The sequence below is a fragment of the Styela clava genome, chromosome 4 (assembly GCF_964204865.1).
Source record: "Styela clava chromosome 4, kaStyClav1.hap1.2, whole genome shotgun sequence".
In the NCBI taxonomy this organism is placed as follows: Eukaryota; Metazoa; Chordata; class Ascidiacea; order Stolidobranchia; family Styelidae; genus Styela; species Styela clava.
Genome location: NC_135253.1, coordinates 14,913,399 through 14,985,487, shown reverse-complemented (window position 1 = coordinate 14,985,487; position 72,089 = coordinate 14,913,399). Strand labels below are relative to the sequence as shown.

Here is a 72,089-nt window from a genome sequence, read left to right as displayed (position 1 = left end):
AATAAAGGGGATTTGAAAATATTCAAATTATACTGTCCCACTGCTTTGCCAGAACGTTTGTCATAACAGCCAACTTTTATCAAGGCTAAAGCTATTGAATGAAATTAGGTTACCAAACAAAATAATTTGTTTTTGGCCTGGAAGGTATACATGTTATGAAAAAAATATAATCATTCAACAATACAGCAATACAGACACAACACTTTGGTTTTGTGAAGTGAAGTATTATAATATTATATTGGTGCTCAATGCTTTCAGTTTGACATTACTAATTCAATGTTAATGCTGTCTTTTGACTAGCATCATTCATAGCAGAATATCATTCTGCACATTGCTGCTTCGAAGTTCATGAAGTTGCATCTTCCCACCTTTGGTGCGTCTTCCCGGTACATTTATCCATTGCAATAATGCGAACCTCCACAGCTTGAAACTTGTCAAATTTTGGAGGTGAAGGGGTCAACTTGTAAGACAACTGATCTCCTTGCAAAGGGCAATAGTCTCCTTCAATATCAGATATATGCATGAATAATGGATCACCTCCATCTGCTGGAGATATAAACCCATGACCTTTGGAACGAGAAAAATATTTGCATGTTCCTCTTTTTATTGGACCTTCTGTTGCACGTCGTGATGCTGAATATGTACGTTCCCTTCGTGTTACCAAGGGGCTTGGCACCACAAATAAATGCTGTTGAGTAGGCGATCCAACTGGAGTTTTATGCTCTGGAGAAGGTTCCTCAGATAGTCTTGGTCGATTTATTGTAATAGCTGCACTGTCTCCTGCTCCATGCAGAGCTTTATTCCCATGGTCTGACATTGTTTATAGTTTTTTCAGTGGTAATATATTTTAACATTAGTTTTACAATAACCTTTATATACAAGAGAACTCACACAAATATTTAAGTATTGAAAAAAGGTGACAATGATCACATGGTTCATTTGGAGCTACTAATGTAAAAATAAAGATTATTTATCCAACTACAGAACTAAGCCTGAAATTATTTCAGCACTCATTTGAAGTAATATTGCATCTCAACAACATTCATAAGTCTGCAAGTAGACCTATCTCAGTACCAATGTTATAGATAGATTCATAATGTTTCATAATTGAAATGATAAAATTTATGAAAACAGTTTTTAATCATCTTTGCAATATTCTGATATTCTCAAATAACTCCAGCTAATTTTCAGGTGGAATGCATAGTTAGCTTCCCAGTCTGGGTAGGTAAATTTTAAATAATGATAATATAAAACAGATCAATTTTTTTAAATATTTGCATAATTCAGCAGAATTACGCTGACCAGAATGAATGTAATAATACTATAGCCCAACCATCAATTATAGAATTATAATTTTTCATTTCTTTGCCTGTATGTACCGGTATCCAGGTATCATGTCTGCGTGTACCGTACCAGAAGAACTCATAGAATTCCTGAATTCACTTGTGTATTTGATAAATCACGAACAACTGAACAGGTACCGGTAAATGCAGAATGGTATATACCTGTACCGGTATCGTATTATACAGATATGTGATATTGCAGTAACTAGTCTACACATACCGTATACAGGTATATCTGTATAATTTAGTATTTCAACTTTGCAATTCTACCAACAGTCAATAGACAGAACTGTTTCATTTCCAGGTTTCTAATATAGGCTACCGGTACCGTAACTTAACCAAAAGCAGCTCGTTAATTCATTCACATGCTCGGCAATATTCAATTTTGAACTACTTATGCAATTATTTCAGTACGGTAATCTGTTTGTAAGTTGCTTGTTTGCAAATTGTTTAAATATCCCACTAGTCACGCTGATGTTATTAGCCACAGTGACAAGAATCGCACCTGTGTGCCATTCGAATTGTATGGTATGGTACTTCCTAATCTAACTCCCTAATCCTAAAGTCCTAACACGATTATTGCGACGCGTCGCGTAATACCGACAACCTCATTTTGTTTACTCGCCACTAGCACGCTCAACCTGCAGCCATGCTGGTGTCTGCCGTGGGTAGTTATAAAATGGCTATGTCCCATATGTCCGCTATGTCCCTACTAAAATGGCTATGTCCGCTATGTCCCTACTAAAATGGCTATGTCCCATCTAAAATTGCGTCTCCGATATTTTCCTACTAAAATGACTATGTCCGCTATGTCCCTACTAAAATGACTATGTCCGCTATGTCCCTACTGAAATGGCTATGTCCGCTATATCCCTACTAAAATGGCTATGTCCGCTATGTCCCTACTAAAATGACTATGTCCGCTATGTCCCTACTGAAATGGCTATGTCCACTATATCCCTACTAAAATGGCTATGTCCGCTATGTCCCTACTAAAATGGCTATGTCCCATCTAAAATTGCGACTCCGATATTTTCCTACTAAAATGACTATGTCCGCTATGTCCCTACTAAAATGGCTATGTCCCATCTAAAATTGCGACTCCGATATTTTCCTACTAAAATGACTATGTCCGCTATGTCCCTACTAAAATGGCTATGTCCCTACTAAAATGGCTATGTCCCATCTAAAATTGCGACTCCGATATTTTCCTACTAAAATGACTATGTCCGCTATGTCCCTACTAAAATGGCTATGTCCCTACTAAAATGGCTATGTCCCATCTAAAATTGCGACTCCGATATTTTCCTACTAAAATGACTATGTCCCTACTAAAATGGCTATGTCCCATCCAAAATTGCGTCTCCGATATTTTCCTACTAAAATGACTATGTCCGCTATGTCCCTACTAAAATGACTATGTCCGCTATGTCCCTACTGAAATGGCTATGTCCGCTATATCCCTACTAAAATGGCTATGTCCGCTATGTCCCTACTAAAATGACTATGTCCGCTATGTCCCTACTAAAATGGCTATGTCCCATCTAAAATTGCGACTCCGATATTTTCCTACTAAAATGACTATGTCCCTACTAAAATGGCTATGTCCCATCCAAAATTGCGTCTCCGATATTTTCCTACTAAAATGACTATGTCCGCTATGTCCCTACTAAAATGACTATGTCCGCTATGTCCCTACTGAAATGGCTATGTCCGCTATATCCCTACTAAAATGGCTATGTCCGCTATGTCCCTACTAAAATGACTATGTCCGCTATGTCCCTACTGAAATGGCTATGTCCGCTATATCCCTACTAAAATGGCTATGTCCGCTATGCCCCTACTAATATGGCTATGTCCCATCTAAAATTGCAACTCCGATATTTTCCTACTAAAATGACTATGTCCGCTATGTCCCTACTAAAATGGCTATGTCCCATCTAAAATTGCGACTCCGATATTTTCCTACTAAAATGACTATGTCCGCTATGTCCCTACTAAAATGGCTATGTCCCATCTAAAATTGCGACTCCGATATTTTCCTACTAAAATGACTATGTCCGCTATGTCCCTACTAAAATGGCTATGTCCGCTATATTCCTACTAAAATGTCTATATCTCTACTAAAATGGCTATGTCCCTACTTAAATGGCAAAGTCCTAAATGGCTATGTTCTAAAATTGCGATTCCGATTAGTTTCAACTAAAATAGCTATGTCTGGAATATCGGATCAAAATTGATAGATTTATATCGAACATGATCATCACCACAAAATCAATTGTGACGTAGGGTTAAGAAAAGAGACTTTGAAATTAACATCAAATCAACTGTTACTTTGTATCTAGATTCTAGACTATAGATGCAATTTTTCAAGTTCTAATTTTGATTTAAAATTTGCACATTTTTAAAATCAACTATTCTAGAATGTCAAAATAAATTGAATGGTAGTAGTTAATATTTTGTTCAAAACTTACCTATAAGGTAGATATCAAGGTGATCCAAACCCAGGCACGCAAGCCACATGTGGCCCGCCGCTTTATTATCTGTGGCCCGCGTCACATTCGGAGAGTAATCAAAAAATCGCATTTCGTGTTGTTTCGTAATAAAATTGAATAGAAAAAACTTTTGACATTTTGTTACATCAATAATGTCACTGAATTGACTAGTGTTATGGCTAGCTGAGGCAACTAGCGAAGTTGAATGATGTGCTTGGCAGTCTAAATCGTTATCTGGCTTTCTATCTTTTTGTTCGGGAATATATGCTAACAATATATATACCGTGTTTCGCCGAAAATAAGACCTACCCTAAAAATAAGACCTAGCCTAAATTTTAGGATTGATTTTAATATAAGTCCTCCCCAATAAGACCTAGTCAATAACGCGATTTTTTTTTTACCTGGTCGATAGCAAGAAATCTCTCCCATACGTTATAAATGATTACCTAATCTAAAACGTGTGGGAGAGGAAAACGTGTCATTTAAGTAAATGGATATCGGTTTCAATATTATTTTTTTATTTAAAAATCTCCTAATTCTGTACTTTCTAATTTTGTTTTTGATGAATAAAATTATAAGACATTCCCCGAAAATAAGCTCTAGTGATATTTTTCGAAAGAAAATTGAAATAAGACACTGTCTTATTTTCGCGGAAACACGGTAGGCATCATAGAAAACTAAAAATCGAATGCGGATTCTATTAGCCTGTGATGGCTATGTCTGAGTGATAACTATGTATTTGCACAATAAAAGTGTTTGTTTTGTATTGCACTGTTTACCTATTCTTGGCACTATTGTGGCCCGCGAACAATGCAAAAGTAATTTTGTGGCCCTCGAGGCGACAACCTTGGACCACCCTGTAAATATATATTCCGTATTAGTGACGTCACAAAGGACATTTCCAAGCTAGTTTTCCCAACGTTGCCACATAGTATGACTATACCGTAAAGAAGAAAGAGACAAGGAAATTATCAAAAATTAAGATAGCATTTTTAAAGTGCTTGTTGGACTGCGTATAATTTAGAATTTATTTAGCAAAACACATTTATTGTTTATGCTGGGAAAATTCATGAGTGTGGTATCTTTTTATTGCGAGTTGGCACCATGTTGTATTTGTCGACGCTGGCACAACGATTTTTTTCATTTCTGCCGGATCGAGGTATGTATCAGTCATCATACAAATGCTTGTTTTGCGGTTTGGATTGTTCAACTGGTTGCATTGAATGTTCTGGTTGTGAAAGCTGGTGTCATTTCGATTGTGCCCGGATAGAAACCGAATTACGGCAACAATGGGGAGAAAAACATCTATCTTACTATTGTAAATCTTGTGTTTTTCTTGACCATGGCTATGATTTCGAGGTGTCGATGAGAAGAGTTATGAACAAAATTGATCGTGTGAGTTTTGATACCAAAAATGTATATAAATTCCTGAAAGAAATAGCTGAGCAGGAGCAAATGCTGATGGACGCACATAAAGTAAAGCTTCCTGAGTTTCCAGAATCGAGGAATTTTCAGGGTGAATTAGATGAACCGTCCAATACTCTGTTACAACAATTGTCGCCATCGGTTTTAGATGAATATGAACCGATATATACGATAGGTGATGGAAATTGCCTGTATCGGGCAGTTTCTTTTGCTTTGTTTGGTACACAGGATCATTTCCTTCATCTTCGCTTCTTAACTATTATTGAAATTCTGTCTTATCCCCAGTGTTACGACATCGAGAGTACAAATTTACATCCAGTCCTTAAAGACTTTAGGATCGTTACTCTGGATCTGAAAAACGTACCACACTGTGCAGCGACAATTGGCAGCCATTGTGGGATGGATTGCTTATTGGCTCTTAGCGCCGCATTGAAAGTTTCATACAACTCCTTTCAGCCTTCTACCGGCCCAACAGACATGCGATCTCCCGTTTATTCAATAAGTATCCAGGGTAGGGAGGTTTCTTCGAGACGGGGTCCATATTTTCACATAATGTGGACTACAACAAATGTTCCTGCAAATTTTATTGATTTCGTACCCAATCACTTTGTTCCTTTATTAAAGAGACACCTTCGACAAAGTCAAAAATTGTCCTTGAATACTTGCATTGATCTGGAGGGACCAGGTCTGGAGATTTCAAATTGCCACACTGAAGAATCTGAAAATATGATATCCAGTATGATTTATGCGCAGACTGACCAAAACACTGTAGACGAGGGCTGGCATGAGCTTCCGTTTGGTATTTTCTTGGGTATTTCAGAATTGTTGAAAATATTCAAAAACAAAACCGTGAAAGTTAGTCCTAGAATACCAACGGGGGAGAAAAACAACTGTTATTTCATGGTTGATCACAACGAAAACATACGCAGAAAAGAGAAAAAAGTGAAGCAAATTTTCGAAGACGATTGCGGAAGCTGGAAACAAACCAATTATACCTCCGCTCTGTATTTACTTCAAAATGACGAGGTTAAATATATTTATGAGAAAGGGGGGAGATTTTGCATAAGATCGCGCCACGGAAAAAAACTGTCATATCCAGTTATTGAGCCACAACCCAAAACGAGTGAAATATGGAGAATTGGACGTTATTATGCTCGGCAACCGACTGGCTATGAACGACGAATCACTTGGATCGATGGCCACATTGGTATGAATGTGGCAGTAGTGGAATACAAGGGCATATTTCCTGGTCATACACCCCATGGAAATGCAAAGATAAACCAACAGGCGTACATAAGAACATCAGCAGACGTTATGGAAAATATTATATCTAAATGTGAAGGCGTTACTGCAAAAAAACTTTATGTTAATCTTCAACAACATGCGGAGGAAAACCCCAGAAATCTAAGACAATTCGAAAATGCGAGGTTCAATCAAAAAAAGAAAAAGCAGGGAGCAGGAATAAAAATATATCATAAAAATTACGCTGACGAGATATTAGAGGTCATTAACATGGCGCAAACAAACGAATTTGTACAAAAAGTAACCCACAGTAAAATGGAATCTGTTAATGTAACTTTATTCTTTGAAGAGCAATGCTTGGATCTGAAGCGGTTTTGTTGCTCAGGTAAAACTATTCTTGGGATTGATAAAACTTTCAATTTAGGACGAGTCTACGTCACAGTTACAGTTTTCAAAAATCTTTCCTTGCTGTCATGTAAATCCGGTGAACACCCATTGTTTTTCGGTCCTATATTTTTACACCACAAATCTGACAAATCCACATTTACAGAATTTTTTACCAACATAAAATCCAAACTTGGTAGAAAGTTGGATAACTTGACCGTTGGTACTGATGACGAATCGGCCCTACACGGTGCTTTCACATCTTCTTTCCCGGATTCAACTCATGTCCTTTGCAGCAGACACATGAGGGAAAATTTAATAAATTATCTTAAGGATAAGGTCGGTACCAGTGAAAACCTCCGGAGATCAATTGTTAGTGAAATTTTCGGTTTGTTTCATTGCCAAAATGAAAAAGAGTTTGATTCAAAGACTGAAGAAGTCGTATCGTACTGTAAAACCAGGTGCAAAGGTATTGTTGGATACCTCAAAACAAGATTTCTTCCGTTATTTAAAAATAATATTTGGCAAAAAAAGTCACATACAAATGGATACCTGTGGACAAATAACAACAACGAGTCCTTAAACCATGTATTGAAATGCGTTGCCAATTGGAGACAACATAAACTTCCTGATTTAATTCACATGCTTGGTGATATAATCAAGTCGTCGTATACCGATGTGAAAAAGGCACTGTTGAAGCAAGGGCCATACACGTTGTACGGACCATATGCCCAATTTTCGTTGTCCGTATACACTTGGATGCTGATGACGGAAGTCGAACGAAATAAATATTTTAAAGATTTTTCACAACGTGTTCAGTTGTCTTCCCCTGATAAATGTCCTCCTCGTCTTTGTTCATCAACTGATGGTAAATTGCAAACAATATCTCCATCACAAACAGCTGGATTGTAAAAGGAAGAGAAAGACTCGAAAAATATAATTTTTCATTAATGACTATTGACTATTAAATATGTAGACCTTGATAGATTCGGCCCTTGACACAATTCGTTAATATGCCTAAGCAATAAACTTATTTTAATTGCATCAAGACATATACTAGCTTTTTTTCTCAGATATGCATGGCTATATTAAAAATGTAGTAGATGACATAGCCATTTTAGTAGGGACATAGCGGAAATAGCCATTTTAGTAGGAAAATATCGGAGTCGCAATTTTAGATGGGACATAGCCATTTTAGTAGGGACATAGCCGTTTTAGTGGAAAAAAGCGGACATAGTCATTTTAGTAGGAAAATATCGGAGTCGCAATTTTAGATGGGACATAGCCATTTTAGTAGGGATATAGCGGACATAGCCATTTTAGTAGGGACATAGCGGACATAGTCATTTTAGTAGGGACATAGCGGACATAGCCATTTTAGTAGGGACATAGCGGACATAGTCATTTTAGTAGGAAAATATCGGAGTCGCAATTTTAGATGGGACATAGCCATTTTAGTAGGGACATAGCGGACATAGTCATTTTAGTAGGAAAATATCGGAGTCGCAATTTTAGATGGGACATAGCCATTTTAGTAGGGACATAGCGGACATAGTCATTTTAGTAGGAAAATATCGGAGTCGCAATTTTAGATGGGACTTAGCCATTTTAGTAGGGACATAGCGGACATAGTCATTTTAGTAGGAACATAGTCATTTTAGTAGGAAAATATCGGAGTCGCAATTTTAGATGGGACATAGCCATTTTAGTAGGGATATAGTGGACATAGCCATTTTAGTAAGGACATAGCGGACATAGTCATTTTAGTAGGAAAATATCGGAGTCGCAATTTTAGATGGGACATAGCCATTTTAGTAGGGACATAGCCGTTTTAGTAGGAAAATATCGGAGTCGCAATTTTAGATGGGACATAGCCATTTTAGTAGGGACATAGCCGTTTTAGTAGGAACATAGCGGACATAGTCATTTTAGTAGGAAAATATCGGAGTCGCAATTTTAGATGGGACATAGCCATTTTAGTAGGGATATAGTGGACATAGCCATTTTAGTAGGGACATAGCGGACATAGTCATTTTAGTAGGGACATAGCGGACATAGTCATTTTAGTAGGAAAATATCGGAGTCGCAATTTTAGATGGGACATAGCCATTTTAGTAGGGACATAGCCATTTTAGTAGGGACATAGCGGACATAGTCATTTTAGTAGGAAAATATCGGAGTTGCAATTTTAGATGGGACATAGCCATTTTAGTAGGGACATAGCCATTTTAGTAGGGACATAGCGGACATAGTCATTTTAGTCGGAAAATATCGGAGTCGCAATTTTAGATGGGACATAGCCATTTTAGTAGGGACATAGCGGACATAGTCATTTTAGTGGGAAAATATCGGAGTCGCAATTTTAGATGGGACATAGCCATTTTAGTAGGGACATAGCGGACATAGTCATTTTAGTAGGGACATAGTCATTTTAGTAGGAAAATATCGGAGTCGCAATTTTAGATGGGACATAGCCATTTTAGTAGGGATATAGCGGACATAGCCATTTTAGTAAGGACATAGCGGACATAGTCATTTTAGTAGGAAAATATCGGAGTCGCAATTTTAGATGGGACATAGCCATTTTAGTAGGGACATAGCCGTTTTAGTAGGAACATAGCGGACATAGTCATTTTAGTAGGAAAATATCGGAGTCGCAATTTTAGATGGGACATAGCCATTTTAGTAGGGATATAGCGGACATAGTCATTTTAGTAGGGACATAGCGGACATAGTCATTTTAGTAGGGACATAGCGGACATAGTCATTTTAGTAGGAAAATATCGGAGTCGCAATTTTAGATGGGACATAGCCATTTTAGTAGGGACATAGCCATTTTAGTAGGGACATAGCGGACATAGTCATTTTAGTAGGAAAATATCGGAGTCGCAATTTTAGATGGGACATAGCCATTTTAGTAGAGACATAGCGGACATAGCCATTTTAGTAGGGACATAGCGGACATATGGGACATAGCCATTTTATAACTACCCTCTGCCGTCGTTGGTTTGAACTAAAAAAAAATGGGGTCGCAGTTCTTACCACTTCATGGCAGCTTCTGCCACGAACGAACTGCGGCGTCTCTTGGCATGGTTTTATGGCGCTATCCAGTAACCAGTATTAACGGTATATTCACAAAGCCATGTACCACATTTTACTTTATCGTGCGGAATTATATCTATGTAAACCTGAAAACCTAACCTCAAATCCATCAAAACTGTATCCATAAGAAAAATGTTCCAACTGACCCAATTACAGCCGACATGAAGGGGGGAGTTGACTTTGATGACCGTCTGGTCGTATCACTCCCTCCTGTCTATACCAAACTAATTTATTTTTTATTGTTATTTTTATTACGATGACTGTTATTTTTGGTTGACGAAAAAACAAATCTCTCTTTCTCTCATCTCTCTCTCTCATGCCGTGGTTACGGCAGCAAAATTTTACCCACCTTTGGTTTTCAGTTTGTTGCCGCGTAACGGTAGCTCGCCATTGGTTTGTGGCAGCTTAAAAGTAAATCACTATAGATTTGGCTATAGCGGCCATGGTTTGGAAATCCCGCCATGATTTTGCAGGCGCAGTTCTTACCACTTCATGGCAGCTCCTGCCACGAACTAACCGCGGCAGCTCTTGTCATGGTTTTATGGCGCTTTTCAGTATTCAATAATCAGTATTAAGGGTATATTCACAAATTAATTTACCAGATTTTATTTGATCATGCGGAATTATATCTACTTAAACTTCAACTCTAACCCCAAATCCACCCAAACTGTATCCATAAGAAAAACGTGTCAACTTACCCGATATTTGTCACCATAAGGGACAGACCTGTCTTTACGGCCCACCTGCCGTGGTTACGACAGCAAAATTTTACCTGCCATTGGTTCACAATTTGCTGCCGCGGTAACGGCAGCTCGTCGTCATTGGTTTGTGGCAGCTAAAAAGTCAGTCGCCATAGGTTTGGCCGTAGCGACCATGGTATGGAAATACCGCGATGGTTTTACCATGGTTAACTGAATATAGTTCGCCCACGGCGCTTTCGCTACGCATGAGCGATGCGTTACTACGTCATCAGTTTGCTATATACTGAAGCTTATGGTAGAGGATTTACTTTTAAATTTATTTGCGTATTTGGAATGGTTTTATTGACGGAATTAACTGAAAATATATACTGAGGCATTAGGATAAGATAGGGGGTCGTGGCATCTGTCAGTCATCCTTGCGTCGGTACCATACCGTAAGTTGTGAAAGTGGGGTCAGGGAGTAGGGGCAGAGTAATTCTGCTGTTCTGCGATTTATTGGATAGTAATTGAAAATTTATACCAGGATTATAGCACAGTACTATGAATTTAGATATTCCCAGGGCCTACAGAAGTATGGTACTGATACTGTATTTTTTCAGATTATCTGGTATTGTATCCAGTCAGCCCCTCAGCCTAAGATAAGGTTCGAATGTGCAGCTCTAAGATTTTGGAGTATCTATATTAAAAGAATGGATGGAGTGCTTTAGTCGCAATAAAAATTACTAGCTAATTATTGATTAAATACTGAAGTGCTGCTGTGTAGCAAAATCTCTTTTCAAGTCCCATGTTTTGGCAAACTCAGATGCTGCAAATTTTTTTAAAAAAACAAGAAAATTGTTAGTGAAAAAGAAGATCTGAAAATGGTCTGTTGTAATCTGTATAAGTTTTTTCAAACCTCGATAATAAAAAAATAGTCCTAGTCAGAATGAGTTTCTATTTAGTATATTTATTATTGCGTAAATAAGTTTGTAATACTACTAAACTGCATTTGATCATTTGTCATGCTGGTGAAACACTTTCACCACATTCTAATCTTGTATCCACTGATATATAGTAGCATATATATATTTTTTCTCTCCATATATTATTATTCACCATTGCCTAATGCCGATATAAATTCATTTGTATTCATTACTTAGGTATTAATTGACTCCAAAATTGCTTAATTACTGAAATACCAGAATATGGAATTCTGAGTCTGCTGTTACGAATCTAAGTAAACTAGTAAGCTATACTCAGATGCTGGAGTTTTTATAGAATGAAAATCAACTTTACTTGACAGTTGACACACCTTTTGATAAGTCGTTTTGGTCACCAAACCTTTTAGTTTTAATAACCTGAAAGTCGAAGTGGTTCTTCAGTCATTTTTACTCGTATTTTACCTTCAATGCAGAATACTATTTAAATTCTTTATCGAAGCATATATTTATTTGCTGCATCAATTATTCAAAATGGCCACCAATACTGACACAGTGAATACTTGACACCAGACGTGATAGACGAGTTGATGCATACTAAAATGGATGGGGTATGTGCAATAAAGGTTGACTCCAATACGGAAGAACTATCTCTATATCAGTTAAATCTGTACATGGTTTGATGGAGAGTATACATTCGGATGTACAGCTTTTGGTGTGAATACGTTGAAAGGGTGGATGGAGTGCTTTGGTTGCAATAAAAATCAGGAGTTATTTGTTGGTCAGATACCAAAGTACTGTTGTAAAACGAAATATTTCTTCAACTTCCATGTTTTGACAGGCTCAGAAGCTGCAAATTTATCAAACGAAATTATAGAAAAAGTTGATAACAAAGAAAGAAGAAATGCCCGGAAAAATTGCGAGTGAAATAACTAGATCTGGAATTGATATCTTCCTTAGAGGTGCAATTTTGTAAAAAAAATGAATTCCGCGATCATCCAGAGAATGCCTGCCACACTTCTCAAGGCTCACTGATACCCCTCATGAACAAAGGATCAGATTCACTTCCACTCTTGTGCCCATCTCCAAAATACTTGTTATTCATTCAGCATATCTACATTAAATTTTTCAAAGAAGCTTGTGAAAATCCCAATAATTAGTTTAATACAGTTGCTGCAGATGTTTTTGCAGGACAATATTTCAGAAACTTTGTAATACACATTGAAAAGCAGTGTGATGGAGAATTGTCAGATGATATAGAACGAGTGATATTATATGAATATTGTCTTACACATTTACATATGCTGGGATATATTTTGCTTTCTTTTTAATTCGCTAATAAAACAATGCTTTGGCCGAAATAAACTGTACTTCAATTGAATCCACTGCGAACTGAAATAAGATGTTGGCCCTTCGAAAAGGGTTAGTTATTTTATTCCTAATATGAGGGTTGAATAGATGGTATTATGGAGGTAACATGTTTGTAACTGCCGGCCGATATTGGTAACAAGCCAACACACCACGACAAGGTTTCGACCACTGTGTTGGGATTTATCCTTGCATAGATAGGCAGAATTGCTATGCAAGGAAAACACATGAATGAACGACTCACTTGAATTTTTTTCGTGATTTTTTTAATCGGGAGAGGATCATTGCACACTGTTGTCCAACCATTCGCTTCCCCATACGTGGTGTTACCTCCCCCCTCTGCTGTACAAGCTTCAGAGCTCATTTGTGACCATGGGCAAAGCATTTTCAAGTTGCTTAACATAATTTTTTTTATTACGGTAGATTTTAGCGCCCAAATGAAATATTGTTCTTATATTAGTTTCTGAATTAGATCATGATTATTAATCATTTATTTAATTACCCCCAGTTGAAAAGTCATATTAAACAGAGAAGTTATAAAGTCATACAATACCAAATTATTAATCAAAAATATATACCGTACTTATTTCATCCATGCCATTTAAAGTCAAGTATAGTTGATACGGGTCATTATTTCAATATATAATTATATTACCATTATCAATAATTAATTTGCATGGAAAAAAGGAATGTGTTCAAAAAATTAGTTAGGAATAAGAAAAACTTCCATACCATGATTGTATGGTTTTTCTACTTACTATCCATGTCAATGATTCACAATAAATAGATACCTTTGAAAATTAAATGAAATAACACTTTACAAACTTAAAGCATAACAGCATCTACTATACACAGTATGACATCGAAAATTCTTCTCTCATAAACATTTTTACTATCAATAGACAATGAGTTCCACTCAGCATGATCAATAACATTTGGAGCAACATTAACACAATTTTTTTTGAAAAATGTCTCTAACATAAATGATATTTCCTTTTATCCAATATCTTGAAAAGTTCAAACTTTTAAATTGATAAACAATGGTTGTATAAAATTCAGGTATTTTACTATTTTTAAAATTAGGATTAGAAAGATGAAGCGTTTCTAAATTTGAGCCGTTTGCCATAATTATTTATAAATACTCTTGCTCTTGGGCCCCAATACATTTTAGTAACCAAAATATTCATTTAATTTGAATATTTTTAATTTGTGTTACCATATCCATACAACCTAGTCCACGATACGGTTTACTACAGCAATATATTTTTCTAGTCACTAACTTACGTTTTCCATCCCACTGTTCTATATAAAATTCCAAATTAGTTCGGTGACATTTTTTGAAATATTCATTGCTGCATTGGGACACAAATTCTAATGCAGATAGGTACCATACCTTTGATAACATAAAAGTCTTGGCCATAATAATTTTGCCAGTCATGATCATATTTCTGTTTTTCAAAATATTGAATGTCTGTGTGTTACAGATTTTTTCTTGCACTTAAACCCAACTTTCTTCTATGGCATTTTCAGTATTTCCCATTCCCGAACCAAGAATTTTTATTTTATCTTTAGATACTGTAATCCCACAAATTACAAATAGTTGGTTTTGCTTTAAAGGTCGCAAAATAAAATCTGTGATTTTCATTATTAATCCAGTAATCAGTGTTCCGATGCTCTTACACTTACAGTCTTCCAATCCCAAATTTATCTGCTAAGTCAGTAAGTATCCATTCGTGAGAATAGCAGCGTTAGTTTTGCTACACAGTGTTTTTATCATAGATATAAAGTTTTTTTTCCAAACTTGAATCGTTCCATAATTCTCCATAAAAATATCCTATCTATACTGTCATAAGCTCTTCACCGATAGCCGAGGACCGCACGCGCCAAGAATACCATAACGCATCGCTCAAGCGTAACGAGAGAACAGTGTAAAATAAATAAACAAAGACGAAAAAGCGTGGGCTAACTATATTCAGTTAACCATGGTTTTACGACAGCTGCAGACGCCACAAAATACTTAAAACTGCACTTGTGATTTTGCGGCAGCTTTAGACGCCACGAAATACTTGAAACTGCACTTGAAAAAATGAGCACAAGTAAATATATCGAAAGCGGAAAGAACATCGTCAGTTTTCTAATTCCAGATGGATTCATGATCGACACATGCAACAAATATGTGTTTTATATGTAGTCAAACTCTGGGGACTAAAGATGTGAAAAAAATAACGGTTCGTTAAAAAGTATCAGATAACTTCATTAATGAATCGTAACAGTTATGACATTCGCAAAGTAGCAGCTAAAAGGTAGGTAACTGATAAAATGCTGAGCTATTTTTTCAACGTGTTCTGTTGTTGTAGTGGCCTTTATAAGTTACGGCGTAAGTGCATGTGCACAAAAGCGAACACGCGCCTTCTAAATTATACAATGGGAAATACAAAAACAGTGTCACAATGTGGTTACTACAAAGGGGAGTTCTCCGGTCCAGCATTGAGAGAGAGAGAGAGAGATTTATTTCGTCAACCAGAAAAAAACAGTCATAATAATAAATAAATAGTGGCTATAAAAAAGTACGCTTTTTTCGGTGTAGACTGGAAGGAGCGATACGACCATGCGGTCATCGAAGTCAGCCCCCTCCAAGTTTACGCTGATAAATTCACAGTATAATAAGATTATTAGAAATGGTTGAAGTTCACGACACAAAATTTGAAAAAACAAACAAAAAAATGAAAGTAAATAAAAGTAATTAATTTTTTTTCCGTGAAATCAATTTTTAAATGATGAGATTTGAAAGTGAGGAGTAAGACCCACAAATTAAAAAAAACAATTTTGGCTATTGGACTACTATACTCAATGTAGATTTGGACGCAAGGAGCCAGCCTTACATGTACGAATGAATTTCAGGAGATAAACAACATGGTACTCATGTAAAACAATTGGTTCAAGAGAGGAATCAACCTTCCAACGAGAATATCGGTCAGAGACCGAGGGCTTATCGATCAAAAGTCAGGGGATCCCCCAAAAAAGCGCTCTTACTCCATAGTGACAACTTGTGTCCCATCACTATTGATTAATAACTCGCTAATTATACGATATACTTCGCCCAAAATCAATAGGCTTCTGGTCCGAGATATGATGAATGCACATGAAAAATCTGGAGCAGATTCGATCTCGTTTTCGTGAGATATCGCGTGCATCTAACAGACAGACAAATACCTATCAACATACTTACCGATTAAAATCGATAAGTAACAAGAAAAATTTATGGCAAATAGGTGACTGAAAAAATATTATATACCCCAATTAAGAAACAATTTTGGTAAACATACGATCGATAGTCATATATATAAATAAAATTTAGATTGATGGCCTGCCCGTTTGTTTTGTGAGTTTCAACTCTTATTGATGCGTGAATCAAACGTGGTACAGAGGTTTTGCGCCCATTTTTAAAGCCGTGAACGTCTGGCTGTTTGGTAAAGTCTATGACGGCATAACGGCGAACATCATAAGGAATCAGTTCGAGAGCACATACTTACCTTGTTAAATTTTGAACGAATTAAGAAGCACGCACGCCCCGTAATTCGAAAGTATAATTTAGGAAAACCTTTGAATTGTTACTTCTTTTGCAAAGGATATTTATTCGTACAATCTAACGCTGTTAGGAAAGAATCGATGATTGAGCTCTCCTGCCATGCCACGTCGAATCATTAAGACTTGCAATTGCCATTGTCACAGTTTTAATATCTTTTGAAAAATAGTATCCTGAGCCATTAAATTACTGCTGATATTTTGTGCAACTTAGCTATGTGGAAAAATACTTCATCTTTATCTCTCATCAAGACCAAACAGAGAAATCGTGTGGAAGTCAATTACGCTCTACTTCGCCTTACAGAAACTTCATTAGAATCGCGTTAACACGTATTTCTCAGTAACTTTTCATTAAATTGAATTATCTGATTTTGAATTACAGACTTTTGTCATTATTTCACTCGTCTAATTGTGTTTTGTGTTTTTGACGTTTCAAGTTGATTTGGAGGGTTCACCGGTCCGCAATATTCGTTTTGAAATTTTACCATCCCGCAAACTAAAAAAGATTGAGAACCACTGCTCTATGACCTAGGTTGAGCCAATCTCTCACGAAAAGTGATACGCTCAGTAATAGGCTACAATAGAATAGGGATTATCAACACGTCGATCGTCTTGAGTGCTCAAGCACGTACTATCTTGAATGAAAACAATTTGTTTCAACTACGCAACGACAGTTCCGTGATATAAAAAGAGGGTGTGTTATTAATAACGTGTTATAAATGTTCTTTAAGATAACACTCTGAAAGGGTTTTGAACGCAGAAATTCGGAAACTTGGTTAGAACAATTGCTAGTTGGATTTCACCGTAAACGAAACGTAGGCCTACAACTTACGAGACAATGGAATAGACCTTAGTCATTCAAACCCATCCTACGCCCAAAATTAAATTTGGGTAAACAAAACAAGTTCAAGGCTCGAACAAATATTTACTGGCTTTGTACAATCTATTGTATAACACACAAACATGCGATTTATACCATATTCCCATTCCTTCACACCAGAACCTGGGACATGAACTGACTATTGTACATATCGTCGTTGTGCCGTACCTCTTTGTCATGTGTATTGTTTGTATATTTCACGTCTGTTATACTATAACGCAGCAGTCCTATGCTGCAGTTATTCTTGTTGGGGTGCATGTCGCCCATCTGTGTTTTAGGCCAGTAAGGTCTTAAACATGTATCCCGTCTCTGTTATATCGTTTAATTATTATGCATATACTCTTACATTTTTGAGGCAAATAAACATACATACATACAAATTGTTTGCAGTGACTTAATTTTGAGTGCTATATGCCAGTTTTCGGTTGTGTTTCCAAAAATTTGCTGTCAATTATCAATTTAATTATCAATATGTCTTCCGAGGAGCTTAAGTCCAGCTGCAATTTATCCCCGAAAAGCTGCGATACATGTAGTTGAACATTTGATAAAAATAATTTTTGCACACGTGAACTAGTTTGTAAGCGCCGACTTCCCGACACTCTTATAATAGGTATTGCTACTGCCCACTTGTGGTTTGCCGAACTGATGAAACGGAACCAAAACATGCCGTTTTTTTTTTTGTAAGTCTCTACTGCCTGGCTGCCGCATTTGTAGAGTGCTGACTGCTGAACTGACAATTAAGGAAGCGCAGTTTAGCCGGCGAAAATGTCCGACTCTACGCAGTCAGACTCTTGGCCAGCGTGGAAGATAGCCTTAGCCCTTGGAATCCCCGTAGCCGTTGGAGGCGTAGGTTACTATATTTACAAGAAAAAATTTTCGGATACAAGTCCCCCTAGTAAGCCAACTTCTGTGAAGGAACCATCACCTAAGCTACAAGCGAGAAAAGATCCTGAAGGAAGTTCAACACCAGACGAGGTAAGTTTTAAAAACTGAGTACTTTAGTACTTTTTTGGGGGAACTTTGCTGGCTTTTTCGAATATTCCGAAGTTACTTCTCAGCCATTTTTAAATTAACTGATGTCAGTTAGAATATTCGAGTCTAGTGTAGTTTTGTACCTAACATACTTCTAGTGGGCATAGCATAACAATATTTTCACATGTTAATCCTAACCCCCATCTGACGGCGTCATTCAAAATTTACAGTGTCCGGGTGTCACAGTGATGTAATAGAGCCCTCCAAACTATACAAGCTGTTATCCAAGACGCGCAGACGATCACCCAAAATCGAGCAAGCTTTCTTCTCTCGTTTTCTGGTCGCAACGATCCTGATATGACAGTATGATTGAAATCTCTGTCGTTGGTGAGTTCCTTATCGTCGGCGCAGATGCCATTTCGGGCGATCATAGGTATACTGTGGCAAGCTCTATGACATGATTGTGACATCGCAATGACTTAATTTTTGTTGGAATTGACATGTGAAAAAATTGTTATGCTACACCCACTAGTAGTACGTTAGGTACGAACTACACAAGACCCGAATATTCAACCTTTTTTGATTACAGGATCCCTTCAAGAGAGCCAAGGATTTTAAGAATGAGGGTAATGCAGCATTCAAACAAGGAAAATATCATGTTGCTATTGAACATTACACACAAGCAATTGAACTTTGCCCTAAAAGCAAGAAGCAAGAATTGTCAACATTTCACCAAAATAAGGCGGCTGCTCATGAGAAATTGGTACGATTTTTTTGATATAAAAATGGTATAACAGTATAAATGGTTGTCATGAGAGGAATCTTTAAACATCACATCAATATAGCCATTTTCTGTTTTCATTTAAAATTGATATCTTGTACACATTAGTACGGTAAGGCGTCTGCTCATGAGAAATTAGTACGATTTATTTGATATAAAAATGGTATAACAGTATAAATGGTTGTCATGAGAGGAATCTTTAAACATCACATCAGTATAGCCATTTTCTGTTTTCATTTAAAATTAATACCTTGTACACTTTAGTATGGTAATAGAAGTAATAATTAAAAATAGGAATGACAATAATAGCAGGCTCAATATGTTTAGCAAATTTATATGAATTAATTGGATATTCAATAATGAATTGAATGCAAAGCTATTGCCTAGGCATGGCATTTCTCTTCACTAGATTGAAGTATTAGTTTGAAACTTTCTATATTGAAACATTTTTGATAATTATGACTGTGGTGCCTACTACTAGATAGAATCCGGTGTTTTTAATTTTCAAAATTTAAATGCTGTTTTTTCTCTTTTTTTTGGAAAAATATTGTTTCTTTCTCAGACAAAAGCTAACTAATTATGAGGGCATGCTTCATAATAAGCCTTATTAAAGTTTGTGAATATGTGATTTGGGTATGTTGCAATTTCCAAATTTAGAAATATAATAACATATCTTGCATTATAAATACATTCTCATCAATTTTGTGTAATGTTTCGTTTCACAGGAAAACTGGCAAGCTGTTATAGATGAATGTACAAAAGCAATTGAATTAAATCCTAGATACGTGAAAGCTCTTTTCAGAAGATCTAGAGCTCTGGAGACGTTAGGAAGAAAAAGTGAATGTCTTGAAGGTGAGATGATATAGTATTCAGATTTCACTGGTTTGTCCTGACAATAAAAGTAGGCAGCAGCAATTTTATACTTGGTAGATTCATACCCCCATTCAACTAGTGATAAAGGGATCCGCCAGAGTTCAAGCAGATTCCATCGCAATGGTTTCGTCTGAAGATACAATCTTCTTCTCTAGTTTGATTTTTGATTTTTGGTTTTTTTTGCAAGATCAATTTAAGTGAAATCTTCAATGCTTTGTTTGTTGTATACTGTTGTATATTTTAAATGGAGATGTACAAAAAAAATCAGGTTCATCTTTTCCAACAGATTCTCTGAGATGGTGGGGTTGGGATTTTACCTTAATGATGAACTCATTCCATGAACTTGGGTCAAACTCGATCTTTGCATAAATTGCTAATATGCATTCCTTACCTCCGAAGCTATAGGGATAAATTATATTAGTGTCATTATCAATAAATATTATATCAGAAATAACTGCTCTTTTTTCAGATATGACAGCAGTTTGTATAATGGAGCAATTTCAAAATCCTACAAGCATGATGTTCGCAGATCGTGTCTTGAAGGAGATGGGAAAAGAAATGGCCAGTGAGCGATACAAGGTCTGTTTCTACAATGTATATATGTAATAATCACTACTGCAGTTCAATTTGATGTCATCAGCTAGGCTGGTCCCATTCCCACCACCTCATTCAGGGTGTAATAAATTGTTTAAGCAGTACTGAACTGGAAAGATTTTGGGTGTTATAAAAATTGTAGTTTTTACAACTACAGAAAGAAGAAGCGAGAAGCTGCTGCTTATATTGAGCCTTGTTTATAGTGGAAGGCAGATTTTCCATCCATTTAAAATAGTAGCAGAAGTGGTTACTTGTACAAAGCCTTGTTTGCAGTGAAAGTTACTTAAATAACATGATAAAAAAAAGTAACTTTACAGGCTCGTGAGTCAGTTATGCCTTCGTTGTTATTTGTCAAACAATATTTTGGAAGTTTCACTGAAGATATCATTTCACAACCAATAACAGAGAAACAAAAATTGGAAACTCACAGGTATGGATTTGACAGTAATGCTTTGCCTTTTATTTTAATTTGTATCAGTCAATCTTTGTCCATGAGTGTTAAATAGTCATACATAGTGGAATGTATTAAAATGCATTTTTTTAGTGGATATATCAGAGCTCGTCTCGCATTTGACAAAGGTGATTTAGCAAAAGTCATTCCTGAATGTACAACAGAAATTGAAAACAACAATGATGCTTCTCAAGAAGGTCAGTTCTTCCTAAGAAATGCGAAAATGTTTTTGTAACTTTTGACTAAATGACACAGATTTATATAAACCAAATTACCTTCAATCTAAATGCTTTTATTGAATAATAAAATTTTGTTTGAATAAGTGCATATTTGATTATGTGTATTGCCCAGTGTTTTATAGGAATCTCAAACTCATGCCAAGTCACTGATCATCTGAGAGTCGAGTCCGAAGTTCGGTCAATCGGTCAAGTTTCACTGGCGCTTAGTATAGTACATTTCATTTAAATGACTCGCGTCACTTTGAGTCTTTGATGCATGTTTACTTAAGTAAACACAAACCGAGTTCATGAGTCCGAGTTTAACCGTAAATCAGTCACAGCTACCAGTTAACGGAATCACATATATTTTCATCTTCATTTATCGATTTTGACTCTTTAATAAGGTGATGGTCAAAACCAACACGATTTATCTGCTCCAACAAGTGATGAACCACCTCCGTATCACGCAGCTGCATTGCTCTTGCGTGGAACATTACAACTGTTACAAGGGAATTCAATCGCTGCCAAACCTGATCTGGAACGGGTTATTGATATGGATCTCGCTGATATAAAGGTTAGAACTTCGGTAGTTTACGATTATTTTTTTTATTCATTAGTTATTTTTCAGCTTCTTTAGTTTGGGTTTGTACCTGATCAAGTTGATTTGGCCAATCACCTGTTTACCAAACTCTGTGAAGGTACTTCATAACACATAAATTGCGTGAATGTTTTTTTATTTATTCTAATTTGTATATTTCACCTTCTTTATTCTCCGAGCAAAATTATTGAGATATGTCCTTTATGTAAGCATATTGAATTAGCACCTTTCTTAAGTGGATAGTTCAGGTGGATCTCTTCGGCTTGATATTCCACTTGAAGTTTTTTTTTTTTCGAGTATTTCTAGAGGTATGTCTGACTAATAAAATTGTGTACATTGATGCATGATCAATAAGTCTGAAGAATGCATTCATTTCAATAGTTTTCGTCATCAATCTATAATATTAGTAAATAAATCTTAGGTTGTAGACTGTAGTAATATTACTTTCATATAAATCAAACATGAATTTTTATGTTTAATGCTAAATTTTTTCTCGACTGTTTTTGGTTATTATGTAAATCTATTTCCGCCACAGAAGAAAAACAATGTCTCAAGCTGAAATCGGATCAGCACTTTTTTGCTATATTTGGAATTATGCCCTACTAAATATCTAACGTTGTTTGGAAAATTCTAATCTTTTTGGTCTTATTTTACATTTACAGCTTCGAGTCAATGCACTTATTAAGCGAGGTAGTTTATATATGCAAGAACAACACCCAGATAAAGCTCAAGAGGATTTTGATTATGCCGTCAAGCTGGATCCAGAAAACACAGATGTTCTTCACCATAGGGGCCAGGTATTGGATATAATATTTTTACAAATGCATGAAATAATTTCTCTATTTACTTCAGTTACCAAAATCTCTTGTATTATATATGCCTTGGTATTATATATGCCCTAAATGTGTTTCCAATTTCATTTGGAATAAGAAGGAATAGTTATTATTGGGTTGTGCCAATTTTCCTATCCTGTCTCAAACGTGTTTGTGTTATTTTCTATTTAACTGATTGAAGTGTTTAGTTGTATTAAAATTAGGTAAACAGTTAGGTTAAATGTGTTATGCTCCATTTGTGAACATTTGATGTATACGAAGACACTCAAGTTAGTGATCTGTAAAGAATCTGCTTATCAGACTTCTCAACAGTTGTACTGAATCAAAAAGATCTTATTATGATTTCACATTGAAAGTGGAAGATTATTTTTCACTTGGGCAGCTGCACTTAACAATTTTTTGATTTGTTTCATTGCTATAATGCTAAGGTATTAATATTTTTTAGTTACACATTCTCCTTGAAAAGACAGAAGACGCTTTGAAAGATTTTGAAACCTGCATGAGAATTAAACCGGATTTTGCTCTCGCCCATGCTCAACACTGTTATTCTGTGTATAGGTAAGACTATACTGTAACTTCATCATTTTCTATGTCACGTTTCACGGTTCCAATTTGAATGAGGCTTTGTACCAGCTGTCACCGATATGTAGAGAACTACTGTGTCTAGTGTTGACTATTGTGTTATACCATAGGTGGGGTTGTGGGCATGGGATTTCAATTTTCATTTGCACAATTTTTTTCAACATTATTTAAATAATCAATGAATCATCTCTGATTGTTCCAAAAGTTAAATTCCTATCTCATTAGCTCTTTGCATCTATTTATAGCGTGATTGCAGTGTCACTGTGTGCATTTGGTATGCTGATTTTGCTGTTGATAAAATAGGGATGACATGGTTTCTATTTGAGATGCACAGCATTCCTTCTCAAGTATGTAGGATAGATGTATAGCATTCCATTTCAAGTGTTTACTACATTTTTTTTTAGACAAGCTTTTACACGACGGGATGTTGTGGAGACGCAACATGCATTAGGGAAATTTGAAGACTTAATAGTAAAAACTCCTAATTGCTCTGAAAGCTTCAATTTATATGCGCAGGTTTGTATGGGTTGGTGTTGGATGGTTGTCTAGAATTGTAGAATTTCATTTATGCCATTTCGTCCCCAAGTAATCAACCTCCTGTCCGATATGGCAGCTCAATACACTTTCTACGGAGGAGGTCATTCAAATGGTGATTGCGACCATATCCCTATACCCAATATTTTATATGAAACTAACAGAAACAGTCGATATAATTATGGATACAGAAATTTAAAATAGAGTAACATTGCCATAATTATTTTTCTTAGTTATTGATTACATTGTGTAGTCATTCCATTACTCAATCAATATTCAATTTTTAATAATTTATTAGCTTTTGATGATGCAAGAGTTCAAATCAATTTATGTTTTAGGCATTAACGGACCAAGGTAATTTCCAGAGAGCAGATGAAATGTTTGTTAAAGCAATTGAATTGGAACCTGATAATGCTACTCAATACGTTCATAGAGGGTGAGTATTTTACTTATATATTTTAGGTAACTGGTTTTTGTTCTATCTTATTGGTGTGTGTCGGAAAAGCAGAAAGCTACAAAAAATTTGCCAGTTGTACTAATTACGGAAGTTGGAGAGCATAAATTCCATATTATCCATTTTGTACCCAGTTTGTTTTGATTGGGTAGTGTATTTATTACATTTTCATCCTAAGGTGCTAGTCTCAGAATTTCATCCTTTTTTATCTTCCTTTGTAGATTTCCATCCACGCCACAACCCCCAGTCCTTTTTATGAATGCATTTATTTTAATTACAATTACAAATATGGTAGTTATATATAGTCCCAAATACATTGTGTTTTGAAATCATTTTAAAATAACAAATGTCAATTTATTATCTTCTATCTGCCCTGAAAAGGTCTGCGGCGAACTAGAGTAATAGACACTGGCTGAATTTATTATATATTTCGTTAATCTTCTTTTTTATTGATATTACCTGTTCTTATTAGTTTTTACACTTATCATTTATTTCTGCAGGCTACTTTGTCTTCAATGGAAGCAAGATATAAACAAAAGCATTCAACTTATTGAAAAAGCTTTGGAAATTGATGGAAAATGCGATTTTGCTCATGAAACAATGGGCACAATCGAAGTGCAAAGGTGATTTGTATATTTTCAGTTATTGTTTTAGTATTGACGATTTCTGATATGTTGTATGTTTAAAATAATAGTTTTCATTTTGTCAAATTTTTAAAAATTAATACTAAAAGGCATCACCAATGATATATTACATTCCAATGTGTTTCTAATATTTATTCTTATTTTGTCACTTCAGGGGAAACCTGGATAAAGCTTGTGAACATTTTGAGATTGCTATTAATCTTGCTAAGTCTGAGATGGAGATGGCTCACCTTTTTTCATTGAAAGCTGCTGCTGTTGCACAAGGAAACTTGGCAAAAAAATATGGGATTAAGACACCAAACATGACCCAGCCGATGTGAGATATACAATGTCAACATAAACAACAATGATGATTAATGATCGTTTCCATGCCAAGCATTATTTGGTTCCAATATGTATATTCCTAGGTAATTCTAAGGATTTATATGTTGAGCCTGCTGTGAACTTAAAAAATAAGAGACTGGATGAGCCTTCGATTATTTGTAAAAAATGGACTGTGTGATAATGTCATGGGCCAATTCAATATTTTTTTCATTGTAATAGTGACTAATAAAAGTGACTACCAGATTTATATGGCGTGACAGTTTCGGCTTTTTCTATTGGAGTATGAGACATCATTATTTTGTGGCTTTTCTTGGACTTTCTATATATTCTTAGTTAAATTCTGAGGAAAAGTTGAACGGCTAAATGAAGTTCCTGTTCGGTTGTCGGTCCAGGTCGATTTGGTATTAGATATTTAAGTTAGTGTTTATTTAATGTATGGTCAACAATTGGTAGCTGGGGGTAATTTCATAGTTTTGCACTCGCTCTACAGAGTCATGTTTTTGATAACCTTCCTAAAGGTTTGATTCTTGTGTCACATATGAAATGATTGTAGCGCCTCTCTGCCGTGATAAGGTATGCATCTAGTCCAGTATGTTCCCCAGCTTTTCTCTTTAGGGGGGGTGTTTCAAAATTTAGGAGGTGGTAAATAATTTGCTATCAGAGATAAAACTAGGCTATTTGTATTCTTAAAAAAATGGTATGTATTTAAGAGACGATGTACATGGGAACCCCGCCCCCCCCCCCCCAAGTTGATTGACGGCGAGTCAAAATCCACAGCAGAATGAAATTGTAGGGCCAGAAAAGGGGAGCGAAGAAAAGTGCGGGACGACAAGGCTGAGAAAAATTTGAGAAATAGGCTCTAAGCTTGATTTTAGATACACCTAGCATCGCAGTTTGTTATGTAATAAAATCAATAATTATAATATTTAGCTGATAGAATTCCCGGGGAATAGATAACAAGCACGGCTTTCAACCGTAAATATATACTACTACGTTTCAACAAGTAATTTGCAAATGATAGTGACTAATGAAGTCACTTGCTTATCTGTCATTTTATGAATGGCTACTTATGGCTAGTTTTGTTACACATTTCTAATTTTTTTGAACATGTTTGTTTGACTTTTGTATGAATTAAATTTTGAAATACGCTCGTCAACTGATCATAATGTTGTATTCCTTCAGAACTGAAATATTTTGTTGGTAAGAAGACAAATCGCTGAAGTTTGATTCTTTTTAATAAAGAAATAAAAACGCTGTCATTCATCTAAAAAACGTCTGTTTTCAGTGCCTAGTTTTCGTTTTGTGACATCTTTAAGCTTTCTTAATATACGGCTGATATCTAAAATACTGCAGTGTGTAATCATTATACCCATACCTATACATAAGATACCGGAATAATTCAATTGTTACGAAATAAACGTGCTTAAACTGTGATAATGATGTAACAATAGACGGTATCTAAAACTCAAAAGGTACCACATGAAGGGTTAAACTATTTCACTCAAGTTCGGCGGGCCGCGGTCACGCGGGCCGTAATTGGCCCGCAGACTGCGGTTTAGAACCCCTCAGTGTGGAATCGCACCTCGAAATTAGGGGGGGGGGTGTTTGAAATTTTAGGGGGGGTGTTCACCCCCAGGGGGGGTGTAGGGAAATCACTGATCTAGTCTGTTATTATTACCCAGACAAGCCATTGCCCTGCAGTATGAGTAACAGATCCGCATGAGAGTTTACAATACTTTACCAAGATTGCTTCGAGATATGCTTGTGCAGCAAATAAGTAGTATCAAGTTTTTTGGCGGCTAAACATTTTCTGGTAATTGGGGCTGGCTACTGCGCTGTCCTATTTACTCTTTAATAATGCCCATGAGAATAGTATCCTTCAGCATGATTAGTTTAGTCGAAGTGCGATCGGCATTAAATTACCACAGCACTTTAGCAATAATCTAAAAAATTTGTACATATTCACATTGAGCCATCACAGTTCGAGTGCCCTCGAGGAAGATTGGTGCGAGCAGAGACAATGCATTATTATGAAAATCTATGGTGCGAGTGATACTTCCACATGACAAAAAACGTCAACTCACGTCGTAGCCTTAATTTATGCATATGTGTGTCATTAGCTTTCTTATTCTGTATATGTGTAAGTCCATATTAAATTTTCTATCGTAATTAAATAATTATAGCATGATTAATTTATGCATATGTGTGTCATTGACTTTCTTTTTATTCTGTATATGTGTAACTCTATATTGAATTTTCTATCGTAATTAAATAAATATACTAATATGTGTGACCAATGACATTAAACAACATGATAGGCAACTCTGACGTCACTCCATAAGACTACATACGAAAGCTTGTATTTCATGATACGCTCCAATGCACATATTTCTCGTCGTCTTTCGCGACCGTTTTCCGCTCGCTTTTGCTATTCGGCGTCTTCTTTACGTGTGGTGCCTGCCGTTTTGCGCCTGTAACGAAAGAAAATAATCTCTATATCCAAGAAGTTTTGCTCACTTGGAAAGCTGAAATGGCAGACAAGCTGTAAAGAGTAATTCTGGACATCATAGACGTTTTTTTTTATCAGAGAAGATTGCAAACGCGATAGCGTAAAGATTTATGTGGGACATTTTGCAGATAATGACAAAGTTCAAAGTTAGTAATTTTAATGTTTGGCTTTAACAGTGAAATTTCATTTAAAGAGGGTGTCATACAAAACAGCAAAACTGTTTTTACTTCTCTTAACGGTGCTGTGATACAATAACGGTGCTGTGATACAATTCCATAACACAAAGTTTGCATCTATCGAACTTGCTTTTTTTAGGTGAATTTCTTAGACATATTTAGTTAATCGTAGGTAACATTGCTGGTACATAATGCCTCGTAGATAGGTTTGTGTCTAAATTTAGGAATTTAGCTCATAGCCCACTAATTAATGTTATCTTATATGCAGGAGGTTGCAGGGCAGATTTAACTTGCAGCCTTACCGATCACCTGACGATGCTCATTTAGTTTGGCTCGAACAAATCTTCTTGAAAGACTTGTGTGAATGGAAACTACCTATATGTTTTGCCTTCCTCCGATTTTAGAAGACAAATTTATGCTGAGGGATTCGCATATAATTTTCATTGATTGTTGGCTGTTTATAATTCCTATTAATTGTGAATTCTGATTATAACAAAGAGTTAAAAAAAATTTTACGTAATTTACTGGCACCTTTTTCTTGTCAATACTCCAAGCTGAGGTAATAAACAAGACAATACATTTATGCCAATATATTCCGAGTGGCTGAATTAGTTTACCTTTATGATAGCAACGATTTTGTATTTAATACAGCAAGATTTTTTCAATTTAATTGAAGTGATATTATTTCCCAAAGCAATGCTTGAATCGTCCAGAATAGATCAGTGGTGTCAAACTCATGGGTTTTCGAGAGCCGCATTGCATGTTGGAAATTGTAAAAAGGGCCGCAAACAGTTTTTGATAATGTATACTTGAAAGATATTTTCAAGATAGTTTTAGTTTGTGACATATATTGGGATGCAACTAAACAGTGGGATTAAGTTTTATTATTTTCTTTAATTTCAAATGCAATTACATATTATTATTTGCATTCCACTATTATTGCAAGTTACTGTATTTATCACAAAATATCATAAAATTCTATGTACAACCATCGAAATCATTTCTGAACAAGCTTTGGATAAGGAAAGAATAATACATACACTAAAAAAATGACTTAATCTAAATATATGGACCTAAAATTAATAAAAATACTACAATATAAACTCAATGTTTTTTTAATTACATTTGTCCTGACGTTTGGCATCTTTTTTGTGTCACCAGCATACTAAGGCCAGGCTGAAATGATTTTATAGTACCAACTCTAACTAACGCGGTCACATGATCATGGGTTAATCTGGATCTTTGCGAATGTTTAATTAATTTCAGTAATGCAAAAAATTACTTTTATCATTCCATGTATAGATCAGTAGAAAAACAAATGACAGATTTTTTCGACAAGACATTTCGCGCTACATTGCATGGCATAGGATTGCTTGAATTATTATCGATATTGATTTTTAGTAACTAAGTCGTTGTATAATTATATTGATATACAAACACATGGAAATTTTCTGTTCGAAGTTGGTCTTCGAATTTGTCATATTGACTGCTGAGCTTATTGTGTTTTTTTTATTGTACAGTACTGATGGAAATATGACAAATTAAACAATGTGCTTCAGAAAATTTTGTGAAATGCAGAAATATTGCAACTCCCATTTTCTTCGAAAATGCCACCTTCTTCATGTACTTTGCGTTTAATTTAATCACTCAAGTGTTTTATTCAAGTATTCTTTTGCTAGCTTGATGTGTATTCTTAAATGGGTCAAAATGTGAACAAAAAAAATTTAATTTTTCAAAACTACTTTCAGTAAATTGTTTTCTGTGTGAATATTCAATTCTACTTTAAAAAGTTTGACAAATCTGTTACATTTAGATAAAAAAAAAACTTCCAAAATACTATTACAATTATTGTTAAGCGTTCGAGGGCCGCACTGGAAGTTCTCTGGGGCCGCGAGTTTGACATCCCTGGTCTAGATGGAAGTTGTCCAAAATATATAACAGTATTTTATCATGAATCATGATTATACCCTTTCCTGAATTTCTTCTATAGTACTACCAAAAGTTGATGAACCAAATATAACGCAGGTGAGTGATCCGTAATCCTCATTTTTCAAAGCTGTTTCAAGTATGTCAGGCATGTTTAGTGCTTTTTCACAAATAAGACCGCTTATGCAATCTTACGCATTGGAATTTTTAGTTATTTTCCTCAAGCCTTGCAGGATGTAGGGGCCATACACAACTCTACCGGAGGGTCAAATGCTTTTGCATGCCTCCATAGGTTGTTCTTCTATTGCAAACATTTATGGAGTATTATAAATATATTTCTTGGAATCACACTGTCACTGATATGTCGCCAGACTTCTGATATCTCCCCCTCTGCTACAGTTGTCCTGTGAATAAATAATAGGAAATTGAGATTAGACGAATAGTTGAAAGTTTTGCTTTATGTCGGCTTAATTTTTTGATTGATATACTTGCTATTTTTGCTATTAGCTCTTGTGCTGCAGGAGTCTCACAATGCTTAGACAGGTTTGTCCACAACTTTCACATCTGAAGAAAGAGAGGAGATTTATTAATTTTCGTTAAGAATAAATAACGCAGTCTATATGTATTAGAATGGAAAAGCTAATAAATCCTATATCTCATGTTCAATGTAAAAAATGTTTTACTGACTTTGGTATATAAATCAACTAATAAAGGGATTTTGTCAGAAAATTACAAGCATTCGTGGCTCCAAATACTTGAGAGATCAGACTATACAATATAGACCGGTATGAGTGAAATGTTAGGTGAACTTGTTAACCCTTTGATTCAATACGCAAATAAAAGTGAATGAGCAATAGTATGCTACAGCAATGAGTATATATTTCTACACTGATTAGAAAAATCTAAATGGAGGTGCATGAACTATTTGAAACCATAAGGGGTAAGTAAATATGCAATTTCGGCAAATGGGCAACTACGTACCGTATTGATTTGATAACTTCGTAGTATATGACAAAAGCTGGCTTTCCCACATGTACTTAACAGTGCTATGCCCGGGTGTGATATACAACAATAGTATTTACCTTACCTTTTTCCGATTTCTTTTTACCTTCAATTTTCCAAAATATCATTAAAATCGACAACAACTGTCAAAGCAGGCACGAACACCATTTGTGCCACTGCTATGCCTTGAAAGCAGCACACATCCGCTCGTTTTCGTCTCGTCAAGTATGTGCATTGGAGCGTGCTATCGGATACGATCTTCGGCCAAAATGCCGGAGTTGCGCATCATGTTGTTTAATGTCATTGGTGTGACGAAGAAGCAAAGTTGGGATTCTTCGGATGACAAGGCGCCCTCTTGTGACCAGCGTCTCCAAGGTGTAGCTTGGTATGTTCTGCATCATTGGCTACATACACAACATTCGCTTCAAAATTTCTCGTTTCGATATGTCAGTAGCCTATGTTGTGTAGGGAATTCAGGAATCAAATAATATTTGAAGATTTGGATAATTTCCAATCAGTTATGAGAATAATTTTTAAATGTAAAATTAGAGGGATGCTGAAAAATATGGCATCAAATATGAAAAATAGCTTTTTGGAGGATGGAAGAATTGAAAACTTGTTAGAAAAGTCGGTAATGTCATAGCTTTTGATAGTACATTTTTAAGATTGACTAGTATTGATAATATTGACTGTTTTTATAAATAAAATAAAAAAAAGCTAAAAAAAAAAAAAAAAAAAAAGTATGTTGTGTAGCAAAGTCACTGCAAACCTGTGTTATAGTCACTTTGTTGTGTAGAATGCGCAGATGAAGTAGAACAGCATTAATTAGTAATAGTTTTGGCGATTACCGTGTCCGATCGAAGAGTTGTGAATGACTGCACATCACAGGAGCTTATCTTAGCTTTGATCACAAGCCAGCACTGCAGCAAGCTAAGACCTGCTGAGATCATTGACATGACTACCAATACTACAATATCCATAATACAGTAATATCACAGCAATAGTAACCGTTACTGAATATAATATGCAAATATAATCATACATATTGTGCTTTTCAGAATAACAAAATAGTGTTGTAGTGAGACTATCATAATACAGTAATACACAAATATGTTGAAACTAATTGTAATATTGTTTCTAATGAACAGCCTACAAAAAGCAAACTCCCAATCAAGTAAGCCTGCGTAATTCATTTATTTGATTTTTGGTTAATTTCTGTAAGTACGATTCTAACTCGTCATTTTAATTTCAAATGTCTATAAATCAGTAAATGTCCGATCATTTTCCAGTCATATTGTATTAATCAACCTCAAACCAAAGGGCATTACCAAGTTTGTTATATTGTTAACTTAATGGCATTTCTTCATTTGCAGTTGTGACATGTTCATGTGATTTGACTTCTTCAGCTTGTGATGGGAATTGCTGTTGTGATCCAGACTGCACAACAGAAGATATAAGTGCCTTTGTGTGTTCAAATGCAACATATAAGTGAGTGATTTCAACAGTTATCTTATACTGAAAATTCCATAGACAGCTCAATAGACTCTCAATTGAAATACTCTGTTATAAACTTTCCAAATTGGAACTATCGACTACTTTATGCTTGGTGTATCATGCTGGAAACACGCTTGCCATCGCAACTCTGATTACCCTACTGATGGAAAATAATGGGCAAGAGGATTGCTGGACTCCTCACCATCATGGGATGGTTCACATAACTGCTGGTTCGTTATAGATTCATCCATCATCAAGTCCATCATCCATCTGAAAACAAATACATGATTGAATGATAATCTCTTAACCAATCTGAACTAGTAACAGGAAGAGAAACCCGCTGTCTCATCAGCTTTGCTCTCTGTCAGAATAACAATGAAAACCCTATAAGTTTGTATGGTGTTATCTGTATGCAAGGATGTTATACCAAGAATGAAGATGACTATTCTAAGAGATTTAAATGTTGTGCTGCACACTAACACAAATTATTTCTGTAATGTTCATCTGACTGGGATTAGACTTCTTCTAGGTAATCTTATTTTAACTTATAAGAAGACCTTTATGTGGGTGTGCAGCAATACTATTAAATCACTTCATTATCAAAGTTGATAATTGGTATTATATCCTTAGAATATTCTATTATTCATCTCTAAAATTTATTTTCAGTGAGGACTCTCAGCTTTGTGTGAACCAACTTGTTTTTGTTAACAATTTGCCAACAACTACAGTTGTCAATAATAATGGATTGTTCTGTATCATTAGGGAGAGAGGTATGGTATTGATGCTTGTAGGCTTATCAAAATACTTCATAGAATTGAACTGCAATACTTTGTTACGGTGCCTTGATTGAAGAATCATTTAAACATCTAGCGACATTGTGACTGTAAGAAAAGAAGTTTTTTTAGTATAAGATGAATATATTGAAAATTATCAATAAAGAATTCAAACTGTATTCATTTCTATTTTCAGACACATCAAATAATTTTTATACGGAACCTACTATACTTAATGATACTGCTGAATTCAATGCTGCTTCTCAACAATATCCTACTTATTCATATGATCTTTCAACAACAGCTACAACCTATTCACAAGTATATTATGTGGTGGGTAATGATAATAGCCTAAAATCTTGAATATATTTTTTTGAGTGTCTTTTACCAGTACTTAAATTTGGCTCTATGTAAGGAGCCTGCCTGTCTTGGTAAGCCTATATTAGTTTTGAGCAGGACTTGAATTTTCTGATTCATCTTCATCATAGCATACTCAAATTGGTACGTTTCTATGTTGAAATTAGTAGTCTTGGACACGGACAGACTAATCCACTATTTCCAAAGTCATCTTGCTGGTTACCTTGAAAAAATTGTAAAAGAGTCTATGAGCAAAAGTAGTTTTCAACCTTTTTGGTGGAGCAAAAGCCCAATGAAATTTATATAAACAGAGGCTCGATAAACCCCTGTACAATAGTTTAATTATTCTTTATAGCCTGAATTATATACCGGTAATCAATAAATAATATGTATAACAATTAACAACAAACCTAATACTGGCAAAACAAAACAATCTTTAATAAGATGTAGCAAGTTTATTAATAGTGGCAAATCTAATGGCTATGTGATTATATTTCAAATTCAAACAATATACATAATTTAATAGAGACTCTTGGATTTGAATGGAACCTCTCGCATTGATGAATGCAAATGCTTACAAAATATAAATGTAACAAAAAGGCCTTGTTTTTGTCACAAATAACTATAATCTGTTTACTTGACAGGCGGGAGATCAGATAGATGTACAATACAGCAATGAATTGCGAGGAAAATTAAGTTTTGCTATTCCTGGCATAGCAAATACTTGCGTAGACACAAATCCTGCTGCATATCTTAGTGATCAAACGTCAACTTGCAATCGTCGATTTACTTTGTCAAATTCTTGTTCATCTGGATCTGTGCTTGATTCTGCTTCATATTATTCACCTACTTTTACAATTGCAAAGGTGAGTAACTATTACAGTTATGAAGAATTTTGTTTACAGATCTTTTCAATTTATTTATTGGACATAAAATGGACCTATGGTTCATTTTGTTGTATTATTTGGATTTTTCCTGTTGTTTTTTGGCAAAAAAAACACTGATAGACCAATTAATTTCAAATTTTCAGTTCCTAAAGATGGATGAAACCATTGAAAGGCTGATTTTGTTAGAGTTCTACGTGACTCTATATATTTGTCCCCCACTTGACCGCCTTCATCCCTCTCGTCTGCTAAATGTTTCAACCAACTCAACTATATTATTATTTTTTCATGCAAACTTTGTTTTCAGGTGCCTATTACAAACATTACGGACAGTACATCATGTAAGTATCCCATAAGAATGTCCTTGAAGACAGAAAATTTTATACAAGTCTCATACAAATCATGTGTTGCGATAAGACCATGAAACACATGTCTTGAGATGAAGTGTTTATATATTCAAGAAATACCGTCTTAATTATCGGTAGATGTCTATATAGATCCATTCTTTACCTGAGATTTAGTTTTTTGTTACCAGCGTTTTTTTGAAACTGTTTATTCTCCTTTGTATCTTTTTATCGTTTTTAATGTTTTCTCATTGCTTTTCATATTTCATCTTACAGTTGTCAATGTCCTGATCTGTGATGGTAAGTAACTTATATTTATATCGCTCAAGTTAAAGTAAAATTGCTATATTATTATTTCATACCAACTTGTTATGAGCCAGCCTGCTTTAGTAAATATATGATATAACACCTAATTTGTGTGATGTTTATTGGTAAATTTGACTATTTTATAGATATCCTGGTGTTGTATCAAATTGGGATTTTTAAACAAAATGTATATTACATGATCATTTTCAAGGTTCTACAACTCCTGGGAACATAACCTATAATGCAGGTACTGGTTTATGCTCAAATGTAGCAGCCAGTGTTTCATATAGGATTACTTACGATGGAACAAATGGAATATCTTCAGGTACATATGTGAATATGTTCTATCAAACACCTTGTTAGTTTAAATGTAAAACTTGCATATTCTTGCCAAACTGGCTGCCCACGATTGCTGAAATTGTTCATATATCATTTGTATAGTCAGGATTTTTGTGATACCGCAATTGTAGAACTTTTTTTACTTGTTGCGTTGCGTGTAATAGTTTGTTCCATAAATACTCATAAAAAATTAAATACGTTATCGGTTTATCTAAAAAAGTAGCCAAACCAGAAAGCTTGGTTTAAAATATTACCAATTGTTCACAATTCAAGACTTTGAAGGCATTCAAGATAGTTTTGGGAGCTCATTGTCTCCTTGTCAAACGAAAAGCCTGTTAAGCATTGTATTTTGCTCTAAATTGGTAAAGCAATACTATCTAATAAGGTGAAATTGATCTGTGTTTTTTTTTGTCAGCTTGCGTCTCATTTCCCCAAGTTTCTGATATTTCACAATCCAGCATATCTCAGACTTTCAGTATTAGTTTTGTATCATCTGCGACTGTTCTGAATGAAACTGAATCCAGAAGTGGAAATCCTGGATATGTTATTGGAAGGTCATTGAGAACTGCTTCAGGGTAAGAGTATTAAGATATGAATCATAAGTTTTTAATATGTGAAAAGTTGATAGGATGGCATTGATCAGCCCATGTTATGGAAATAACTTATCAATTATTCTTTCCAGATGTGTTGACTTGATATCATACCTTTAAAAAAAGTGTTTATAGCACAGGAATACAAGTTTGTAGAAAATAAATGAATCCTAGTGATAAATTTTATTTTTACAACTTGAAGATATTTTCACTCAGGATGTAACAAGTGGGTAAATCCAGTATATAAATACCTGAAACTGGCTTTTTATTGAGAACATTCTTCACCTCTTAGATGTAAAACACAAAAAAGACAGAAATCAGACTTTCGGAGTATTAAAAATGTAATTTTTGTAATATCTTTTGTTACAGGGGTGGTTTAGGAAATTTGACAATTGATGCTACTCAGTTTACTTTGATTTCACCAAATTCTAATGGGGATGGAACATGTACTGGTGTTGCATCACAGCAAATTAACTTCGGAGAGGATGCAAGAACAGGGTGTCTTTTGAGGTTTGTTTCGTGATTTTCCAAATTTCTAATGCCATGATAAAAAAAATTAGTGGGCCCTCTATTCATATTTCCCTAATTTCCTAGAAAATTTGTTTAAAAGAAATTAAAAAGTCATTATACCCCAAAAAATAGTGTATTTACGAATACAAGAAAGCGATGCTTAAGTATATGGAAGGTACTGTGAGGTTACCCTTATGGCTTAAAACACTGAGCTTGCTGAATAGATCAATGGACAGACAAGCGTAATGGAGGTGGTCGGGTGTGACGTAATAGCAAGTGATCTTCCCCTTTAATTAAAATGAAACTGCAAAATTGTGGGTGATACAACATATTCTATATGACTTATAAAAAATTGAAAAAAGGGTAGGTAATGGTCTTCCATTGACTTTTCTATCTAAAAGTACTCAAAAATCCATTAATTGATCACTCCAACAAAAACAGCGAGAATTTAGTGATTAGTTAAGGGATCCATACGAACACTTGGTCTCCAGTAACAAATACTGTGTGGGATGGTATCATACGCAAATCATTGTATATGTTCTGTAACTTTGGTACATATATGATCAATGTACTGATAATGAATACTTATCAAATTTGCTCCAGCTTTCCGTACATTTTATGTATGATTACTTTTCGATCTTGATCGGTAAGTATGTTGATAGGTATTCGTTTGTTTGTTTGTCTGTCAGATACTTGCGATATCTCACGAAAGCGAGGTTGAATCTGCTCCAAATTTCGCATGTGCATTCATTATATCTCGGACCAGAAGCTTATTGATTTTGGATAATTTATGTTGTATAAAAAAATAGCGAGTTATTAATTAATTAGTGATGGGCCACACAGTGTATTTATGGAGTAAGATAGGATGAATCGAAACCGCGGTTTTTGTTTTGGGGTTTCCCCTAACTTTCGATTGATAGTCTCTGACCGATATTCTCGTTTTCATGATTGTTCTGTCTTTTTTGAAGTCGCATTTAATTAGTTAATAAATTTTCATACCTTACTGTAAATGTTCATGGTTCATAAGTTAAAATTTTGGTGTTTTAATTTAGTTACACAAGAAGTACAGCATGTAATTCATTGCAAGAGTCGATAATCTCTGTTCTCAACATTCCAAGCAATGCTTATCTTGCAACATATGGAAATACATTGATAACATCAAATACAACAAATGATTGGCTACAACCACCGGCAGTGGCTGTGAGTGCATGATTTTTTTTTTATACAGATGGGGAAATGAACATAAGAATTATCAGAAATTTATGTGTTAGTCACATGGCTGAGGCTATCACCTCAGTTTAGGTATAAAGTTTGAGCTATCACCTCAGTTTAGGTAAAGTTTGAATATTCTTTCATGGCCAACTGGTTGGTTTTACTGTATCGACATGATAAGAGCGCTGGAGTCAACAATGTTATGTGATTTTCACCCTCGACGTAATAAATTAGACGGGCAATGTCAAACCAGAAGGCTTCCAGCCCTGTCAATTTAGAATTTGTCTCGCGTCCTACCTCAAAAATAACTAGCTAACAATAAGCTACAAATAACAGATAGTAAGGCAAAAGTATGTTTTATTGCATGAATGGAACGTAAATAATAAAATAAATGGAATATTCAAAATAAGGCGGGCAAGATCAAATCCAACTAATATTTTTATTTAGCTTCACGCTCCTGAAAAAACTGTGTACACCCCCTTGTGGGCATGCCCCACCGCTTGAAAAACACTGGTTTAGAGTAAAGGGGTGAAAACGTCAAATAAAAAAGAAAGTCCAATGTCTATTGTTTACCGGTAATACCTTGTATATCTTGCTATATCTTCATAAATTATTTTCATGAACATACCGTAAGCCTTAACGTTAACATAACTGTTTTTTACTTGAAATACAGTTGCCAGCTAATAGGAGTGATACTCCTGAAACAGCATGTCCTGATATGTGGACTGGTTTAAACTATACTATCTACTTTGCAAACACTGGTTCCATATCTAACCCTCAACCTCAAATTATTGGAATTGAATACGTTCCTGTAACAAAATCTATAGCATATGAGGTTTGTATACCAATTTTTTTACTAAGTAAAAGTTGATTTCAGTTTTTTGAAATTGTTATATCAATTGTCATCTACTTCAATAACTTGTCAAGAGTTTGAGGTATAACTAGATTGATAGCTCTCCAATGACCCTTCTGAAATGGCCAAAGGCAAACTTCAAATTGAAAATTAATGTTCTTCTTTCTAAGAAACTTTGGGAATATCTAATTAGAATTGTTGTACTATGAGTACAATCAATACCTTTTGGCCAACAGCTAATCACTTAATGCCTGGAAAAATATTTCAACATATGTTTGAAAAATTAGTTTAGTGTTTTATTGAGTTTTGCAATTGAATTTTAGTGCTTTGGTGTTGATTGCATAACGGGCACAGTTTCGCAGTTTGTGGAAATTACGTCTACTGTGACATTTGTTGATGCGTCATCTACTCCGTCAAGTATATTGCGAGAAAGACCAACAGTGAATGCTAGATTGCCAAGTGACTTTTTCTTCCCCTTCACCGGCACTGCAACATGATTATTTTTTTTCTGGAAGAGCTGTTTTTAATACTTATATTAGGCTATCACAACTGGCATTCCTGACTCAAATTGATCTGAGTATTTATATACATGCAGCTACTTATTGAAGTCAGACATAAATTTTTATCCATCTATCAGGATAGCTTATTGTATTTCCCTGCAGTACTGCTTCCAAGTTTTTGTGAGTTTCCTGTGCTGTTGTGTTAGGCAAATCTATTTAAAAAGTGTATCCCTATATTTTTATATCATGTCCACTGTTTTTGTAGATATTGAAACTGTAATATAGAATATTTTGGTTTTACAATCCATGTTGTTTGTCATCATCCAACTGAGGTGTGTTAGGTAGTTTTCCGTGTCTTTGATAAAGGTATTTCGATTAAAACTATAAACGGTAGAAATTTAATTAACCCGCAACCTGGCATTACTTGGAGCTTGGTGTCAAACGCTCAACGAGTCTAGACCAGGGGTGTCCAACCCACAGGAAGGATTCGTGCGGCCCACTTGAAGTTTTATATAAATATGGACGTATAAACATATTTAACATAAAAATTTTCTGGTATGATATCAAATCTTACGAGATTTGAGGCTTCAATTTCACACCGCTCCTCCATAAGAAAAGCGATGTTAACGCCACAAAATATGATTTTGCGGAGGGTCACTCAAGCATGCAAGATCTGTGGCGATACAATGAGTTTTCTACCCATTGTGAAATTAATTACAGACTGTTATGAAGATTTACAGGCATTTATCCCAAAGATTGAACGAAACTCAATTTGAATTGAAGAACGCAGTTCATTTTCCATTACTAAATAGCTTCGACAGCAACAATATGGATTACTATAAATATTTGAGACGCAGTCGCAAAGTTGTTGAAAGCATTTAAAGAGAGATTCGCTAAATTGCAAAATTCGACAGTCTCTTTAAAATTGTGTACGTATCCCATTGACATTCGGGTAGAAGAAGCCCTAGAACATACGCAACTTGACTTGATGTCTAGTCACCTACGGAACTGAAACAATTGTTTCAAGAAGATAGAAAACTTCTACAGTGAGTATATCGATGAAGATACGTTTCACATCCTGAGACAAATGGCAATGCGTATTGCGGCGGCATTAGGCACAACATATATGTGCAAATCTTTCTTTTTGAATTTGAAAATGAAGCATAGGAGTAAGCTGTCGAACGGCAATTTGACAAGCCAGTGAGTTACCAAAGCTAGCCGTTAGTATTAAACAGTTGAACAATGACATTCAAAAGCAAGTTTCACACAAGTTGGAAAAAAAAGAATTGCTGACTTTATTTTTTTTGCCGATGTACATTGCTTGAGGGTAGTGCATTTTGCATAAAAGTTTAAGTTGAACTTGGTGTTGTTTATGTGCAAGTTGTGTTCAGAAATCCGCAAAGGGTTGTGCAATCCAGACGTTTGATTTAGCGACGCTCAAATTCTAAAGTAAATCGGCACTGGGCTGGTATTCTAGTTGGGTAAAGACGTTTGTGCTCCCGAATTATCCGTACCAAGATGGCACACAACCTGAACATAGTAAGTGTATCAGATTATAGTTCAGGTTGTGCGTCATCTTGGTACAAATACTTCCAGAGCGCCAAAACGTTTGCAGCCCGCAATGAATTTCCTCATGTGAAAGTGGCCCGTGACACTAAAAAGGTTGGACATGCCTGGTCTGGGCTATTCTAGAGCCAGTGAATTTGGTATGAAACATCAGTAGTATGTGTGGTCGTCATTTCACAAGTTTTGGGAAGCAGGTACTTAAGCCACATACGCCATAGAAATGAAATATATTTATCGTATTGCTTGAATAACAGTCGCATGACCATCGTATCGTGGATGGGTCTAAAATTTCATTCTGGTACAAATTCATATTGACACGGCAGCTTTCATATCGAGATGCCCAGTTGTCGCCTCCCATATGTACGACTTTCAGGCGTGAAATAGTTGATTGAGCTAGCTAGTGTATCAGATTCAGTATCTTGCTAAACATCTTTGTATAGGAAGACAAAACAAGGAACACATCAATCTGTATATTTGTGATAATCGTTCAAGTGCCACAATTGTTCATATTGGAATGAATTTCTTATTTTTGTCTATACAACTCAAATCATCATTCATAACAGTCATTTTCATAATCACTGTTTTATAGTCACTTGGCTATGCAAACTTTAGCCCAAATGTGGCATTGGGATATATGCCCATATAATCTTATATTTCCACCTTATATTACATGGCAATTGGTCAATAAGATTGAATGTAATGTCCTGATAGGGCCAAATATTTCCTATTCTTGGCTTGCCACTTCCTTATTTGTATTAGATCGAATATAAATGTTTTTACACCCAAATCTATAAAATTCGGGCAAATATTACTCGAACTCCAAATAACTATTCGTCATTTAAGAACAGACAAAACCCTTGGTCGAGTTTCCTTTTTTTCTCCAAAGTTACAAAATTCTAGAATTTATAACTGCTTTATAATAATAAGTATTTTTACTGTGAACTTATTTCAATTGGTGCGAACATGGTGGGAGCTGACTCTGATGACCGCATGGTCGTATCACTCCCTCCAGTCCACACCGAAGATACATTATAACGTTATAAACGTTATTGGACACGTTTAGTGGCCATAACGATCGTTTCAATATTATGTTGTTGTTGTTGTTGTTGTTGTTGTTCTTGTTCTTGTTCTTTGGCACGTTTTTAAAAAATCGCTTTTCTCTTCGAATACTGGACCAGTTGCTTTGAAATTTTCAGTGGTTAAAGATTAATTTCTTCGCTAGAAGGCTATTACTTTTATTTATTTCAAAATTTTGCGCGAATTCTATGAAATTTGATATTTCGTCTAAAATTTTGCTGTATTATTTTTTATCCATGGGAACACGGATTTTAGTCAGTGTCATGACTGGCTGTACGTTTTGATTCTGCAAAATTCTTGCTACTGGGAATTCAGAACTTTTTTGAGGGTACCGGTAGCGTCAAAGGTACCGGTAAAGACTGATTCGCTCTGGTCTAACGTGTCCATATATTTGTGCGTAGCTCTCTTGTTATCGCTTTATAGTTATTGGACACGAAATGGACATAACGATCGTTTCAAAATTTTGTTGTTATTGTTATTGTTATTTGTCTCCGTCTCCATTTTTAAAAAATCGCTTTTCTCTTCGAATACTGGACCAATTGCTTTGAAATTTTCAGTGGTTAAAGATAAAATTTTTCTCCAGAAGGCTATTACTTTTTTTTCCACTATGACGTCATCAAAATTATTGCCGTTGGGTGGCGCTACGTGTCCATATATTTGAGCATAGCTCTCTTGTTATCATTATCATTGTATTTTTTTCTGGTTGACAAATATTAAATCTCTCTCGCTCTCTCACCGGGTTTACATGAAATGCATATTCAGTTAACCATGATGCAATAGCCATATAAACCTAGGACAGTGTTTATACATGGTTAACTTAACCATGGTTTATACGTCTCCCTGCTAGTGGGCAATCTCGAGCAGTTAATGGGGTCGCAGCGTAACTGGCGGGAAAAGTATGCGAGTGTTAAAAATTGACCATGTCCATTGGCACGTATTTTCCAGTATTTATGGACGCTTAGTCATCGTCATGTGACAACGGAGTCATGGGACATTCGCCTGAGCTGTTTTAATATTAATAAAATGAGAATCAGTACCGGTAGTTAAAAGTTTTCAGAGCCCAAGTTACATACCGTAATAATATTGTTAGCGATTCTGTGCACATGCGCAGGTACGGCAGTTTACAGGTTTAGTAAAAACATTTTCCCTGACTGCCTGCAAGCTTAATTACGGTACCGTACTGGTACCAATTTCTATAAAAAAGTGTGGACTTGTATGCTGACTACCTCCACCGTTGAGTCCATGCATACGAAGCAAATACCTGGCTAACTAATCCCATGTTTTGTTATTATGTCAGAGTACCGAAATAAATGATTGATTGATATCCGATATGGACCGGTACCGGTAACGTTAACTGAACGAGAGGCCGTGGTTTGACATAAAATTGAGCTGTCTTATTCCCTTTCTTCTCTCTGGGACAAATCTGTAAATCCTATTCTAAATCCTAATCAATTTCAGTGAATTTTGTAAAGCTTTAATTAATTTGTATTCCTGTACTTCATCTTTATTAAAAAAAAGTTTTCTTTACACAAATTTTCGTAATTTTGGCATCCAAGTGTTTTAGGTTGGTAGCAGGTAAATGGAGTCAGCAACTTTGTAAAATATTGAATAATAAAATATTGATAATTTTTTTTTTTTTTCTAAACCATTGTACAAGATGCACCCATCATTCCGACGGCGAAAATAAGCCTCGAAAGTGCGTGTTGTACACGGAAAAATGTGGTAACTGTGCTTTTGATGAAACCACCTAACTGCATACCTAACGAGCCATGTAATAATTTGTAGTTGGGCACTTTGAACATAATTCTGGTTGACTGAATATTAAAACTATGTTGATGTTTCAAATTCAATATCTGATGATAAAAATCACCAATCACAGTTTTAGCTATGTATATTCATCAACTACATCTGGCTTATGAAACTTTCTGTTTTCATTGAGTTTTCAACAATTAGGAAATATGAATGACTACAGAATGTTTTTTTTCTTTCTCCAAATTGAATAAAATTGGATTTCTGATCAGAGATTTACTTAAAAGTTTCTGTTGACTGTACTCTCTTTTTGAAATATGTATCTATCTTTGTCATTCCTTATTCTTCTTTCTTAATTCAAATAGGCCCCATTTCAAAGATTGTATTGTGTTAGATTAATAGTTAACTTTTTGAGTAACCCCCCCTTTTATATTACGGTATCTTTGGAACTGTTATGTATAATCCATCAAATAATTGTTGTAATTAATTGAGGTAAAATCTATACGCAGCCTTTTTTTCCTCATGACTGCTGAATGTCTTGTCCTAAGAGGAATTTTTCTTCTTTTTAGGGGTCGGTCGAAATAGTTGACCCGCCCCCTCCTGATTATATTTTATGATAGTTTTTTTCATTCATTGTAATCTGTACATTTTTGATATATTCGGAAAATAAATCATTATCACTCTTGAACCTCAACCTTACCCAAGGAACAAAAATATACTTTTATGTTGGAATAAGATCATTCCTATCAGTGTCAAAGAGTGCCTACCAGTGGCAGAAAGGGAGAGATACTTAATTAAGTGGGCTAGTAGACATTGGATAATCATGGTAATAGCCTATGAAAGAAAAAAAAACTGATAAATGTATTGCATTATGCAAAATTGAGTGAATTACCATAAATGATCTGTACCACAAAACGTATTTTTGCCATATGAAACCATTTCTTTTATGCTTAGTCATGCTCAAATTCTATGAGGTAATCTAAAACAAATATACTTTGGTAATGTTAAATATGTACCGTAGGAACATGATAATCGTTAAATAGAACATGCTATTCATCCGTTCTTGATGAGATACAAATATTGAAGTTACTCATGTTGTTTCAAGTGTTTGTATTGAGTTTTCACAAGTCATGTTAATTCTATGTTTCCCTTAGCTCATTACAGTATCATGTGCCATATATTTGTTTTGTTGTAATACGTTCATTTTGGAATGTTATCTCGCTGATAGCTGCTCAATATTCCATTGCTCAAATTATCACTCCACCTGGACTCATAGAGCTCTCTCTCATCATCCAATCTTCTTGACTTCACAGATCAGATTTTCTAATTTTATTCCAACAAATTAAGTTTGCAGTGTTATTTGCTGTCACAGAAGCCGGCCCATCCTAAGTAAAATCTCTATTAATAATCTCCAGTTCACAGTACTCCCTCCCTATTTTGTTCCAGTCATGGATTCAAAAATTTCTTCTGAGCTTCTCTCGGATCCTGCATTTGTTGCTCCAGATCCAGAGAAGATGGTGGCACATGCTCTTGAACATGGAAAACGTGGCGATCCTACAAGCATACTAAAATCTATGGATGAGTATTGCTGGAAATATGCTAAAAGGAGTATGAATATAGGAGATGCAAAAGGTGTTATTTTAGATAGCCTTTTCAAAGAGAGAGACCCCAAAGTTGCGATTGAGCTCGGTTCATTTGTCGGATACAGTGCAGTCAGAATGGCTCGTTTTCTAAAAGATGGTGGGAAGCTGTATTGCCTTGAAATTAATCCTGAATATGCCAAATTGGTTGAAAAACTTGTAGATTATGCTGGATTATTAGACAAGATTTGTATCATTGTCGGGACTTCTGATGAAGTAATTCCAACCTTGAAAGCCAAACATGGCATTGACAAGTTGGATTTTGTTTTCATTGATCATATGAAAGCACTATACAAGCCGGATTTGATTAGCCTTATAAAGAATGATCTACTTGCGAAGGGTTCTGTTGTCGTGGCTGATAATGTAATATACCCAGGTGCCCCAGAGTATCTTGAATATGTTCGCAATGAACCGCTATTTAAAAGTACGTTCTTCAAAAGCCATTTGGAATACAGGCCTGAGGTAGAAGATGGTCTGGAAAAATCTGTCTTTCTGGGGAAATAAAATGAAAATCTTTCCAGAACTCTTGAGACAATAGGTGAATAAATATGTGAATCGTTTAACTGTTACAATATTTCTATCATAATTAAACACTGATTATCAACAATGATAAGTGTATGTTATAATGTAAACTGATTTCTTTACTATGATTCAGGTTTACTTCTTTCACTACTGGGTTATTGTTCTTATTTAGTTTTCTTGTTCTATTTTTGATGACCAAAATTGTATTCGTTGTTCTCGAATTCAACATACTATTTATTCATTCTGTTTTTATAGACATATTGCTTGAGTTGTAGTGTCTTCAAAGTCTTTTGTATGTGATTAAATGTTAGTGCCATAGATATATAATATGAAAAAGAATATAAATATACCTTTATTGATTTACATAATTATGGGTATTTTTAACCAAAATAATTATATAATCGACACAATTCTCAATTCTTTCTCTCAGTGCAATTTTGTCATTGTAATTTTTCACTATTGTATATTTTTATCATTAATATACGTACATATTTATAGAAGTGTAGCAAAAATGACTTACCGGTAATATTAATAAATATAGCAGTGATATTAGTCTGTCCAAGTATTTGTAAAACAAAAAGTTTTATTTATATTTTTGACACCCCATGATTTTATGCTAGATTCATTTATGATTCTCGTTATTTTTAAAATAATATCCACCAGTATCTCAATGTCTGCTTAATTAGAGTATTGTCGGCCGGTACAAATATGTTCAATTATTTCATAAATTCATTTCAAATAGTTGTTTTAAGTATGTATATCTAGTAACTGGTTCCTTAATTCATTTCATGCACACTGATCAATTCGATTGTATCATCATGTATTCTAGTTATAACTAGACTCCTATCTAAACTTCTATGGTAGCATGGGTGAAAAGAGAAGAGAAGAACTATTATCTTGTTCTGAGAATAGTGAAAAATGTATCGAATTTGTGGCAAACTTGAGGAGAGAACATCACACAAAGTTTGGAGATTTTAAAAATGGCAAAGGGAGAAAGTTAATATCGACTGTTTCAGAAATTATACAGGTTTGTGGAGATTTATAGGATATTCTTTGTGCAATTTCACATGTTTTTGTTGTTAAAAGTATGAAAATTTTTCATACAATTGATTCAAAAAATGACATAAATTAACAAATTTATATCTGAAAAACATTCAATTAGTTAAACTAATCTAGAATACAACTTGATATCTATGGTGAAGTTATAATGTATATACAATATAACTTAAAAGTGTAGCCGATGTTATGAATAAAAAAAAATTTTTTTTTGGTATAACATTCAGTATCGAAGCAAAGATAGTCCAGTCAGTCTCCAACTGACAATTTTGCTTTTCTGATTTTCTTATTCGAAATTTTTTTTTTCTTTTAGGAATTGTTGAAGTAATTTAGCCTATTTCCTACAAAATTTTGAAATAAACTTCTGCTGTTTTTTTTTTACCAGGAATTAAATTCAAAGCAACTAGATTCCTTCTGGCTCGGATTGAAAACTTTATCAATCAATGGACTGGGACAAATAAGTAGTAATGTCTTAGATGAGGAAAATATCGATGACAATATACAGGTATGCATTTTTTATTCAAATTTTTTTATTTGAGGACATGATGGCCTAGCCTAGTCCAGGGATGGCGAACCACTGACCCACGGGTCACAATGTGACCCACCGCGTTTTAGTCGTGACCCGCTAAGGCACGAATAAAATGCTAACATATCAGTGATAAAACCGGCCTCAAATTAATCTAACAATAACTAAACTATTATGATGTACCGTCAGTTGGGCAGTCAGGACTGCGATCGCTTATATTCAAATTGTTAATTTTTCGGTATGTTAATTTTCAAAACCCATAATTTTGGACGCATGTCTGTATCGTTGCGTGCCGTTATTCAGCTATTGACTCTGACATCGTTTATGACATAACAGTGCAATTGATGTTCATTTCTCGCAACGTCTTGTCTCTTTAAGAAGTGCATCTGCCGACAGTTTTAGGGGGTATACGAGAACTAGATGCTACTTTGCATTTTGTTAGTTTCTCGCATACAATGCTGTTGAGAATACAAAATCTTTCAGACTTGAAATAAAAATCTAGAATCACAATGGGGCCAGGGTTGTCCAAAATGAATCGAATATTCGAATGTATTCGAATATCAAAGTATTCGAATACATTTTCGGCTGATTTACGAATAATTCCGAATAGTAGCCACTTTTCGCCGTAAACGTGGTGTTTCGTTTTACGGGAATCTTCAAACGGATTTTTACGCTGTCTCACGTATTGTAATGACGATGAATCGGCACTTTGATTGTTTATATTCTGTGCGACCGTACGTCGCATAGTGTTGCGACACATTTGCGTGGGTGGACATTGCCGATATTCGTCTACGAGGCTTCTAATTTACAAATTCATTTCCATTACTGACAATTACTGTATTTCCCCGGCTAATAAGTCGCTTTTCTAGGTCACCGAGATAAAGTGATTTGTGACCCTTTCGTTTCGCCGATTCAGCAGAACACGACAGGAAAACACAGCTGTGAAATAACCTGTGGACGTACAGTGTATTACTTATCACATTCCAAAATTATTTCAACATTCATGTTAATAGGTTGTCCAAAATGATTGCCGCTTTACAACTTAAATTTACCGCTCAATTGTTAAAAAATAGTTAATTCTGTGAGTATGATTCTACCAAACTAACATGAACAACTGAACAACAGGGACACAATTTTTTCTACCCGTCTTATTGGAGGCCTATGGAAAAACCCCTGTTTGGAGTGCTAAAAATAGACATCGTCCTATTTGCCATGTAGACTTATTAGCCGGGAAATACGGTATTTATAGCAGTCATTGTTACGATATCCAATAAATTGTCACAAGTTGGAAAAACAAGTCGATTTATTAGAAAATAATTCTGATAACGATAGTTAAAAGTATCGATCCTTTACCAGGATGATTTTTTGTTGCGCAAAATAATGCAATCCGTGACTGGTACTTGTATCGACAATCTGTGGACATAAAATGTGTGGTAAACTGACCGATTTTTTTAAATATTTATTCCTATTTTTATATTGATAAAATAATGAAAGTATTAATACCAAATACCACAGGTATTTGTGGACATGAAATACGTGGTAAACTGCCCAATTATAATTTCGGGTTCGTATTTACAAAATAATTAAACTATTATAATTCTAAAATGCAACGACGATCTGTGACCCTAACATGTGTGGTAAACTGCCCGATTTACCAACATTTGAGTTATGATAATAGAATTAAATTAACACGGTAAGGCATTTTAAATAGTGGTATCGGTCATGGATTCGAATATTTTGCGCAGCACAAAATCATCCTAGTAAAAAGTGCATACTTTTAAATACAAACCAATGGCAACCATTATCCAAATTAGTTCTCAAGAGCGAGATGAAATATAAATTCTTTTTCCGACTTGTGACAATTTTTCGCGAGTACGAACATGAGAATCAAAAACTAATTATATTCGGCACAATATCACGGCAATCTGTGTACATAAATTGTGTGGCAAACTACCCGATTATAAATAGTTTTTGATTCCTATTTTCATATTTATAAAATAATAAAAGTATTATTACTCAAACATACAAGGGCGATCTTAGGACTTAAAATGTGTGGTAAAGTTCCGGAATATAATTAATTTTTGATTCGTATTTTTGTACTCACGAAAAAAGTCGGAAAAATAACTCATACTTTATCCCGCTTTTTGGCAAATAATTTGGATAATGGTTGGTATTTAAATATATGGGCGTTTTTCTAGGATGATTTTGTGTTGCGCAAATATTCAAATCCATCATCGATACCACTCTTGCCGTATTAATTTAATTCTGTTAACATGACTCATGGTATATAAAATATATGGTTCCATTACATTTGAACCCACGTACATTTGAACCCATGACAATTGCACCTGTATGCTTTTGCACCTATGGAATTTTTTTTGTTTTTTGGATAGTTGAACCCACACTAACCCTAACCCATGGGTTTTAGCACCCGCATATAGATTGAACCCGTGGATATACACATGGGTTCAAATGTACGTGGGTTCAAATGTACGGTCACCAAAATATATATATATACTGCAATAATCTGCAAATATGAAATGCCTGGTAATATAGCTAGGTTGTAACTTGTAGATAGCAGTTATTCCATTGCTTATTGTATGGAAATTCCTACATACATTTAGATAAGCTTCAATTAATGGATTTTATTTTCGAAGTATTCGAAATTTCATATTCGAAAAAAATAATTTCGAATGTATTCGAAATAGTGAACTATTCGGTTTTGGCCATCCCTGAATGGGGCAGTGTAAAATTGCTTTTAATATGGTTAAAGCTGATAGAAAAATATAACACTATCAGAGTGGAATTCCCTCCAAACTCTTTGGAACCGTAAAATAATTTGCGCATCATCCTAAACGTAATTCATATGCGTACTCTAATTTCATAAATTCGAGTGCCATAAAAAGTCCGTGATACAAGTGCTGTATAAGTAAAGCCCTAAACTACACCAACATTAACAACCGCTGTATCATGATTTGTTTCAGAAGTTTTTATAGATACAAACATTGATTAAATATCTGTGACCCACTCTCTTCTGTTCCGCGTTAAAAATATAATTTTGACCCATTCATTGTAAAAGGTTCGCCATCCGTGGCCTATGCTTACATCATTGGACTGTACTATGTTGCCATTACAGAGTAATTTCTTGGATCGAATTTCACCATGTAAGTGATGTAACCCAAAACATAATAAATACTGTGATATAGTGCTATAAGAAACTATGGTAAGTGTTCCAATTCATTCTTTTAAGATGATGTTCTCAAGTATTTTGCTGTATGGATCAAGTATGACATTGAATGTAACATAAAATTGATTTTGTTATTATTTTAGAATGAGGAAAACAAAGAGATACCATTTCAAGTTTTGGAAGCTGTCTGCATTTTTCTTTTGTCAACTGTCAGACTTGATAATCAGACTCCAAATAAAGACATGCTGCAGATTCTCATATTACTACATGGTAGGTCATTGTATAATGATAGTTATTTAATTTTTGAAATGTTTTAAAATATTCAAAATTTACTTTCCAAATTAACGCTTCACAGGCTTATCACTCATATAAGGCTCTTTGCAACCAGCCACTGAAATGTAGAGAGATTGTATTTGTATATCAGCGGTTCTCCACTGGGGCCCATGTTCTTTATTTTGTATTTCTAGTCCACCACTGTACTTAAAATTATTATCACTTTAAACGTATTATTAGACTCTCCATCTCATTTCCAGGTTCTCTATTTGATCTTTATGATGTCAGACCAGTTTTAGCATCCTGTATTTGCACAATATGTGTAGAATGGTGGAACAAGAATTTTGCTTCAAAAGAGCAAATTTGTCTCAATGTTATAACTCATCAACTCAGATTGTTTCTATGTAAAGATCAGGTATACCAGTTGAAACTATTTTTTATTTAACATAGACACAACTTTTAAATTTTTATGGACTTATGCTAAAATGTTTGGTTTGTTAATTTTTTTAAGATAGTAAATTACACATACCATTTAATGACATAATCTTCTGTTAGTAACTTTATGTTTTGACAAATTTCAAGATTTTTTCAAGTTAATTTAATAATTTTCATTTATTTTTCAATATTGCTAAAAATTTAAAGATATACAATCTTTTTTCTTCTATATTAGCGTGACAAATTATCGTCGATCTGTAGTATGCAAGGTTGTTTGACATTATTTGATTTCAAAAGAAAACAAATATCTGCTCTTGAGAATGAAGATGCCACCGAAGAGAATTATGCAAAGAGTGTGATTGAGGTGCTTGACTACTCTCTTAACTTGTTCACGAATCTACAATAAATGCTTTTGCTCACAATTGTTCTAACTTTGTTCCAGCAAAGATATCTTTTGTTCGATTAACTGGTTACAATGTATTTTTTTGCTAATTCATATCCAGTAATATTGTGATTTATGGCTGTTCTTCCCTACCAGTGGGTTGCGACATGTACATATTGATTGATTTATTATTTGCACTAACTTTTCCAGTTTTTTAAATGATTTTTGCAATATTATGCAATATTAATTTCCTTTCACTTTTTCTAGGAACTCCGTGAAATGTTGTTGAGCAGTTTTAAATATCCTTTGTTGCTTTGTAAAGCAGAGGGCAGGAAATTTTTATCATCAGTATTTCTTTTGCACAAGGTATTTTTTATTTTATTGTTGTTTTACAATATGTACTTCGTTCGATTTCCATTAATTTACCTACTTCAATGTAATGGCACCATGTGCAAGGAATTAACTTAATTCTTTGCTTACCAATTTTTTTAGCTACTATTCTTAAATTTTTGCTTAAATGTAATCAGGGATGGCCATTTCCGAATACTAAACTATTCCGAATACATTCTAAAATAATGTTTTCGAATCTGGAATTCCGAATACATTCTAAAATCGAAAATAACACATTTTTGTTTTAGTTGATTAAAACCCAGTAAATTAGGAAATAAGCTTCAATAGAAATATCAGAATGAAGCCACAGACCAACAGTATATGTACACAAAGTAATTGATAGTTTATAGCTATTAATAAAAAAATAATAGCAACTTGTGACACAGTCAGTTTATTAAAATTATTCACTTTGTACAAATGACCATATGAAAAGATAGCCAAGGAGTTGTCTGACGCTTTCTATCATTGGTACCAGATATTACGATAATAGTCGAGTCTATTGACAAAAATACTACTTGTATTCAGATAATTGTGTATATTTTCTGAGAGTAATAAAATTTATTGGCAATACAGGCAACAACAATCGAAAATCCATTATGCCTTTAAAAATTCTAATATTTAAGCCTAGAGTATTCTACTACCTACCAGTATATTTGTATATTAATTTATGTGAACCATATTGTTATTATGTGTAACATATTGTTGTGTTTGGAATTAGAAATAAATTAGTAGAGAATAGATGACCACCACTGCCAGCGCGCAGCCAGGATTTTCGAAATCGCAAATTCCCATTGCCCCCTGTAACACCCACCGCGATTTCGCGCTCGTTAAAAGAGCCGTCTTTTCAGCGTATAATGCTCATTCTGTTACGTAAAATATTCAATCCATGACAACTACGAGATTCTAAAATATCTTTATATAATAATTTAATGTGTCCAACGTAACTCGCGGTTGCTTCTTCTTGCGTCAAAAAAAAACATTCGGTCCACGGCGATCTGTGACCTGAAATTTAATTTTAATACGTATTTTTGCAATCTTGCCAACTCGTTATCGCCGTTAGAAAAATCTCAAATAATTATATGAAATCCTGTTAAGTGTAGAGTATAATTCATTTCATACAATTAATATACATATAAAGTTTAGCAGTGAATTAAAAATACATATTCATCGCCGCGATTATGCCACCTGTTAAAAGAGTCGACTTTTACAACAAATAATATAACAACGAATATATATTTTTCTGTTGTGCAAAGTGATGGATTCGTGACCGTCACGCGTATTTGAAATGTCTTGCTTTATTAATTTAATTGTCTTCAATTTAATCTGCGGTTGCGTCGACAAAATAAAATCCTCACCACTCTTATATACCATTGCAATCCGCGGTTATAAAAAATAAAAACGTGAGGTAAACTGTCCGATTAAATATTGTTTTGATCCGTATTTTGCGAATTGGGCAAATATTTAGATGTACTTGTTAACAGTGACTCCGCTCGATCGAAATGCTGCCACTCTGATTATTTTTAGATAAAACCGTTCGAAAAATCCATAAATATGCAGTAATATCTCAGAGTAAAATTTATTTCATCACAATAAAATTGATTGAATATACTTTAGATTAATTATATTATATACATCTTCACAACCCGGGAAAAAGTCGCGTTTCAAACCTTGTATCGTGTTAACACGAAAATATTCGACGGCAATTTAAAGTAATGGATAATCAGGCAAATCTTGTAAATTTTGCGATTTTCACTGCCTAGAAGAGCGTTTTTTAAATTTTCGCGGGCCTCAATAAAACTTATATTGTTTACGATTTTATTTTCAGTATTTTAAATTGCCGCTTTTCAATCAAAAAGTTGCGTTGTCTTTAGAAACTCGCCGCCAATGAACGTATTTACCAGATTCACAATTCCGTGCGCGTACAAAAATAAAATAAATGTTATCGTTATCGTGGATCAAATTTGTGGAAAATTTTCGTTTTAGAGAAAATAACACAATCGTAAAGACGTTTACGGCCTAAATAACACGTTACGCTGATGAGTGATAAGCAAGTTTCTATCGAGAATGTTTTCATTCAACGGAAACGTCTTGAAAGCGGCGTCGAAAATGTGTGACGTCACACAAATATCCGATATTCTTATGAACGTGAATTCCGATATTCGAATGACGAGATATTCGAATACATTCGAATACTTTATTCAAATTGGCCATCCCTGAATGTAATGTAATCTTAATATAGGCTCGTTTTATCTAGTTCTAGTAACTAAATCAGATGTTATATGCAGTTTTTGCATCTTTCCTAGCGACGAAAATCAGCATTTTCCCTAAAGAATTCAAATTGAATTATTGGCTATGATCTGACAAGACTTGATGGGAGAAAAGGTTACGTTAGCCACCATAGGAAGCTAGGAATTCATGCAGCAATTTTACTTTATTTATATCCAACTAGATTCAAACCTGCGAGTCCATGCAGGTTAATCAAAGGCTCGTTGCCAAGGCTGTTCAAAGCGCTTATTATGAAATGCCAACTGTAAATTCAATATCTTAATCTATCAGCGATTAACCATCTTTACATTCATGTTTCTTGATACAGGAATTAATGAAAGATGCACATCAAGTTATCATGGATAACATCAAGCATAAATTTTCTCTGGAACAAGCAGAAGGTCTCGGCAATATTTATTTTCAATCATGGAGATCTGCTTCGCAAGAGATGAAGGAGAGTTTTGAAGAAATTTGTATTCAAGATTTAATGTACAGGTAAGATGAGGTTATGAGGAATTGTTAATAAATATGAATTCAAAATAAAATTAATACAATTATAGTATGAACATGAATTCTTTATTTTATGTTCAAATTTTTTTTCAAATGGCGAGTTTATTTGGCCAGTAAAGAAATATTTTGAAGATCAAGATTGATAAGTAAATAAATAGGGTACTCCCGTAGTATGTAAACCAAGATGGCGGACACCGGAACATAGTAGGGTACCAGGTTGGGGTTAGGCCATAATTTTATTCCAATTTTCCATATTTTACTTCTATTGCAAGTTCGGGTAGTATTTGTACCTGAAATTATGGCTTAACCTTAACCTGGTATACATACTACGTTCCGGTGTCCGCCATCTTGGTTCACATACTACAGGAGTACCATAAATAAGAAATAATGAATTGAATAAATAAATATTTCATTTTTGCCTTTCTCTGGTTTCACTCTATTTACTCAAATCTTTTTTTTATTCATACCAGAGCTGTTCATTCTCCATGTGTTAAGGAATTCAATTTATTTCTCCCTTTGAAAACAATGTTGTCTTCCATTGTGTGTCATAAAGGAGGTTTGGAAGTTCGTCACATGATCACAAGGCTGTATAATCCTATTATATGGAGATCTTTGAAGGTATGTGTTTGATATTGTTCTTCAAATTTGTAAAAGTGTCCAGTATTTTTTGGAAATCATAAAGATGAAGTTATTATTGATTTTTTACAAAATATATCCTGTAGCACTTTGGGGACTGAACTATGTTGGCATAGCAGATTAATGCAAGCAGGTTTATATACCATGTTTACCCTAATGAGCAATAAATTTTGTAGACTATACCTAAGAAAAGGAATTAGAATCTTCTAAGAAACAAATGTATGGTTATAATAATTGTAGTTTGTCCAAATCCTTGATTAGGCGCGAAGTTCTACCTCTATTGATGTATGATGAGATATACGTCCTCGTATACATCTCCAATATTTATATAAGGAAATACTTAGATTGTGTTAGCTATTTGCCTAATTTTTTTACTCTTTACTCATAATATTTGTTGTAAATTCCAGGCCAACAACGCAATGGTCCGAGCCAATGCTTCCAAATTACTCCTAGATGCATTTCCTCTGGAAGAAGAAGACTCAAATCGGCCACGAGTCGCTGAAAATGAAGAATTCATGCAAAGACAATATAATGCAATGAATGATATGCTCATGGATGTCTGTCCTAGGGTCAGAGTTATAGGTAATTAATTGTTAGATTTCAAAATACCTAGACTGACTAAAATCTTGACTTGATGTTATATTCATATAGGCAAGTTACGCTTATATTCTATATAATCATATTTTAAGGTATTTTTGGACTTTGCAATGTATTGCATATGTACTGGGATGCTATTCCACCTCATGTAATAGCTATTCTAACTAGGAAGTTATACAATGATCTTGCTTTTGATGCAACAGTACATGTAAGACAAGCCGTATTCCAGGTGAGCGATTATCTTTTTTTGAATATATCATAGTGACAATGATTTTTCAAGAAAAATTATTCAGATTTATTCAATTCACTAATCTATGCTTATTGTTCACCTATCTTTTGTTTTGAAAAATCACTCTTCTTCATAACTGATGTATTAATCAATTCCAAATTGCTGTGCTTGAAGATGGATTTGGTTTTTTATTTTTTATCCAAATTATGTATTACTACAAGGCCTGACCTATCACCCCATATTATGTTGGTTATGTTTTGCGATATAAGGCAGGGTTTCCCAAACTGAGGTATGTGATGACTGTGCAGGGGCAATATGAAAAAAGTCTGAAACATATACATATAGATCATAATCTTATCGAACTGCTGTTGGCGTGCCAGTATTCAACTTTTAGTATGTATTGATTCAGACTTCCATGAGATTTATTTTGTCAAAGGGAACATTCTTTCAACATTTTCATATTAGTTGGTCATATTAGTTATTTAACCTTCCTATCTCTATATTTAAGCATTGTCATGTTGTTTTTTTGTCATGTCATGCTTTCAGGCCACAATTGTTCTTCTTGATACACCTTGTGCTCATCCACTACTTGCCAAATTATTACCTCCATGTCTTGAAAAATGTCTGCATGATATCAATGAAAAAGTTCGGATCGCCGTGGCCGAAGTATTGTTAGGAGTCAAGCAAACAAGCACGATTGAGGTTGGTCTGAATAGAAATATCTCCATGACTTTTCTTCTTTTTTGAGATATGTTAGAAATACACTGCCAACCATTTTCTTAATTGATGATGGTATCCATAAAATATTTGATTCTAATTCGATATCAATTTTGATTTTGCTGGGTTCGCAGTCTGATTTGTATTTTAAAACCCCCAATGGATTTCAGAGTAACATTTTGAATTATTATTCAGGTTTAAATTTGGTCTTTTATTAAACTCAAAATTCCATTTTAATTGTTTTGTTACAACAGTTTCAAAGAGTTTTGATTTCAACTTATTTCAATCTAATTAAATAACAGTATTGGCTTTGTTATATTCCATAAATCTGTTGCCCATGCTTATTTTAATTCAATGCTATTTGCTTGTTATTCAAAACGGAATGTAACATTATGTTTCGAGTTTAAGAAAGTATCATTGTGACCAACTGGTAATGAAAGAATCTCATAAAATTGCTTAGGTCTTGTGTATTTAGAAAGGGCTCATTGATTTATTATTAATATGTGACCATATTGCGTAGAACTGCGTTCTTGAGAAATACTTAATAATGTTTGGTGATGATGATGGTGCGGCGGTGGGGCTCATCGTGCTAAGCGTTAGGAATACGCTCGCCATCGTACCTCTGATAACTCTGCGTGGGTTTTCAGGTTCGAATCCCATGCGGGGATGGTCATGTGCGAGAGGATTGCTGGACTCCTCGCCGCCGTAGGGAGGTTCATGCTTACGAAGTTCATGCTTACGAAAAAACAAATAACTAACTAGTCTCATACCCTAACCGACCTGGTAACCAGATAAAGGCCGTGGTTCACCATATGGTTGAGCCATCTTATCGGCTCTCCTCTCCCCCGGGATAAATATGTAAATCCTATCCTATGTATATCCAGTACTGTATTATTTCTATGAGTGGGCTAACATGTTTTTCTTTCAGTTTTGGAGTGTGTGTCCCATCCAAAACATCATTGCCCAACTTGAAGTTGATGGAATGCCAGTGTCAAAACGATTGGCAAAATTATTGTTTCGATCTTTTATTCCGGAGAATAAACCAGTTCAGGTGAAATATTAAATTCATTTATCAATATTTTTTAATAAAATTCCTATTTCGTCTTATTTATGTGAATTTATTTTTAGGTATGGGTGGAACGATGTATGAATTTTTTTAAACGTGAAGTCAATGCTGCTCGTAAGTTTTACTCCCTGGTTGACAAAGATCTTACAGTACAGGAAATTGGTGAGTTCAATATTGATGTTGTGCAACAATTTATCTAACTGGCGAAGTAGTACTAGTACCTTTGATTCAATTCCTTGAATTTGAATTTGGAATTTAGGATGTTCTGACAAAACAAGTATTTGTGTACATAATACATTCATTCCTACATATCATCATACGTTACGCTGAAAGCTTTTAATAAGCTTGAAGAAATTGCTCTGTATGATACGGAAAAATACTTTTTTTTTACATTTTGAAGGGGGGGGGGGGGGGTTCTGACCCTCCCGGTCCACATATACACAATTCTTCATTTTCGCATATTATAATGACACTTATATACCCAGTGATATCAAGATTCCATAATAATTTTGGTGGCCTATATTAAATAAGATATTTAATGACCTTCGGTAATTCAAATACTATACCAGTCAAGGGCTGTGATTGAAGAAAGTAAAATACATTGTGTGTGTCACCCCAAATTTTTTTTTTTAGATCTGAATCTCCTGATACACATGTATATTATTTTTTTTCATCCAACATAGTATAAAAACTAATTCATAAATTTTATTTTTAGGTGATTTTTTAAACATGATTGGTACATTTGTATACAATTGTGTATCAGCGACATTGCAACAAGAAAATTCATCCGTGATGGATACTTCTTCTACAACTAATTCAAATGATTCCCAGAACAGTACATCCACTACTCCGGTTGGTTATTAACCATAGAAATAAATAAAATAAAATGTTAAGTCTAGTAAAATTCACATCCGACTCTAGTTCAGCGGTTGGAAAGGGCCACAATGCTGGGAGCAAAACTGATTTTTTTCCTTTACATGAAAACTCGCCCTTCTTCCCAATTTCATTGCATGATAAGGCCATTTCACTGGGTGTTTTCACTTTGTTGAGCAGGAATTGTTGGAACCTAGTGGAATTCAGAATCTAACAATAAAAATAACTCTATACATACTACTGGAATGACAAATAGGGGGCCCATGAGTGCCAAAACATTTCTGGAAGGGGGTCATAAAAGATTGGAGACCAGTGCGAGGCGAGCAAATTTTCTCAAAATAAAAAGGCGTGACAACAATGGGCCCATTGTTGTCACGCGTAAAATTGAATGAAAAATTTACTAAAAAACTCAAAATGAAAGTAAAATAAAAAAATAGTTGTGAAAAAACATAAAAAAATAAAAACAAAGATGAAAATAAAAATAAAATGCAAACAAAAAAATTGAAAAAAAAAAAAGAAAATAAAATAAAAAAATTGAAAAAAAAATTAAAAAAAAAAGTGAATAAAATGAAAAGGTTGACAACGATGGGCTGCATCGTTTTTATTTCGAGAAAATTTGCTTCTGCTTGGGACCAACGTTGTCATGCATAATACAACGTGCACAAATGGTGTTCCCTGGGTTTCTAACTCACTACTGATATACTTCTGAGCCTTTCCGCTGACAGACTCTGACAGTTATCTCTTATGGTACATGATCATTACCTCCTCCTGACTCCAAAATTTCCCCACTTCGAAACATTGCTATATGGAATCCCTATTTAATTACCACATTCCTAACCCAGTGGTCAGAATTTTGATTGATGATGCCCCATATTAAATAATATTTATCACATATGTTATATATAAGAGTTTTAGACTTTTGTTCGTTTTTTTTTGTTCTCACTGTTGTTCATTCATGAAGCAACATTAGAATAATATGAAATATTACGGAAAATTGGTATAAATAATGATTGTATTATTCATGATTTCATCGTTTATTGTCTTGTCTGAGGCAAATTTTATATAAATCCTAACAAAAACACACCACTGAATCCTGCTCATCTAACAGCGCATCTTTTATGTAAAATAGTAAATATGCTAAAAGGTCTTCAAAAACATCTCAGACAAGTGAGTTTTCTAATCTAGAATTTCACACTTGATTTCATTTTCAAAATCAGAGCTTTTTATGAAAGAATAATTTAAAAATACATCTCCAACTCGAATTTCATTAAAAAAAAACTTTTAGTGCAACACTACTGTAATTGAAGATGATGTGTTAGCTGCACTTCTCGATACATCTTGCATCCTGTGGAAGTCATTGGATCACAGAACATCTACTTCTAAATCATCTACAAAGATGCGGGAAATGATGAAAAAAATTATGGTGACCTATTCCAGAGTTCTGCACGTTTGTTTTAAAGTTTCAAACGATGAAAGGACGCTTAATGCAATTCTGTTGCTCACTTCATATTTACCGCCTGGTAGTTTACCCGTGTTTAGGTAAGATTGGAAAATTTATAATGTTCATAAAGTTCCGTTACAATTTTGATTTTGTTATAAAGTCAGTTTTCTCAACCAGGTTGGTTTTATTTTTATCAGTGTTTATTCCCGTTTTTTTTACTTCATTTAAAACACTTAAAAAAGCCAACAAACCATATATATCAGTGGTTCTCAAACTTAATAAGCCGCGCCCCCTTTTTAGAATTTGTCGAGTTGAGTGCCCCACCTCAAAAATAGCTACCTAACAATAAACTACAAATAAAAGATAGTGAATAGTAAGGCGAGAGTATGTTTTATAAAAAACACACGTTGAAAATATGTGTACGTAATATAGAAGTGTAAATATTCAAAATGAGATGGACAACATCAAATCCAACATATTTTTTCATTTTTAATTAGCTTCACGTCCCCTCAAAATATTGTTTATTGCCCCCCCTCTTGTGGAACCACTGATATATATGCTATCAATAAATTCCCTTTGCCATTTAAAAGTAAAGACTTTACAAGTACCATATATAATATTTTTGAGGCATACAAATATAGCTTGCTGAAAATTTTGTATGAGAAAAAGTATTAATCAATTTCTAATTATCGATATTTGTCAACTAGTGCTTTTTTCGTATAATTTATTTTCTATTGTACGAAATTTTATCATTACAGCAAAAGTGTACTCCCCAAATTACGTTCCTTACCTGATGATGCTCCTCCATCATATTACACCATGTTAATAAAATGTTTGTGTTCGTGGGGATGGATCAAACAATTGCTTGGATTAATACAAGAATGGTTGACAGAATCTTTAGAAGGGACATTGGATGAGTCATCGCTTGATAACCAAGGTCCAGGAGAGGTGTGTGTCTGTTCGAATTGGCGATCGTAATAACCAAATGAGATAAGTTAGAAATACAATGCCAACCATTATCAATTGTATAGTTAGTGATAAATATGTACATATAGGTATTTTAACATAAGTTAGTGTCATAAAAAGATTTTTCACACAGATGAGTTTAGCAAAAGGAAGAAAAGTAAGTATAGCTTGTATACCCACAATAGTGGGTACCGTGACCCCCATTGATCCCTATTGCGAAATTTCAGTCTTTTAAAACTCAATTTTCATTTTGATTATTTTTTTCAAATCGGTTTTAGATAGTTTTGCTTTCAACTAGTTTTAATCAAATTTAATGAAAGTGTTGGCTTCGCTATATTCTGTTGCTTATGCAAATTTATTAGATTAGTTACTAAGTCCATATGTTACGAAAGCAATATTCCCGCATTTGCATTTCAGTGGATGCTTCTTTAGAGACTTGTTTAGAGTGAAAGTGGGACACAACTTATTGTAAAGAAAATATACCATGTACGGCAGTGGTTCCCAAGGGGGTCACAATGCTAGGTGCAAAACTGATTTTACTTTCCACTCTACAAGGAAACTCCCCGTTTATCTTGGTACTATTACTTGATAAGGGATTTCACACCCTATTAATACCACTGGAATGATGAAAAAGGGGGCCCATATGTCAATCACTGGTGTAGAAAATGAGTTGTACCATGAGCTCAAAGCACCAATTTTTTTCAAATTTTACTTATATTATTTTATTTTATACTACAGACGAATGACTCCAGATCAACGAATACCAGGCGTTCTGCTCGTTTGTCAAAATCATCTGTTCAAGAGAATGATTCCCAATCTGATGAGAAAAATGACGGTTCTAAAAGAAAAAAGAAGACCGTTTCTTTTACAGTTAAGCCACAACACAGGCCGGACCAAGCACTTAAATATCTTAAAGTTTTCATGGAAATTCAAATGAGTTGTTCTTATTCAGCTCTGGAGATTCCACAATGTGTACAATTGTTGTTGACAATTGCAAAGATTCTTGAAAAATGCCAGGTAATAATATTGAAAATATTTTTTTATAGTTATTTGTTGTTCTTTATAATGTATCTTAAATTGGCTCCATGGTGTAACTTATTATTCCAACTACATTCTGAAATTATATTTTCTGATATGGATTGTCGATGTTACTCTAATTAGAGTCATGTTTAACAAGAACACATACAGTATAGTGTATAACACGGCTCGGCAACCTTTAACGGCATCCTTTCCATAAAACTCACACCTACTCAGAGCCGCAACATCTACATGGCAGCCAGAGCACCGAGAATAAAGAGCCCGAGGTTGCCGATCGCTGGTGTATAATGAATGATTTTGTATTTGTAAATGTAGGAAAAATTAAGTTGAACTGTGATTCAATTGTTTCACAAAATTCAAATGAAGATCTCTTTAATCAGACTGTAAGGCTCAAATGAAATTATTCTCAAAATCAAGAGTTGATAATATCGAATAAACTTTTAAATGGATACTCAAGATATTAAATATGACATTAAACACGACAAAAAATCATGAACATAAAGTCCTAATCCTTTGCAGTTTATTCAATTACCGTACTTTTTGCCTATCAAGCCGAGGCCAATTTTTATCACAAAAATGTGGGGTTTTCTATAGAACCACCCAACAAGACGGGAGCGGAAAAATTGTGTTACTTTTTTTCTCTGTTTGTCAGTTTCGCCAGTGATGCGTGCTCTCTCTTTGACATGTATACAGCCAACGAGCCAAAGCCAGGGTGCATCCTTTCCATGATTTCCTATACATGATGGTATCAGAAATTGCATTTGCTGGGATTCACGCACCCTTGCAGCAACATCAAATATAATTTACTATGTTTTATATTTTGCTCTTAACCAGGTGGAAACATTGAGTCGCTTGTCTTCATCGTCAAAAACTGACGATTCCGAAATTTGGGTGGATAATTTGTTGGTGGAAGGAATTGTCAGAAGATGTAGTGTATTGTCAATTATATATTTGCATCAAAAAAATAAACGAAAAGGTATTTTGTGCAACTTTTTCATCGATAAATTACATACGTACCTACCTATTCAGGTCTGTAGTTGCGACAATTATACAATGTATTTTTATGCCTTCTTCTCCAACCAAGGCCCCAAACAAGCAACCGCTGCTGATTAATGAGCTACTTACTCTATTGCACCCTGAGTGAAGTGGTTGGTTTGGTATTTGAACCTGGGATTTTAACTTTTAATGCCATAGTAGTCTGGGCTAATGTTTTAGCTACTAGGACAGGGATACTCAACTATTTTTACTCATCTTTTACAAAACAAAATTTTTGGGAACAGTTTTTTTAGAAAATTTATTTCACAGTATGCCTTGATAGGGCCTATAACTTTCAGCTTAGAGAGTTAGCGGAAATTCATGTTAAACTAAGTAACCGCAAAATCTAAGACATTCTTGAAGATTATTGTAGTTTTCTGACTGGTGCATATTTTCTAATCAAGACGGAAATATCGCATTGTTTGTTATAGGATCACAGTTCTTCTCGTATATAGTTTGGTGCAAATATGAGAATTTGAATACATGAAATAATCTCTAGAACTATAAATAAAAGTTATTTAATGAAAGGAAACAAAAAATAAAGAAGTTTGGTAGGTGCGGTCAGAATCGGATTCTCAAAAGATACGGATTTGAACTGCGATCTGCCAGTTGAGTAGCCCTGTACCGGGACACTGGAATGAAAACCTTTGAAACAGTCTTAAAGAATTTCCCATGAAGGGCTTCACTGTAGTATTATTAGAGATGTAGCTACAGTTTTTGTATTTAATAATGTGTATCTTTAGATGCTGATTCCTCAGAGGCTGATGATGATCATTTAAACAATGATGTTCCAATTGATGAGTTCAAATATATGATTAAATGGTTTGGTGTTGTTATAAAGAAATATGAATCCACTACTAAGGTTTGAAGACATTTGGGAAATTCCTTCTGAAATTGATATTTTTGTTCTTATTACTAATAATATAGACAAGCGCAAATTCAGATTATGGAATTATTTTTAAACTTCCCGAAGCCTGTAGTCTTAGTTGAATAGAAAATATTTCGAGTTCCTCAAGAGTTGAGTCAAAATTTCGGACTTTTAAGATGGCTTGTACATGCCAGAATTTTCATGGCCAAAATTTGGTTTTCTTAAAGTCAAAATTCCCTTAAGAGCCAAGAGATGAGAGAAGAGAAGTCTTTAACCAAAATTGGTTTAGGATATCTGTTTGGGTTTTAGTAAAAAGAATTAGCGTATCCTGAATCATCACTATGATGTTTTGTATGGAAATGTGTACAAATATTAATGGAATTTCATGTAGATAAATTCACTTTTCTAAGCGAAACAACATGGTCCAACATGTACAGTTTGTCAGAATTCTACTCCCATATAAAGTTGTTGTACAGCGAATAGTGCTGTTCAAATTAATTTTTTTATTGCATTATTTCTGCAAGTGATTTATTAATTTGTATTTCAGACACAGAAATCTGATCTGAATAATTCTATTTTATCGAATCAAACAAGTTCATCAGCATTTATATCTCGGTTGTCGTTATATCGTCAATTATTCAATTCTACTTTGCAAATATTCCTTGACTTTCTATCATGCGGAATTGAAGTTTTTGAAGAAGTAGAAGACGTTGTATTACAGTTTTGCTCATCTGGTGAGAGAAAATTTGGTATTATTTTTTCAATTTATTTTTTGAAGAAAAGTCCAAAATCGGAATCAAAGCAAGCTTGGTCGAAGCTGAAGTTATAATTTGACTTTCCCAGTCTTGTTTACATGTTAATATTTGTCTATATTAAATTGGCCATTGGTACTCCCGTAGAGTGTGTACCAGTTTAGGGTCAGGCCATAATTCTCTTCTGATTTTCCCTATTTTCGTTCTATTACGAGTTCGGGGACTGTCTGTGGTATCCAAGTGAATATACCCCCTGTCCATAGGATTAAGTCCCTTTACACAACTTGATGTAAAGTAGGAACGAAATTAGTTACTTTCATATTGGTATACACACTTCCCTTATAAGTATTATAAATGCAATGCGAAATAAACTTTAAAATAACTTACTGATGAAAGATGGAGGATCTTTCGAAGAAAGTTGTAATGGAATTAATTGTGGGAAAATAGATTTGTATTTCTGAGTGAATCGATTTGAAATATCTGAAATAAAAAAAATTACTGAAATTGAATTATATTTTTTGTATGGTAGTGTTCAGGATTGAAAGAAAAATCTGTTGGTATACAACTTTGCTATTATGTTTACTACTTCTTTAAACTAGGTGCGAGTTTGATTGAATATATTGAACAATTATTGAGAATATTGTTACAACTCGACGAACACAAAATTTTACAAAAAGAAATGAAAAGAAAAAATGTTGATGGAGAAGAACAAACTCTAGGTATATTGAATTTGATTGATTCGGGCGGGATGCGAGTATAGCAGTGGTTTTCAATCGGGGTTCCGCGGCACCCTGGGGTTTTTCAGTACTGTTTGGGGTTGCACAAGCCTACATTCATAACCAACAAGCTTTATTAATGCATGCATATTGAAATATAATCAAATACCTTATTATCCAACTATTATCAAACTTGTTACACTTTGAGATAATTTTTTTGTCAGTTTTAGGTTCACTTTTATATATATGTTTGTTGTGATGGTTCTGCGCCACAAAAAAAGGTTGAAATCCACTGTGTCCGAGGTATCTGCTTGATGTTGTGGTTAATTCAGTTCGGTTTCAAATCATTTTAACCTTGTTTGCATCTATGTGCACGGATTGATTGAACGCGATGTTGAGCAGCGACATTGTCAGCACTATTAAATTTTTATAACTCGGGCTTTTGACTTTGGTATGACTTTGGCTTCAATACCATTGAAAACATGCAAGGCTTTGACTTCGCTTAATGGATAACAGAGAGGAAAATTGTCCTGAAGAATGTTCATTGTAAATATATCTATCCAGCAGTCAAGGCTTTATGATTCTCATTTCCCTTCAGTTGATGATGACGACAAACGCAACGTAAAGATAGTTGATATATTTGACAGGATTTTGACAACTTTATTACAACATGCTAGGCAGAATCCTGATAGTTTTATGCAGGTATGTTTTTTGATATTTTATTCTGACTAATTTGTCAACATCACTACGTATCAAAATACATAAAGGCAAAAAGGAAATATAATGAAAATATAAATAACAGTAGTGAAATTGAAAACATTTCAGAATTCCTAGTAAATGATTAGCTAATATTCCCAACAAATATTGTGTTTATCAAGGTATTTCGACAAAAAGTGAAACAATCATTAAGAACTATGGTTCGGCAGCAGAATCTCGTACATTTCATTCATCCTAATGATGTCTGGTATGATGTTTTGATGAAAAAAATTATTTCAGCAATAATGGTGGATCTCTTTCATCAACTAAGGTATATTGTGCTCTAATTAAGTTACTTAAATTTATGACTTAACATAAGACGTAACCATGAGAATGTCTGCCCATAAACAGATATTTAATTCACAAGAAAGATGTAATTGTTGTTTCATGGTAATCTGTTGCTTGAATTTGGGTTGATAACTATACAAACATCCTAATTGATAAAATTTAATTCTTTCTCTGCTGTTAACCACCACGCATCTCACATGATTTTTGGTACTCCTGTAATGTGTACCAGGTTAGGGTTAGGCCTTAATTTTATTCCGATTTTCGTTATATTTGGTCTATTACGAGTTTGGGGGACTGTCTGTGTTAGTCAAATGAATACACCCCCTGCCCATAGTAATCAGTCTCTTCACACAACTTGATGTGAAGTAAGCGAACAAAATTAGTTACCTCCGGATTGGTACCTGGAGCATCAGTATTTTACTTCATGCTTGTACCAAAATTGTTTGTTTGATATTATTATGTGGTTTGACAGACTGTTCTGAATATGACAAAAAACAACACAAGTCAAAAATTTACTGATTTATACTACCAAGTCAATTTGGTTACCAAGATTACAACATTATTATTTTCTTTTACGTTTTCAGATTTTGTAATTGCCTGGCTTCCTTTTACTGTTTTCATGTTGACTGTTATTTTCATTAAAAGGTTTATAATAAAATTTTTAATTTATGATGGTATTAAAGGACAATGAAAATGCAATTCCAGATTTATCGCAATTTTCATCGTTTCAGTGAACTAATTCAGGGGTTGCAAGTTGCAACTTGCTGCCAGTAGGCCAAATGCAGCCCATAAGGAAAAATTGTGCGGCCCGCGGAAAAACGCCAATTTTAAATAGTGTGCGGCCGTGATAGCGTTTTTAATTTAATTTAATCTGGTATGTGCCAGAAATTCCAATCCCTTTGCGTTGTAAAGCCTATTATACCTGAGTCCAATTTATCATCCATGCCTGTGACGTTACAATATCTTAACAGATAGCTTGTGAGAAGCGAACAATGCATGTTATGAGATCAATAACCAAAATTTTGTGCTTGCAACTACTAGAAATCATATGTTAAATAAAGGTGCAGCCCGCGGTTTCACCCAGGTATTTGTATGCGGCTCTACTGTTGCACAAGGTTGCACACCCCTGATCTAATTGGTAGTAACCCCATTTCTGTCATGGTCTGTATATTTCACTGTTCCAAAATTTTTTATTATAGGTCGAATCAAAACTTTTTGGCTAGAGATATCATATCAGACCTTCCATCATTTTCTGCGTGTATACTTCCTGTTTTATGTGCAACGTATGGAGAGACTGCGTACATTTGTCAAAGCACCATTCCTATATTAGCTAAAGAAGAATCTGATTCTACGGAACAAAATGACCATACTTTGCTAATATTTGCTCATCTTTTGTACACTTTGTCAATAAGTAAGAAAATTTTTCAAAATTATTTTTACCTATTACTGCTACATACTGATTGGTGTAACTGTAATTTGTAGAAAATTGTTTTTGTGTTTTTACTCCTATTCAAGCCTATGAAAGGAAAACTTGAGAAATGGTTGATATTTTCAGAGCTAGTTTCAATATTAGACAATTATAAAGAAATTTTTGACACTGATGTATCTAATAATCTACCTTTACTTGCTTCAGATGGAAAAAATCCAACAGCGGCTGAAGATTGTATAAATACGTTATGCGAGGTAAATGGAAGTAGTGTGAACAATGATCTATCTCAGTGGTTCCCAACCGAGGGCCCTTGGCCCACCAAGGGTGCCACTATGCCGGGTGCAAAACTGATTTTACTTTTCGTTTCACTACAAAACCGTCCATTCTTCCTAGTTTCATTGCTTGATTATTTCAAGCAATGTTATTGTTTTACCTTTTATTCAGCATGAATAATTGTTTAAACATAATGGGATTTGGAATCTACCATTCAAAGTAACATTATAAATACCACTATAATGATAAATAGGGGGGGCATGAGATATAGGAGGTTGGTAACCACTGATCTATCCTATATTTACTTAGTCGAGTGTATGATTCAGAAATTTTCTAATTTTTGTTTTCTAATTTTCATTTTTTGTTACAAAATTATATGCTTCACTCTTTCCCTATAAATTAAAAAGATATTATTTCATTTTCATGTATTATTTTTTCAATTTGTTCGTTTGATAGGAACTTGAAGGTTTTGATAAAATTTTATCAAAAGTGAAATCTAAGAATGTAGAATCCTCAAAAGATGGAGAATCTTGTAATAAACTAAGTCAAGAGGGAGAGGATGAAGATGTGGATGCTGAGGCTGCTGGAGGGATTCTTGTACTTGAGGAACCCGGTCATCCTGATCTTTTCATGAATGACGAGGAATTTATGATTTAAATAGAATCAATATTTACAGTTGTATTTCAGTACCACTTTTAGTTTTTTCAAATTTGTTTAAGCAGAAGCTGTAGGTTCTGTACTATTGAATACTTCTTGTTCACACAACTTTATCAGCTCTGATATTATTCTCGAGGATAGCAGACCATGATAAAGTCATGGTCTAGTTTCTTTAGTCATAGTGGCAAAGTATATTTTCTGCAACCGAAACAACTCTTTTTTTCAATAATTGCTTCTGCAAAAATGCATCACTTCTGCAATGAATTGCATCAAAATTCCATTCTTATCCCCCCTTTTTTTATAGATACCTCAAGGATTTCAGACTTATACCCCACAATTTACTTACTTTATGATTTTGTTAAAAGAAATCGCCTTGTTTTTTTCCAGCTGATACTTTAACAAACATAGAAGAAAAAACTGCCAGATTGCTTTGAATATGATTCTTTCACCTTAAAACCTGTAACCTACTTTCACTTGTGAATAGATATATGTTTTGTATATATTTAAGATGATTGTTAAAAAATTAAACAGTTGAAGATTGATAGCGTTTTTCGAAGAGTATGCAGTTAATCTTGCTTACAATTGTTTAAAATCACTGCCAGTATATGTTAGTTCTTCCTACTTTTGTAATATAACGATATCTTCAAAGTAGATGTCTGTCTTTTTTTACATCTGTGTTGCTAAAATCTAGGTTGTCGAGATTGCGAAAAATCTTTTTTTTTTTTTTCGAGAATATTTGTGGTATGTTTCGGTCAGTCCATGAATCTTTATATAAGTCGAATGCATCCATTACTGAATTGAGACAAAATTCTTTACATCTGGTCGTAAGTAAGGATGCCAAGTATGACTACTTACAAGTATTCGATTCCTAAATTTACGATTCCTCGATATATCCTACCGAAAAAACAAGAGAGCGATGTTCAAATATATGAACGGACAAGAAGGCCAAAACTAAGTAGTATTGGTATCCAATCTGTCACGGGAGCCAAAATCGCACAAAAATCCCTCGGAACCCACAGAGATTTTAGAAATAAACAAACGTAAAAGCCTTCTAGCTGGGCGTATATGATATATAGCAACTCCGGTCGTAGCAGTAAAGCAGTTTATACATACCGGTATTCGGTATATGTGAAGGAATTGCCACAAAACATTGAACATTGTTTGCAATCCACGTTATAACCTCGAGAATCGATTCCAATGCATCGGAATCAATTCTGTAATGGAATCCGGACTCGGTTCCGCCATCGTAAGTCGTGCATCTTATAACTTACAAATTGTTTAAGATCTTACCTGTTCACCAAAATGTGCTAGAGGCACTCTCGTGGGGATGAATATATATATATATATCGCACAAAATGCATATTGGTGTGGTAATAAGGAGCAACACAATATTTAGGATCAGCGCTTCCTTGCATTCCATGTCACACACTCATAACCAATTTTTCATCCTGCAGGGATTTACATCCTATTTTTTCGTCGTACGTGTTTATCGTTACTACGTCGCATAGATACACAGGATTTTGAAATTGCCAGGCTGTGACTAATATTTTTTTATGTTAGTTGTGAGAAGTTTTTGCGCCGATCATTGTTTCTGGTGCCACGGCGCCATGTGATTTGTTTTCAACATCGTTCGCCAGCCCTATTTATATTGGCTTGCATATCATCCGCGCAGTTTTATTTATCGTGCTATATTTTTGGTTCAACCACTGCCTTATCGCCGTTTTACCTACTTTTTTGTCGCCCCTGTTTTCTTTCCAGCTACTTTGTTCGCTAACCTGCACTGACCCCCGGCCGCTTCATTGGACACGAAATGGGCGTATTGGTCGCTTTGTTATTGCACTCAAAATGTACCTATAGATTGTTTATGTATTATGACACACGGAGTGATTGAAGATTGTATTTTTCGCTGGTTATTACTTGTATTTATGTCAAATCTCGCATGCGGCTCTCAACAACCTTTCCTGCGGCTCTTGTTGATGCTTTAAAAATAAATTACTTTCAAAGAAAATTTTTCATTGAAAACTAATCATTGACCTGAAATTAAAACTCGAAAGTCTATTTGTAAATCGAATAAATTCCCCCGTGTTTATTAGCGTAGCGTTGACTAATCTACAAGATGCAATATTGACGCAACAGTAAGCGTTTTCGCGGCCACTCGGACACTTTTCACTTGCAGAGATTTTAGACATGGCTGTAATCATTGCCTCGCTTTCGTGGATTTTCAGTTTTTGTCGCATTTCCGAATATTGTGTAGCCTATAAATCAAATAACTCAATGATTATATATTTTAATTTTTAGAGCATTTTGATTTTGTTCCAGCAATCGAAAATAGTCCCGAAATATCTGGTGATCATCTACAAGCTACTGCACCTTGCATTCTCCACGATTACGACCCGCTTTGACAAACTTATTAGAAATCAAAGTCAAATTAAATGGCTGTTAGTCCAGGGTGGGCAAAATCGAATCTTTTTTCGAATCCAATAATTTGAAAATTGTTAACGAATACCGAATAGTCGAATAATGAATATTTTTATACATAACAGGGATCCAAAACGTCGAAAGTCAATACTCCATTTATTAAAAAAAAAAAAAAATACTCTACAATATACTCGATACTCCACAAAATAATACCCCAATGGTATTCTAGCTGAAATACTTACTGACACTGAGTAATGCTCAATATTCTTTTCTTAATAATTATGATTATGTCATGCCGTATAAGGCTTAATTATTATGCCTAAATGCTTCAAAATTTAACAATTGTAATCATTTTCGATGATGATAGACGCAACAATTCGTGAACGAATTAGTGTGCATTGTTACAACGAAATTCACAATTGATTTTACGTTTTACTCTCGGCTTAACGGCCATGCATGGTCGAGTAAAATGTTTACATATTCGAAACATTACTTGGCAGAGGATGGAAGGGATCACTAAAGAGCTAATAATAAAGTGTTTAGTGAGTAGGACATGACATTTCTTATCTGGTTACAACTTAATGAGTGTTTTTCATACATATAACTCATACCAGCTTTTGGAAAAACTTTTGGTCATTTTTAAAAAACCATGCTATTTATATAACTAACGAGTTTTCTAAC

At 34.5% G+C, this 72,089-nt stretch overlaps 5 protein-coding genes across 5 annotated transcripts in view; 4 read left to right on the top strand and 1 right to left on the bottom strand.

Annotated features, from left to right (window-relative positions):
* Positions 1-898, bottom strand: part of LOC120327122 (calcium-regulated heat stable protein 1-like) — a 2,592-nt gene extending 1,694 nt beyond the window's left edge. Inside the window, exon 1 of the mRNA XM_039393521.2 lies at positions 1-898. This exon is cut by the window's left edge and continues 1,694 nt beyond it. Coding sequence (XP_039249455.2) covers positions 347-817 — 471 coding nt within the window. The 5' untranslated portion in view covers positions 818-898 and the 3' untranslated portion in view covers positions 1-346.
* Positions 899-18,099: 17,201 nt separating this feature from the next.
* Positions 18,100-25,547, top strand: LOC120326369 (mitochondrial import receptor subunit TOM70-like). Its single transcript, XM_078111896.1, has 13 exons — positions 18,100-18,417; positions 19,004-19,177; positions 19,921-20,047; positions 20,538-20,647; positions 20,980-21,092; positions 21,207-21,310; positions 21,736-21,905; positions 22,592-22,726; positions 23,208-23,320; positions 23,749-23,860; positions 24,217-24,314; positions 24,833-24,955; positions 25,131-25,547. Exons 1-13 carry the CDS (start codon positions 18,208-18,210, stop codon positions 25,294-25,296), a joined length of 1,755 nt encoding a protein of 584 aa, XP_077968022.1. The 5' UTR covers positions 18,100-18,207; the 3' UTR covers positions 25,297-25,547.
* A 6,472-nt stretch (positions 25,548-32,019) lies between these two features.
* Positions 32,020-39,378, top strand: LOC120326073 (tectonic-3-like). The gene is made up of 13 exons (XM_039392299.2): positions 32,020-32,087; positions 32,287-32,401; positions 33,074-33,177; positions 33,377-33,513; positions 34,182-34,403; positions 34,729-34,762; positions 35,042-35,065; positions 35,283-35,396; positions 35,826-35,985; positions 36,370-36,510; positions 37,563-37,710; positions 38,396-38,557; positions 38,899-39,378. The coding sequence occupies exons 1-13, from the start codon at positions 32,024-32,026 to the stop codon at positions 39,070-39,072; spliced, it is 1,599 nt and encodes a 532-aa protein (XP_039248233.2). The 5' UTR covers positions 32,020-32,023; the 3' UTR covers positions 39,073-39,378.
* Positions 39,379-44,265: 4,887 nt separating this feature from the next.
* Positions 44,266-46,458, top strand: LOC120326051 (catechol O-methyltransferase A-like). The gene has a single exon (XM_039392258.2). It carries the CDS (start codon positions 44,916-44,918, stop codon positions 45,609-45,611), a length of 696 nt encoding a protein of 231 aa, XP_039248192.2. The 5' UTR covers positions 44,266-44,915; the 3' UTR covers positions 45,612-46,458.
* Positions 46,459-46,474: 16 nt separating this feature from the next.
* Positions 46,475-69,643, top strand: LOC120325952 (condensin-2 complex subunit G2-like). Its single transcript, XM_078111498.1, has 26 exons — positions 46,475-46,656; positions 47,071-47,190; positions 50,542-50,668; positions 50,932-51,086; positions 51,342-51,470; positions 51,756-51,854; positions 54,472-54,638; positions 55,124-55,271; positions 55,697-55,871; positions 55,979-56,115; positions 56,662-56,817; positions 57,761-57,883; positions 57,961-58,060; positions 58,614-58,750; positions 60,057-60,310; positions 60,971-61,160; positions 61,917-62,195; positions 63,051-63,192; positions 63,995-64,113; positions 64,667-64,853; positions 65,471-65,590; positions 66,186-66,289; positions 66,466-66,614; positions 67,831-68,042; positions 68,265-68,314; positions 68,790-69,643. The coding sequence occupies exons 1-26, from the start codon at positions 46,495-46,497 to the stop codon at positions 68,988-68,990; spliced, it is 3,942 nt and encodes a 1,313-aa protein (XP_077967624.1). The 5' UTR covers positions 46,475-46,494; the 3' UTR covers positions 68,991-69,643.
* The last annotated feature ends 2,446 nt before the right edge of the window (positions 69,644-72,089 follow it).

Coding starts and splice junctions, on each gene's coding strand:
- LOC120326369 (XM_078111896.1), top strand. CDS start 18,208: ATGTCCGACTCTACGCAGTCAGACTCTTGGCCAGCGTGGAAGATAGCC. Junction 21,093..21,206: donor CAAAAATTGGAAACTCACAG/GTATGGATTTGA, acceptor GCATTTTTTTAG/TGGATATATCAGAGCTCGTC. Junction 23,861..24,216: donor GCTTCAATTTATATGCGCAG/GTTTGTATGGGT, acceptor TTTATGTTTTAG/GCATTAACGGACCAAGGTAA.
- LOC120326073 (XM_039392299.2), top strand. CDS start 32,024: ATGTTGAAACTAATTGTAATATTGTTTCTAATGAACAGCCTACAAAAA. Junction 35,397..35,825: donor AACAAATGGAATATCTTCAG/GTACATATGTGA, acceptor TTTTTTTGTCAG/CTTGCGTCTCATTTCCCCAA. Junction 35,986..36,369: donor TCATTGAGAACTGCTTCAGG/GTAAGAGTATTA, acceptor CTTTTGTTACAG/GGGTGGTTTAGGAAATTTGA.
- LOC120326051 (XM_039392258.2), top strand. CDS start 44,916: ATGGATTCAAAAATTTCTTCTGAGCTTCTCTCGGATCCTGCATTTGTT.
- LOC120325952 (XM_078111498.1), top strand. CDS start 46,495: ATGGGTGAAAAGAGAAGAGAAGAACTATTATCTTGTTCTGAGAATAGT. Junction 46,657..47,070: donor CTGTTTCAGAAATTATACAG/GTTTGTGGAGAT, acceptor TTTTTTTACCAG/GAATTAAATTCAAAGCAACT. Junction 47,191..50,541: donor ATATCGATGACAATATACAG/GTATGCATTTTT, acceptor TTATTATTTTAG/AATGAGGAAAACAAAGAGAT.